At 42.9% G+C, this 72,089-nt stretch overlaps 2 protein-coding genes and 1 long non-coding RNA gene across 3 annotated transcripts; 1 reads left to right on the top strand and 2 right to left on the bottom strand.

Moving 5' to 3' along the window:
* Positions 1-24,081: 24,081 nt before the first annotated feature.
* LOC105009355 (complement C3-like) lies at positions 24,082-29,395 on the bottom strand. The gene has a single exon (XM_010868770.5). The coding sequence runs from the start codon at positions 29,355-29,357 to the stop codon at positions 24,369-24,371; it is 4,989 nt and encodes a 1,662-aa protein (XP_010867072.5). The 5' UTR covers positions 29,358-29,395; the 3' UTR covers positions 24,082-24,368.
* Positions 29,396-46,082: 16,687 nt separating this feature from the next.
* Positions 46,083-51,637, bottom strand: LOC105009354 (complement C3-like). Its single transcript, XM_029116064.1, has one exon. It carries the CDS (start codon positions 51,585-51,587, stop codon positions 46,593-46,595), a length of 4,995 nt encoding a protein of 1,664 aa, XP_028971897.1. The 5' UTR covers positions 51,588-51,637; the 3' UTR covers positions 46,083-46,592.
* Positions 51,638-62,245: 10,608 nt separating this feature from the next.
* On the top strand, positions 62,246-63,567 carry LOC109614823. The gene is made up of 3 exons (XR_004574925.1): positions 62,246-62,707; positions 62,865-63,037; positions 63,525-63,567. It is a non-coding gene; the product is annotated as an uncharacterized LOC109614823 (long non-coding RNA).
* The last annotated feature ends 8,522 nt before the right edge of the window (positions 63,568-72,089 follow it).

The raw sequence follows: 72,089 nt of genomic DNA, 5'->3' as shown, positions 1-72,089 counted from the left end.
TGATAGCCAAAGCTCTTTCTGAACACATCCTGTATTCGCAGAAAGGTAGTATTCTCTTAATAAATTGAATGGTCAGACTTATATATAGGGCTCCGTTGTCCGGCTGGACCACAAGTCCGTAGTTACTGTATAATATTCCACTTGTGACAGCTCTTTTTCAACTTGTGCCTTGCATTTCATGTATATAGTTGAGTGACGGCATTACATATTGGCAACGTGAAATGTTATTGAATCTGTGATTTCTCTCCGTTTGGAACCTTTCTCGTATGGTGTAATACTGGCAAATGCATCCGAAATATATGTTTGCTTTGGACGGCATTCTGCTTTGCACTAGTCATATGGATATTTGTGGTGCCGCCTTAAATGATCAAACAAATTGGTCATGTTGCCTCGTGTTGTGGCAACAATTGCAGGGCACTCTCGACAAACGTACCTGTTTTTGGTCAACATCATCCTGTAGCCGAAATATTTCCATGTAATTGACGAGGCATTTCTTTTTGCAACCAAATTCTCCATTTCGGTCTTTTTTGCCTGTTCCCCGCTCATCATTTCGTCACGTGCAAGCCGAGCCTATATGTCAACTGTGCAGCAACTAACCACGTTTAAAATAATAAACTGTGTATCCAATAACCAACAAATCTGAGTAAATTACTGTTGAGATAAATGTAGTTTAAATAATGCTGATTTAATAACCATGTATTCTTATGTTTTTGTTTTATTAAATTGTATGCTGCAGCCAGGTTAGGGAAATATGATTGAATACAATAACCATAAAAAGTTTACATTACACTCAGCCACAGTCACTCAGACTTTACACCTGGCTCAGATAGAGAGACAGGATTAAAACCCCACAATTAACATACAAATGAAACTGCCTCCTATACAGCACAAAGAGACCTTCTGTCTCCAGCCCCCTGATGTTCTAGTCTAGGTTAGGACAATAGAATGTAAATTACTGTAACCTGGTTAAGATTTCACACCTGTATGCAAATAACCTGTTGATCAATGACCGAGAGTGAGAGCACGTCCTTCCTCATTGGATGGCGAAAACCAAGAGATTCGTCCAACAAGGATGGGTTTTACTCACGAGAGTGAAAAGTGACCGCCCCTGTGGCGGGAGTATTAAAACCAATGTTCGATCTATATTCGGCGCGAATATTTTGTGGAAGCTCGAGGGTTGAGCAAATATTTGACCACTGCAGTGTATTTCATGTATTTTGACTTATCAATTCATATTAATAAATCTTTTTGCTAAATTTCCATTTGGACCGGATCCTCGTCCTTCTTCAGAAATTCTGGTACACGTAAAATTCTCAACAATTGGTGACCCCGACGTGATTTCTGATAGGAGGACGGAGGAACGAGTAGATTCGAAGGGACTCAAAGGTTGATGCCGCCGCTTGACTCTTGCATGGGCCCATCTAAAAAAGGTAAGCCATTCCTGTTTAATCGAATTTGGCGTAGGATTATGTAGAAATATTAGATGTAAGAGTCAACGGCCGTCAACTCGTAAGTCTATTAAAATCTGTAAAAGTAATATCCAATTGAAAACTATTTTGAAAATGATAAGTCAAAAGCAATGTCTGTGAATTGTGTGTGATTGTTTGTGATTGTCTGGGTAAAGCTTAAAAAGACAGAAAGAGTTAAAAAGCCAGAGGAAGGGTTCCTGGTATAAGTGCACATTAGATGTTCGCTAAAGTCGACTAGGGTACACGTATAAATTGTTAGATGTATGTGATCTATTTAAACGAGACTTTGTTGAACCGGTGTAAATTCTGAAATTTACGTGATCTATTTAAATGAGACCTGGTTGCATGTATACATTCTTGAATTTATGTGATCTATAGGACGAGACCGTGTTATGCCTATAAAATTTCAGGAAACGTTAAAAGTCTGGATTCAGTAATCGTTAAAATTCCGGATTGGGTAAACGTTAGAAGTCCGAATGAGCTCGGCGGAGTTAGACTCTCAACATTTTTAAATAAAAAGACCGCGAGGCGGCAACAGAGTAATTGACTCTGTTAGGCACGAAGATAAAACATAGACTTTTTAACGGTGTTGCCGGCTTGGCGCTGGGTAAATTCTTGAATTTATGTGATCTAATTAAACGAGACCTGGTGACATAAGGAGACCTTGGTGAGCCTGTGTAAAATTTTGTGGGTGAGTGGGTGGCAGCACTGTTTTTAAAGCCAGCTTTAATAGTTGTAGGTAATCTACGTTAGAGCTGTGGAGGTAAGGACTTGGTAACGCTGACGTTGGCGTGACGACGGACGTAGATGCGCCATTGGAAGTGCTTCTAGTTTTTTTCCTCATGTTAATAGCCAGAAATAGGAATCAATTTGAACATAGGTATAGCGAATTGTGTGAAGATACACTTAGGAAATGTACAGAGGCCTACTGTAAATATTTTGAAATAGAATGGTGTTGATAATTTGAGTCCGTGGCAGCGACTCGCGCAGTGTGTGTTTTGTGATAAACTGTAAATAACTAATTGCATAAATAAGATTGGGTTGTTGAATTGGGAGCGAGCGAGCTCAAGCATGCTCGTTCAAATATCCAAGTTAGATCAATTTTACGCTTGGTTTTAAATTTCTTTTCTAGATTTCCACAATAGGTTAATTTCTTCTGCTTCTGTTTAGAATTTATTTGTTATTTTTTAGAACTCCCTAGTTTCATTTATTTTATTTTATTTAGCAACTCACAATAGATTCATTTTACATTTTTGTTTAAAATTGTATTTGTTATTCTAAGAACTTTATGGTCTCTTTGATTTTTATTATCTTTAGTTTCAAAACACTTACTGATCACAGTCTAGGATAGCACAATGGTGGACAAACAGCCCCTAGAGTTGTTCCTAAACAAAATAACAGAAGAATAAGATTTTCAAAAGAATTGAAGCCACCACAGAACCATTACCAGGTAGACTCATTGGGGTTAGCAAAGAGAGAGATTCAGACTCAGACATCTCCAACGAAGAATTAAGAACCCTCAAGTTACATTCAAAGCCCACGGCACCCCCTCCTTACAGGGCACCTAACTCCCTCTGTCCGCAAGTACAGGCCCCGGTCATGCAGGTAAAAGGAGGGATCCTTGAATTTGATGAAATTACTGTGGCAACCCGCCCTCCCGTGGGCTCACCACCCACAGGAGGGACCATAAGGGGCCGGTGCAAAGAGGATCGGGCGGCAGTCGAAGGCAGGGGCCTAGACAACCCGATCTCTGGACACGGAAACTGGCTCTAGGGACGTGGAATGTCACCTCGCTGGCGGGGAAGGAGCCTGAGTTAGTGCGTGAGGTTGAGAGGTTCCGATTAGAGGTAGTCGGGATCACCTCTACGCACGGCTTGGGCTCTGGAACCACACTCCTTGAGAGAGGATGGACTCTTCACCACTCTGGAGTTGCCCATGGTGAGAGGCGGCGGGCTGGTGTGGGTTTGCTCATAGCTCCCCAGCTCTGCCGCCATGTGTTGGAGTTTACCCCGGTGAACAAGAGGGTCGTTTCCCTGCGCCTACGGGTCGGGGATAGGTCTCTCACTGTTGTTTGTGCCTACGGGCCGAACGGCAGTGCAGAGTACCCGACCTTCTTGGAGTCTCTGGGAGGGGTGCTGGAAAGTGCTCCGACTGGGGACTCTATTGTTCTACTGGGGGACTTCAACGCCCACGTGGGCAACGACAGTGACACCGGGAGGGGCGTGATTGGGAGGAACGGCCCCCCTGATCTGAACCCGAGTGGTGTTCAGTTATTGGACTTCTGTGCTAGTCACAGTTTGTCCATAACGAACACCATGTTCAAGCATAAGGCTGTCCATCAGTGCACGTGGCACCAGGACACCCTAGGCCGCAGGTCGATGATCGACTTTGTTGTCGTCTCATCTGACCTGCGGCCGTATGTCTTGGACACTCGGGTGAAGAGAGGGGCGGAGCTGTCAACTGATCACCACCTGGTGGTGAGTTGGATCCGATGGCGGGGGAGGAAGCTGGACAGACTCGGCAGGCCCAAGCGTACTGTAAGGGTCTGCTGGGAACGTCTGGCCGAGTCTCCTGTCAGAGAGATCTTTAACTCCCACCTCCGACAGAGCTTCGACTGGATCCCGAGGGAGGTTGGAGATATAGAGTCCGAGTGGACCATGTTCTCCACCGCCATTGTCGAAGCGGCCGCTCGGAGCTGTGGCCGTAAGGTCTCTGGTGCCTGTCGAGGTGGCAATCCCCGAACCCGGTGGTGGACACCGGAAGTAAGGGATGCCGTCAAGCTGAAGAAGGAGTCCTATCAGGCCTGGTTGGCTTGTGGGACTCCTGAGGCAGCTGACGGGTACCGACAGGCCAAGTGGGCTGCAGCCCGGGTGGTTGTGGAGGCAAAAACTCGGGCCTGGGAGGAGTTCGGTGAGGCCATGGAGAAGGACTATCGGCTGGCCTCGAAGAGATTCTGGCAAACCATCCGGCGCCTCAGGAGAGGGAAACAGTGCCCTACCAACGCTGTTTACAGTAGAGGTGGGCAGCTGTTGACCTCAACTGAGGATGTCGTCGGGCGGTGGAAGGAGTACTTCGAGGATCTCCTCAATCCCGCTGTCACTTCTTCCATTGAGGAAGCAGAGGATGAGGGCTCAGAGGTGGACTCGTCCATCACCCGGGCTGAAGTCACAGAGGTGGTCAAGAAACTCCTCGGTGGCAAGGCACCGGGGGTGGATGTGATCCGCCCTGAGTACCTCAAGTCTCTGGATGTTGTGGGGCTGTCTTGGTTGACATGCCTGTGCAACATCGCGTGGCGGTCGGGGACAGTGCCTCTGGGATGGCAGACCGGGGTGGTGGTCCCTCTTTTTAAGAAGGGGGACCGGAGGGTGTGTTCCAACTATAGGGGGATCACACTTCTCAGCCTGCCCGGGAAAGTCTATGCCAGAGTTCTGGAGAGGAGAATACGGCCGATAGTAGAACCTCGGATTCAGGAGGAACAGTGTGGTTTTCGTCCGGGCCGTGGAACACTGGACCAGCTCTATACCCTCTACGGGGTGTTGGAGGGTTCATGGGAGTTTGCCCAACCAATCCCCATGTGTTTTGTGGATTTGGAGAAGGCATTCGACTGTGTCCCTCGCGGCATCTTGTGGAGGGTGCTTGGGGAATATGGGGTCCTGGGTCCTTTGCTAAGGGCTGTCAGGTCCCTATACAACCGAAGCAGGAGCTTGGTCCGCATTGCCGGCAGTAAGTCAGACTTGTTCCAAGTGCATGTTGGACTCCGGCAGGGCTGCCCTTTGTCACCGGTTCTGTTTGTAATTTTTATGGACAGAATTTCTAGGCGCAGCCAGGGGCTGGAGGGTGTCAGGTTTGGGGACCACACGATTTCGTCTCTGCTCTTTGCAGATGATGTTGTCGTGTTGGCCCCTTCTAACCAGGACCTTCAGCATGCACTGGGACGGTTTGCAGCCGAGTGTGAAGCGGTGGGGATGAAAATCAGTACCTCCAAATCCGAGGCCATGGTCCTCAGTCGGAAAAGGGTGGCTTGCCCACTTCAGGTTGGTGGAGAGTGCCTGCCTCAAGTGGAGGAGTTTAAGTATCTAGGGGTCTTGTTCACGAGTGAGGGAAGGATGGAACGGGAGATTGACAGACGGATCGGTGCAGCTTCTGCAGTAATGCAGTCGATGTATCGGTCTGTCGTGGTGAAGAAAGAGCTGAGCCGCAAGGCGAAGCTCTCAATTTACCAGTCAATCTACGTTCCTACTCTCACCTATGGTCATGAGCTTTGGGTCATGACCGAAAGGACAAGATCCCGGATACAGGCGGCCGAAATGAGTTTTCTCCGCAGGGAGGCTGGGCGATCCCTTAGAGATAGGGTGAGAAGCTCGGTCACCCGGGAGGAGCTCAGAGTAGAGCCACTGCTCCTCCACATCGAGAGGGGTCAGCTGAGGTGGCTTGGGCATCTTTTTCGGATGCCTCCGGAACGCCTTCCTGGGAAGGTGTTCCGGTCCCGTCCCACCGGGAGGAGACCCCGGGGAAGACCTAGGACACGCTGGAGGGACTATGTCTCCCGGCTGGCCTGGGAACGCCTCGGTGTCCCCCCGGAAGAGCTAGAGGAAGTGTCTGTGGAGAGGGAAGTCTGGGCATCCCTGCTTAGACTGCTGCCCCCGCGACCCGGCCCCGGATAAGCGGAAGAAGATGGATGGATGGACTGTGGCAACCCAAAAACTGAGTGAGATGCTGTCAGACATCATGGTGGTGACTCAAAATGCACAGCAAATGCTGAGCGATGCAGTTCAAAAGGCTGTCGCTGCAGCATTGAAGAATCCCCCAGTGGGAGCCACGCCTCCACTCACAGGGCCAACATCGCTGATGGGACCAGAACCAGGTACGCCACACCAATACCCCATGCAGTACCAAAGACCACCACTGCTTCCACTTAATCCTCCAAGGAGAGGACAGAATAGGATGAGACCAAGAGGACACAGAGGTTGCCACAACTGTGGAGAGCTCACACACTGGGTCAGAGATTGTCCTTCCGCGGGTCCACAAGCACCCATGCCTTATGGCTCACAAAGAGGAAGAGAATCATCGTACAGTAGGGGACCATCACACTCAGAAGGATGGAGAGGGAGGAGCAATGATGGGGCCCAGAGAATCCAACTTCAGGTGTTCCCACCCCACCACACCTTCAACCAATAGTCACCGGCACAAAAGAGGGAACTAATTGAGGCTCCTAGAGTTTTGAGGAATATAGGGAAAATAGTAACTTCAGCCATAACCAGTTTCAATACTAGTGTTGGAATGTACTTGGAGTATGAAATTGTATAAATATCTTTGATGCGTTTGATGTTGGGAAAGCGTTGTGTTACGTCTTTGGCGGCAAAGTAAGTGTTTAGTTGTTTGGACATGTGAACGAATGTTCCTTTGAGTTTTATCAGGGTTTCCGGTGACTGGCGTTTCCTTTCGGTGACGGATGCGCGGCCTGGCAGGCTGTTTGGAGGCAGATGGACGTGGTAACGTATGAAAGTTGCAGAAGGCGCAATATTAAGTTGTTTGGAAGGTGTAGGCTACGGAATGTAGAAAGTGGTGACTGATGGAAGCTTTGAGAAAGTACAATTTTCATATGCTTTAGTAAACTATGTGGTTGGGTTTTGTATGTCAGATTTGAGGGTTTTGTGGAAGTTGATAGAGGGATTTGAGAAAGTGTGGAAACTATAGGTTATTTTTGGAGTATTTTAGTCATAAGCACCTGTAATTAGAATGATGTCGTTTTGTTCCATGTCCTGACAACCATTCCCTTGCAGCTAGCCTATTGCGTTGCGATTAGTACAGGATTTTAGGCAGTTGGACTGCGAGATGGAGAAGTTGAGTGCTCCTGTATATAGTTAAACTTTATCTACCTCAACATGAAGCTGGAACTTATCAAGGAAACCTGATCACCTTCCTCGGTAATAGCCAAGCTTATTTAATTAAATATTACATGTAGTTCAAGAAACATTTGAATGTTATATAGGCGTTGATGATAATGTGTAAAACCGTAAGGCCCCAAGGGGGGTCTCACGGAAAAGTAGGTCTGCCTTAATCAAGGCCTACCACGTGGTACCTGACTGTTGCGTGCTGAGCTATTCGCTAGCACAAGTGGGTACGTCTTAAACCTAGTGATGATTTAGAATTTGGTACAATGATTTTCTAATCTGGTAAAATAGTCTCATGGTTAACGTATTATTTTCACTCTCATATATTGAATAAGTGGTAGAATGAAGTTTATCCACATGGTGATAAACTTGAACATTAAGGAGACACGCTGTGTCCCAAGAGGACTGAATTTGAATCCAATATAGTCATAAATCTTGAAAGGGTAATAAACCTAAACCGAGTTTACTCCCCACAATCAAAAGTAAATGTATTTTAAATGCTGAATTGAGTTTGGTTAATTAATATAGTTTCACTTTGTTTTTATTTACAATTATATCTGGGATAATACTGGTGTTTTCAAACCAATGCCTGATACTCGTTAATGGAGTAAATTCTAAAATGGTAAATTGACAAATGCACAAATGGGGTATAGATGTGGAGGGGTTTAAGGCCTACATTGAGTTTCCTTTGGATTACTTATTGTACCTTGATTTTAGTGATGTCATGCATCTGGTTTCTGTCTACATTACCATTCTTACGAGTTTTCTTAATTTCCACCCTAATGTTTAATTGTCGTGTAGAAAATGATTAGCACATTTTTACAATCTGCAAAAATACAAGATGGGTTGGACACTAACTCAAAATCATCAGTTAACGAACATTGTAGGCTAAATTGATAGTATAGACTGAGGACCATAAACAAACAGTTGGCCTTTTTAATGACAATAATAAATGTGTGGAGCCCAGAGCTTCAGGAAGGGGGGTTAAATCAAAATCGCCTATTACTAAGGGTTACATTCAAGTGTTCAGTCTGGTCTCATCTATGGTAATTTCACCAACACAAGCATATTCAGTTTTGGGATAATCAAACAATAAGTGGAAGCTAAATACATTTTCCTCTCAGTAGCTTTAATGTTGACATTTATGATTTCGAATCAAATTGTAATAAGGGTGGAGACCTAAAGTCATCCAACATTGTTAATTGCTAGTACAAATTTGATGTCTTTGCATGACATATACATGAAAGTAGCAATTTTGGCTGTCCGCCACTAATTTGAAAAACATAGACATACATCTGGAGTTGAGAAAATGCCCTAGACGTTAGGAGGTAAATTGAGTCATGATGTTTGTTTAGTCTCAAATTCGTTTGGCCGTTGCCTGTGGAAATGCAAAATGTGTATATGCTAATTTGGCCTATAGGTTTTCTGGGTTCCTTCACACGAGCGAATGTGTGGCATATTTGTTTTATTTTCTGATTTGCATAAAGTTTTTGTCATTTTCATTTGTTTTTGTTACATTTTCGATCAGAAAATTTTTACTGAATGATTGTTGCTTTCACTTGGATCGTAAAAGCAAAGGGGGGAAGATATGAAATAATTGTCTATAATGAAAAATAGTTTAACTTAAAGTTCAAAGGGATTTAAATAGGAATTTAGAGAGTTACATGAAGAATTTTGTTTTTTGTTTCATAGTTATAGCAGAAAATTGGTTGCTGAAACAATCTACATCCCTTAATGTCCATTCACAATTTATCTAATTCGGTTTTCTGAAGAGTTTGTTTTATACAAAATCTAACATGGTTATGGTTGAGTAGAATACATCTTACCATTTTGAAATGGTTTAGCAAAATAACTAATTTGATGGGATTGTTCAGGTATTTGATTAGAAGTAATCCTTTTAATCTCATCCACTATGGAATAAGTAGGTAAAAAGGTGCAGGGAGCACATTTGTCTCACGGTTTGTAGTCCAACACAGAAATACAGCAAATAAACATCGCATGAGCAATGCTTTTATTTTGAAGGAGCATCCGTGGCCCAGGGCCAACCACACATTTCGCAAAGGTAGATTGTGTCGTGGTTGGGGGTTTTTAAAATATTGTTATAAATAAAAACAAGTGTATGTATGAGCAATGTTGAGTTTTGTAATAAAAATGGTTAGTTGCATTATATGGCAAAACGTTACAAAGTTACCAGCAAGGTCGCGTATAAATTTGCATGAACAACGGGGAATCGTTGACAGGGAAGGATAGGTAATTAAAACATTCGTAAAGGCGTCTTTTGAAATTGTACAACAGAGATCAACGCAAGATTGTTTTCTACACATTGGTAGAAATGTTTAATAATAGGCAAACTTTGGTTAAAAAAAATACTATAGTATTTGTGTTAGTATGGGGTTATGCTGTCACTTCCGTGCTGCATTCTCTTAATGAACAACTCGTGAAATCTGATTTTGTATTGCTGCATTATGGTCCTCTGTTTGTTAAATGTTGAACTGAATAATATCGATATGGTGACAATAGCAAGCGTTTATATGTAAGCAGATGAGTTTATCGTTAATATATACAATTATATGACGTGTGTCACGGCTGAGCCGCGAAAATTAACGAGAATGGCTGTTCTACCAGACGTGATATAGCAATATATTTGGTTGCCAAGTGGCTACAAAAATCAGAACTAAATAGTTAAGTTTTATCCTGAATTTGTATCATTGCAGCATGTATAGTTCTAACACAATTTGAATCTAACGTGAAGAACGATGACATGTAACCAATGACAAAGTTAAGAGGCGTGACTTGCTGGAGGAGCCCCGGCTGCGATGTGAAGACAGTAATTAAACCCCGCAGCATCCGCAAAAGACAGCTGGTGTTTCAAGCGTGGAGTATATCGTTTCTGTTGTAAGTACAAGTTATTTTATTTGAAGTAATTTATTTGAATTGTGATGCAACTTTTTAAGAATTTGTAAATCAATTTTACGATTGCGCAGTCCATTCATTTTTAGCTGTCTTTCATGTTGCCTGTTTAAATCTCCGGTTTAGGTTGAGCGGATTTGAACACCGACCGTGTTTGGTAAACACATTTTTGGACCTCCAAATCTTGGTAAGTAGACTTTTGACATTATTGTTAATCAGCTTTAATTACCTGTATACGCTTGTTAATCCAATTTGTATTTAGTTCAAGTGACCGGCATCTGCGTCAGTTGGACTGGGTGGTCAGACTGTGATCTTACACAACCTGAGCAGATACTTTGTGTAAGTTTAATTATTTACAGACATTTTTAGTCTTGTTCTAAAGTGTTATTAACAATTATGACTATGCATACTGACCCTTGGTACAACATTCTATATTCCAACAGATTGAGGACAGCCGGGTGATGATACAAAGTACATTACCACAATGGGGTCAGTTACGGACACCCTTCCTTGTGGCTGCACAGCGTGAGGGGATTTTTGTTTCCTTTCAGGCTTGAAAGGTGAAGGTAATACAGCCAACTCTTCAAAACTGCGCTGTATGTAAATGTATGTTTGAGTTAGAATATTTAAATCTGAAAAGTGGATTGTTATTTACACGTTAAACCAGAGAAATGGCGAAAGATAATGCTAACGACAGTCCAGACACGGAACAGCCAACAACCTTTACAAATAATCAATCGACCATACCCCAAAATACAAATGAACCAACCACTACTTTGTTACACAGCGATGCGCACAATAATCCTCAGATACAAGGCTTGTTAACCGAGCTTAGTAGCCCCCATTTTTCACACGATCTAGTTGACACTCCTTCAAGCTCTCTGATGCAAACTCAGTGCAGTGATGGCGATGTTAGAGTTATACAGCGTAATGCGTTTGACAATGTTGAATTACGACAGTTTATACATTTACAAAATACTGGTGAAGTTGGTGATTTTGGCACATTCTACACAAGTATTATGGCAGGCTTGGATACTTTGATTGTTAGAGCCTCAGACTTTGTACAAGGGCCCGGTGATCGTCTGCAGATTGAGTTGATTGGTGAATCTCTGATAGATCCCGTACATGTGACCATGAGAGCGGATGAATATAATGAACGCACGTTTGGTAATTTACTTGAAAGTGTTATGCAGAGTAATACGGAGCTTATGATTGATGAATCACTAGAACTGGTGGTACAAATTGTCAAAAACCGTGAGGGTGGTGCCCCACGACGTAAAGCTCAAACATTGTTGATAGATCAGATTATCAATAAAAAAAGAAGACATTTATATGTGGCTGTGAATAATGATTCTACGTGTTTTTCTGTTTGTTTGATGGGTATGTTGAACCCGCAGTACACATATCCCGAGGCCCTGGTTAGTGGTCGTGAGCTACATAAGGGGGCTGGTTTAGCGTTAGATGAATGTGTGTCATTCACAGATATTGTTCGGTTTGAAGAAATGACAGGGTGTAAAATTGTTGTCTTTCACCGAACACGGGATGGTCACTTTACCAAGTTTCAAAACAGCAAGGAAACCCACCCTAGAACTGTCTTTATGTACTTACACGATAACCATTTCTACGGTATCATGAATCTGAAGGGTTTTCTGGGTGTGTCTTATGTTTGTGACTGGTGCTATACCGGTTTCAACACACGTGGTGATCATGGTTGTAAACATAGCTGTAGTGTCTGTCTTCATGAACATTGTCATACCCAACCCCGTAACACAAAGCAGTGCCCTGACTGTAAAAGGATATGTTATTCAGATTTTTGTTATAGCCATCATAAACGTTTGAAGCACCACAAAAGTGTGGATCGTTGGGTTAGCAGGTATGACCAGAAGAAATACTGTGTCGATTGTGGTCGCTATTACAATGTCAGTATTACCAACTATAAAGCACACCAGTGCATTGCTAACATGTGCCCCAATTGTAATGTGGATTTGGCTTTTGAAATGAATCATCAGTGTTTTATAAAAACCTCCAAGCCCGAGGACCCCAGTGAGCGCTACATATTTTATGATTTTGAGACTATTGCCAATCCGGTGAATGGTGTACACACTGCAAATTTTGTGTGTGCAATAAGCTTTGATAACAAGACGTGGTGTTCAGCCGGAGATGGTTGTGTCACTGCTTTTTTTCAAAAGTTTAGGCAACCGAAATATAATGACTACACATTTATAGCACACAACTCTAAAGGTTTCGATGGTTACATCTTGATGCAGTACCTTGCTAACAATGGTATTGGCACGACACTTATTGCTAATGGTAGCAAGCTCATGATTTTTACAGACAGCACATTCAATCAGAGATACATTGATAGTCATTGCTTTCTACCTATGAAGCTGTCAGCCTTGCCACGTGCTATGGGTTTTAAGGATTCGAAAAAAGGCTACTTTCCTTACAAATTTAACATCAAGGAGAATGAGAACTATGTTGGCCCCCATCCGGAACCGCATTACTATGGCGTGAATACCATGATGGCTAAAGAAAAAGATGAGTTTTTGCAATGGTATGCAACTGTTTCCGCAGACCCCTTTGTCATGCAGGATGAAATAAAGGCTTACTGCGTGAATGATGTGGTCATCTTGAGAGAGGGTTGTATGCGCTACAGACTCGAGTTCCTGGAGTGTGGTGGTGTTGACCCATTCCGGTCAATTACGATTGCTTCGGCTTGCATGAAAGTCTTTTGCAACAGATTCCTCACCAAGGACACCATTGCATTGGTCCCCTCAGACAACTACAACCGTTGTCAGAAGACATTCTCAAACAGCTCAATACAGTGGCTTGAATATGTGGCCTCCGATAAGAATATATCAATACAGCACGCCCTGAACAGGGGTGAAGTGAAAATCGGTCCCTACTACGTTGATGGTTATGCTGAACGTGATGGTTTTAGCACGGTCTATGAATTTCTAGGTGGTTTCTGGCACGGTCACCCAAAGTGTCATTGTTCAACCAGCATCAATCCAATGACAAAGATTCAGTATGGGTTGATGCACCAGCAATGGTTGACAAAGCTAGAGGCTTTGAAAGAACAACACAACGTACATGTTCAATACATATGGGAGTGTGAGTGGAACCGGCTTAAAAACACATCCGCAGATGTCAAAGCTTTCTTGAAGACCTTTGGTTCTCCAGAGCGCCTTGACCCTCGGGATGCTCTTTTTGGTGGTCGTACTAATGCGATTCATCTGAAGTTTACGGCTCGAGAAGGGGAGACTATTCAGTATAACGATGTCTGTAGACTTTACCCATTCTGCAACAAGACAAAGACTTATCCGATTGGGCATCCAGACATAATCTTTCGAGATTTCAAACCCCTAGACACTTACTTTGGTATTGTTAAGGCTACAGTGTGTCCACCGAAAGGCCTTTATCACCCCGTTTTACCACACAGGGTTGGCGGTAAGCTGTTCTTTCCATTGTGTAGATTATGTGCAGAGTCTGAAAACCAGGTAACTGATTGTTCACATACTGATTCAGAAAGATCTTTAACCGGTACCTGGGTTTCTATTGAGCTGGTTAAAGCTGTTGAGAAAGGTTATCGCATTGTGGAAATATTTGAAATCTGGGATTTCACCAGGACATCAGATGATCTTTTTGCAGATTACATGAGAACATTCCTGAAGCACAAGCAGGAAGCTAGTGGCTTCCCACCATCTGTGGTTGACGATGAGGCTAAAGACCGGTATATCCGTGAATATCATGAAAAGGAGGGTGTGCAGCTTGACAAGGAAAACATTGTTGTAAACAGTGCTAGGCGATCTTTAGCTAAATTGGCAATGAATAGTCTTTGGGGTAAGATGGGTGAGCGGACTAACCTTATGAACACAATGTTAATTACAGATCCGGAGGAGTTTAGCCACTACCTTTTTTCCAGTGAAATAGATGTTGGTTATTTCTCGTTCATCTCAGACACTGTTGCGATGGTACAGTGGCGTTACACAAAACAGACACCAATCAAACCACGTAACGGCAACATATTTATTGCCGTGTTCACAACAGCTTATGCTAGACTCGAGTTGTATTCACTCTTGGAAAAGTTGGATAGACGTGTACTCTACACAGACACTGATTCCGTGATCTTTGTCACACGCCATGGGGATTGGGTCCCCCCACTGGGCCCGTTCTTGGGTGACTTGACCGATGAGTTACCGGATGGTGACAGCATAGCTCAATTTGTTAGTGGTGGGCCAAAGACATATGGTTACAAAACCGTTAAAGGTCTGACCTGTCTCAAAGCAAAAGGCATTACGCTCAACAGCTACAACACAACCATTGTTAATTTGGAGACGCTGACACGACTGGTTGACAACTTTGTACGGGGTGAGGGCGGTGATGATGATCATGTCCTTGCTAATGCAGACACAATTGCTAGAGATAAAAGAACATTCACGTTGAAAAACCGAGTAGTGTCTAAGCGTTTCAGAGTTGTGTACAACAAGCGTGTACTGCTCCCTGATTACAGCACAAGGCCTTATGGGTACTAAACCACAGTCTAGGATGGATAGCGGTTTTGACCCGCGACTACAACACCCGTTCAGCTGTGTCATTAGTGGCCCCAGTAACTCTGGTAAAACATATTTTGTGAAGATGTTGTTGGATAATGCAGAGGTTGTATTCTCCAAAGAAATTCAAAATATCGTCTGGGTTTATTCATGTTGGCAACTGCTGTATGACGAACTGTTGAAAGTAAGGGAGATACATTTCATAGAAGGTCTACCAACATCGCTGTGTGATGACAATCTGCTACTGATTCAGAAAAACAACCTTTTAATTATTGACGATTTAATGAAAAGTGCATCAGAGAGTTTGGAGATGGAGCGAGTTTTCACACAATATTCACACCACCGTAACCTGAGTGCAATTTACCTCGTCCAAAACATGTTTGTTAAAGGCAAATCTAGTAGAACTATTAACTTGAACACAAACTACCTCATCTTGTTTAAAAACCCCCGCGACAATCAGCAGATTAGTATTTTAGGCAGACAGATATACCCCGGTCTTTCTCGATTCTTCATGGAGAGTTTTAAAGATGCAACACATCCGCCTTTTGGTTATTTACTTATTGACTTTAAAGCTACAACACCAGAAGACTACCGTCTGAGAACAGGGTTATTTTCAGGGGATTGGCCTGTCGTGTACGTTCCTAAGAAAGTTTGATCATGTCTAAACGCATTCGTAGAAATTTACCACTTTTGAAAATGATATTTAAGGCACCGGCAAGTCAACGAAAAGTTATTTTAGAATCAGCATCCACCGACCTCATTCTATCACTCTGTGAAATAGCGCTTAATCTAAGACGCGGTAATATACCCTTAACCGAGTCACAGCTCCGAAAAGTAAAGAGACAAAAAGCCAAAATTATATACATGTCTAGAAAGAACACTTCAGTTGCACGGAAAAGAAAAACCATCAACCAATCTGGAGCTTTTCTACTGCCGTTACTAAGCGTTGCAGTTCCATTCTTAACCAGTCTAATTGCATCGAGACAGGGTTAAACAACATGGAGCATGCTCAGAAAATGTTTCTGGTGCCACAACATCAGTTGGGAAAACTGCGAGAATCCAAAACGACTAGCACCGATGTAAGACAATCTGTTGAGAATGATTTGGACTCATCGATTCGCAATATACTGTTGAAGCCTGATATGGATTTACATGAGAAAGCTAAAAGATACTCTGCCATTTTACAAAGATTTTTGACTGTTGTGCGCCAGGGGGAGCTTGATACAAACACCCTGACTTTAAGTCTACCCGGGTCTGAGACCGGGTCTGCTGTAGTAAACGTGACTGAGAATAAGCAAACTGTTGACCGAAATGTTGACCTTGTTGATGAAATTTTGGATAATGTGCCTGTGAAGCGTAGAAAGAATGTTGAATATATTCTTAATAGAATGCACAGGTCTAAAGATTTGACTTCATGGAATTCAAATGGTGAATTTGTTTTCAAAGGAGAGATAATCAAGGGCTCGCACCTATTGGATCTTGTTAAAAGTGTGACAGCTACCAATAAAATTGCTGACGATAGAAGACCTTTGGGGTGGGGTGTGTTTTTAGAGGCCATGGCATGTCTCAACATGCCTTTTACAACTATTCCAAATGCGCACGTAAAATCAATTTGTATAAACAAAAGTCTGGTGACACAATGGATGATTTAGCCACACCACCAGCAACTGGTTTTCAAACAACCAAAGCTTTCTTTGAACCTCATACCACGGACCCCGCAAAATGGCTTCCTTTTTAATGTTTTTATTTGATTTGTGATACATTGTATGTTTGTTTTATCTTGAATAAATGTTGTATGAAAAATAATATGTAAACATTGATGTGGTTTTACAAATGTTTTTATTTTTTAATAATAAAGTTGACATACACGTGATTGGCTTTTCTATTTCTTCAACAACCATGGCACAAATTAAACGTTTCACAAGATTGAGCATGTTGTATGCAATTAAACATTTGCTTATCACGCTTACTCTGGTACATCTTAGCTACAAACTTTGAGACTAGGGCATCATTTTCTCGTAAATCATCAGCATAAAAAGACATAAAATCTTTATAACTCAGACCTTTTGTCATTAGAAAGAGAAAGAACAAACAATGCTGTCCACACGTGGTTGAAACCAGGTCCTGTACTTGTTTTGAACTGTATTCCACATTCTCACAGGTTTTCAGAAAGGCCTTGATTGACTTGGGAAAATATGTAAAATCCGGGGGATTTCCAAAACTGTCATAAAACCTTCCAATGCCATCATCCGTTATGTAAATAGCAAGCCAATGCTCCCCAGGTTGATTGCTTGGGTGTGTATTAACAATCATCATTGATGCAACATCTCGGACAGGCACCCTAGGTAGTTGGTCACTTGCCAGCACACCATAGAAATGGGTCCTAGATGAAAATTGATTCACCACACTGGTCAACTCTGCGGTATTCATTTCCACACAGTTCTCCTAATAGTAGTCAACCATGACTTGTCGCCGGTTTGACACTTCGATAATGGAGACAAAGATTGAATAAACAACTAAATTAATTGTGTGGGGTAGTGGTTGTCTGAACCTCATCTCAAGTCGTACATTCCCTGACTTGATCAAGGATATGTGCTGACCACATTCCTCGTCTGGCGCGCAGTTGAATGCATAAAGGGCATAGCCGTGTAAGAAGTCCGACCTGTCAATAGCCAAGGCTTGGTCCTTTAGGTGTTTTCCTGAAGCTAAGGCCAATTGGTAAAATTCACGCACTGCTGACCCTGTTGTGTAATTTGGTTGGAATGGTTTGCTAGGAAATTGCTGACCATCCACATACATAGCCATAAACTCCAAATTATAATGTTTGAAATTAAATGGATTCTTTGTGTAACTTCCGGTAAAACTGTCATTGTCCACCAATCCGATTACAATACATTTTGGCAGAGGTCCTAAAAATAGGTTTTCCTGGTTACAAACACGACCCCCAGCCGGTAAACTAAATGTCTTCATACACACTCTTTCAATTGGGTACTTGGCATTGGTTGAGAGTAGCGCTTGAGCGTGTCCAAGTTTCACGGCTGGCGAAACAGACACTTTCTTGACAAATAGTGATGCTGATAGTATATGCAAACGATAAAGCACATCCCCGACCCCCATAAGGCAGAACTCATCTTTACCGCGCACCATCCTAACCTTTATGTCAACGCCGTTTAACATAAGTTTCTCTTGAAAGAAGATATCGTTATGAACAGGGCCGATCATTTCAAATGTTGTGCTATCCGCCGAATATGCTGCCCTTTTCGTAAGTCCATCGTTCTCGCCTGCAGGGTCCGTAACATCCATGTGACCTGCGGCATCCTTGTAAAACAACCCAGCTGAAAACTGTGTCTTTAATGTATCACATCCATAATTCAGAATGCTCTCTATAACGGCTCTGTAGGGGTATGTGTTGCTACTCTGGCTAATTAAACGATCACCCAAGGAGACATCCACTTGTGAAAATAGGGTGGCTATCGGATAGTTGATAACCCCAACACGGGCTCCGGCATCAATATTGGTTCCGTCCGGTTTAGTGACTTTTACACGTAGGTACAGCAAAGTATTGTTTAGATCAACGTAGTCTTCGCCATTCCCGGCAATAAAGAACTCCAGAGGGGCTGCGTCAGATATTGCTGATAGGGTCGCTATTTCAATGTATGTGTTTTTCTCGATAGATGTCTGTGTGAATGGAACTGTGAATAAATCCAACTCTGTCTTCATACATTCGCCAGACATACGGTGTAGGAGTGCCATCTCTCTAAAATATATTCTTAATCAGATTTGTCGTGTTCCCTTTGAGTGTCCTCCGGGGTGTATGTCCTCTTTTAACCTTGGCTCTTGCTTTTGTCTCATTCTTGCGTTTTTTACTCTTGGGTAGGCTCCGCCTACCAGGTGGTCTCTTTCTAACACCTTGAGACATAACCATCAATCCAGAACCATCCTGCTGTTTTGTTTGTTGTGACATAACACTGTTGACAACATCGCCGACTATATTCCTAGCCGCATTCTTCAGATGTGGTTTTGCTATGGAGAACCCGCGCTTCAACAAAGGTATTGCCATCCGGAAAAGCCCTCGGAAAAGGCCCCCTAGACCGGCCCCATACATTGCTGAGCTACCATGATACCCTGGTAAACCGTTACCGGCCTGTGTTGTGTAGTATTCAACATACCTTTGAGGATCATCATAGAGCTTCTGCGGCTGCATCTTAAACTCTAAAAGATTGTTTGACGGGTCTGAAGTGTAATTTTGCAATCACCTTCCCCACTACAAATGAAACCAGCTGGTTTTGATCAGATTTTACTTCAATACAGATCTCATCAAATTGTCTCTTACTAAGAGGTACGTAGTGTGGCTTGTCGTACGTCACTGTGACAACTTCATTCTTTCTCCCTGTAATATGTACAGTTCGCAGCAGTGGGACATGACTGTCACCAACACATTGATAATCAATTATATCTGTGTAGATGTATAGGGTGTTAAACCCCGCCAGAATATCTGTGGGGTATGTTCCGTACCATGTGGCGGGCCACCGCTCGCCTGGTTTTAACCCCAATATCTGTTCCAGTTTTGCGCTAAATTTCAAACTAAACTGTGGTTCACCTTTTAGAAACACTCTATTTTTAAATTCATCGTACCCCGATAAACCATGACTGTTGAGCTCTATCACTAGTTTTAATATGCTGCTGTAATAACCGGTGTCGAGTGCATATTTCCAAGTTTTGTCGTTTTTCAAGTCATGTAGTTCAAATGCGTTTTCGCCCCATGTAAAAGTATTCCACGTATGCGGGTATTGGAACTCTATCAAAGATACTTCCCAATCGCCTTTCAAATCTATACCTTTGGCAAATTTAGTGGTATAGCACGAACTTGTGTTGCTTGGATAGACATGTCTCGATGAGTTACTGGGCAGCGTTATGTAGAAGCCACCGTCACCCATGCTGATCGCAGTCAGTGTAAATGACGTGATCCTGTAAACCCTGTAGTTTTATCCAGTTTCTAGGTCAACCACTTGTTCCGATGGTATCCAGCTGTTGAATTTCTCAGGCCAACCAAGCCACTTCACAAGACACATTTTCCTCCCTTTCTGTACTTTCTCATTCAAAACTGCTTCCACTTTAAAAGTTTTATCCTTGGCCACGATTATTTTCAGCAATTCCTGTTCATAAAAGGTCCCAACTATCACATCACCATCGTAATCTTTTATTCTATATACAGGAGGTACCCGAGGAATGCATTCTGTTATTGTAAAATATTCATCTGTGTACCCTTTTTCATAGCCTTTTGTAAACGGACCTCTCAGCTTTGAGAGTCTCACAGTATCCCCAACCTGGAACTTGTAGCTTTGATTACCATTTCTCGTTAATGTTGTGCCATACAGGTTCTTGAGAACTAATCTAACATTTTCTTCACAAACGTCAGCAGGCTTCATCTTAATAGACCGATGGTAGCTATGGTTGTACCCACGAACTAAATCTTGAATAACCTCAACATAGCGGTGAGTGTTGGCTGCTGTCAGATACCTCCACATTCGTGATTTAATTGTTTTATTAAACCTCTCAACGATACTCGCTTTGACATAATTTCCTGTAGCAAAATGTTTTATGTTGTACTTCTTCATCAACATTTCAAAATGTGAATTAAAAAACTCCTTCCCCTTGTCCGTTTGGACTTTTTGTGGTGTTCTTCCTTCTTTTAATGTCTTCAAATGCTCGCTTTACCTCTACAGCGCTTTTATTTCTCAGCACGCGAATCCATGCGTATTTGCTTAATACATCTATGCATGTTAACATAAATTTCATGTTATCGTTTTCCACACTGTAAGCACTCATGTCAACCAAATCCAGCTGAAATTGTGAATTTATATCATGAACAATAACTCTATTTCTTTTTAAATGTATAGCTACAGGCCTGTGTAGCGTGTATGTATTCTGGGCAAGCAGCCAGTCATCGGCCTCACCATTTTTGAGGATCTCCCCGGTTTTTTCCAAGTATGCTCTTTTCAAACCCTCTCTACCCACATAAGCACCAGGGTTTGCCGGGTCATAGTAAATACTTTTCATAACCTGTTCAGACATCGTAGAGTGTTCGAGCAATAATGAGAATTAATACATGTTTAACAATGTTTTATTTGAGTTTTCGAAATTACACAACCAATATATTCAGAAAAGTTACACAAACATTCAGATTTCTCATAGTCTTTCTTTATATACATGTGAACATGAGAACTGAAGCTACCCTGGCCTTAGACTACAGACTCTTTGCTTTCATCAAACCATGACCCCGCTGCGTCGCATACAACATCCTCATTAAATTTGTCCATGAATTCATCCCTGTTCTCACTCATTCTCTGTGTGATGTTCGGCTCCAACTTGAGCTCGTGCAGAAAGTTCTCAGCGGCCTCGTGAACATCAGTCATCGGTGTGTGAAAACCAGATGCGTTCAAAGCCTTGACCAACACATGTTTCAGTCGCGGTGTTAAAACTGTCGCCACAATGTCATCATAATGGGCCTCAAAAAAATACTCAGGCGGTTCGAGACATGAATGTCTTGTCTGGCTCGGGTGGTCCACTTCGCATCCGATGCATGCTTTGTGTAGAATAGCCCCAACAACGTTTTCCAGAATCATACCCATTGTTGCTTTGATGATCTTTAAAATTTTTGGTGCAAGTTGTTTGTCCATTTTGTGATAACTCTTGTTAGCATTTGAAAGGTATGACAGGTTAAGAGGACCTAGTTGATCACCAACCCTGTCAATCCAATGGAAGTTTCTTGTTGGGTATGCCGGTGGAATCGAGCTGTCTGGGTCGGGGGTTCCGTAGAAGGCTTCAGCGTTGTCATCCCAGGCGTCACACAGCCAGTCCTCAGCCTTGGGTTCTTCAATCACCGCTTGGTTGTAATCTTGAGACATGTTTCGTAAATTCTTCCGACTGCTTGAATGTCACCGGCGGTCTGTCGGTTTTTATGCTGTGCTGATGAAGGTGTTGGCTTAAGGCGGGGCTTCGGGGTCTTAGGTCAGTCGATCAGTCCGCAGTCACAAACTAACGCCGATATTTTCCGGAAATAACTCCAATCTGACAGTGTCATACTCTTTCAGCCCCTCGACAACTTTAAACAGTACATCTACTGTATTATGTGGGCCTTGTTTTGGCCCCAAATAAAACACTTTTCGAAAGGTGGCCCATAAACTGGCATTAAAAACCATTTGATCAGTCACACCAGCCTTAAACACTTGGCCTTCGGGTAATTCATAAAATGCAACCTCCGGTTGCTCTGGGTTGAAGATGTATCCCCCGATCCGACCATCGTCCAATTTCCACTCCTGTGCCACCATATCCGGGTGTAATTGATGGATTCGGGTTAAACTCTGCATCGGTTTCTTCGGGGCTGGCATGTTGATTGCATCTCTGCGGTCCATTTGCAATTTCTTACCAAATCGCTGAGCTGCATTTAAGCTGTTAGCTTTCACCGGTGTTTCACCCAAAACATTGATAGCAGCACAATCCTCCATGTTATGTAATGTGCAGGTAAGTTCGCTCAGGCAAGACTGAATGACCAACCCCGATGTCGGCGTGGTTTAAATACACATACCCCGCCAGTCAACCCATAAAACATGAAAGGTTAACAAACACTGTTTGTATGCCAGCTGTTGCAACACTTGTCAGAAGATAAAACACCATGGTTTTATATTTGTCGAACACCATTTGCTGTACACCAAACAACTTACCGCTGACACAACACTTATTTACTGCCTGGGAATTTAACATTCCGGAACCCTAAGCCCCATTTTTTAATCATCAAACATAACCCACCTGTTATAACACTAGTCTGGTTTGCTCATCAGGCGTTGTAAAACATCAAACACTGACACATCAATGTAATCATAAATCACAAAGTCACCGGACATGCACTCCTGAAGTCCCACCCTAGCATACGTCATACAGGAAGTCCCACCCTAACCTACGTCATACCGGAAGTCCCACCCTAACATACGTCATACAGGAAGCCCCACCCTAACATACGTCATACCGGAAGTCCCACCCATGCAAACCGGATGTCCCGCCCACCTGTCACATCAATATGGAAGTCCCGCCCCCAGGGCCATAAATCACCATTCTGACACAATATACCCTACACTAACTACTTATGTGCCTAACTAAGTGATGTATGAATGTGTCTGTCTATCAAAAAGGGTATGTATCTCAAGAGTGTCTATGTCCACATGGGGTAAAGCATAATTGTCTTGGTACTTCTACCTGTCATGTCCCAAACTCTAATTCAAGCTAGTTCTTAAATTCATACATCAAGAATATAGATGTATATCTGAAATATTACCCAAATTAATATTGATGTGCTTCAACATGATGAAGGTATCCCAGCCATACAGGATGAATTTGTATGATGGAACAGTCAGTGGTTCTGGGGGCTCCCAGCATACAACAGTGAAAAGGCTGGGATGGTCCATACGGTCTGTGTTTGTCTTGCAGCTGCTTCAACAGATGGGTGGGGCTATTCCCCAGCATCCTAACCAGTAACAGGGAATGGTTTATATCTCACAGGTCATTGCTATTATAGATAATGGAACAGTTTAATTCATCATTGACTTCAATACATCAGTCAATGTGTCCAGTGATATGTATGCTTACTTACGGATTTCAAACCCCACAACACCTAGCTTCTCACTAGTGTGTATGCAAAGAAGGTTTAAATGAATTTATAATGCAAAACAGAATATTGATTTTGTGCTAAATAAATAGTAAATTGGAAGTAGAAATGTGATTTAAGGACCAGAAATAATTAGTAGGGAAGACTGGATTATACGTTTATTAACTGACTCCTACCTACACTTACAGGAGTAATAGTCATACGTTTCTGAAGGTAATTTTCTTTAAGTTACAATACTTAACCAACATCATCAGCCATCTGTGGAGAACATAGCCAAGTCTCAACATGTTTTTTTGCTAGCCAGTAAAACGTATGTTTCCTAAACGGTTAAGACTGACCTGAACTCTGGGACAGTTTGATACAATGCCTCTGTTGAAAAAAATAAAGATACATTTTATTATCATACAATCAATATTTTACCTTGAATTGAAAAGGTCTCCAGTGATGTTTGTGCTGAAACAAATTACCCGATAAACTGGCATTTGGGTGTATGATTTGCGGATGTCCTTACCTATAATTTTCCAAAATTGCATGACTGTGTTTGGTGGGAACAGTTGATTTTCATATAAAGAAATTACACAGAAATTCAGAAATTCCATTTCAGTTTTTTATGTAAATGTTGCATACAGGTTACAGCTGATAATGAACTTGGCATCAATCTGACATATATCTATATGTGCCATCAACATGGGGTATTTTAAAAACCTATACAACTGTGTTATTGTATTGTGTACAGAGTATATTGTAGACTGCTCAATTTATAACATGAAATTTTAAAAACCTTTGCAAAAGCTCTCTTTTTTAAATTGGTTACTGACAGGGCAAGGAACATGGATTGCAATGTTACCAAAATGTGTAAACACCCAAATAAGATCAGAAACTAGACAGGGCAGCCAAAGGTTGATATCTGGTTGATGAATTCATCGATGCCCAGACAGATGTGTCTGTAGTCTCTGGTTGTGCACTCAGATTCTGTGGGCCAGTATTCTATCCATGTCTTTTCTCCCAGGACATACTTGTACTTCAGTTGTCCATCCTCCTCCACTTTGTACATGTCTGCAGACTTCCCCATGATCATGTATTTTTTCCCCTGCTTTAGATCAACAGCCTTTCGACAGTAAGAAAGTCCAATAAAGTCCCGATTCCTGCCATCCACTCCCTCATCAGTGCCTGGCTTTACTACCTCATCGATCTTTAAGGTGTAAGTATCAGTATGTGATGTCAGCTTTAAGTCCACAACCGTAGCTTTGTAAACAAAATCCAGTCCTGCGTCGCAGGCTATGTCTATGCGTTTAACGTCTAGTTCATTTTTCTTCTGCATAGTGCATCTCTCTTCTGCACAAGTACACACTTCTCCAAGACACAGTCTGCTTAGAGCCCCGCCTTCCCTCTCTGGGTGGTAGAACTTCACACAACGCTTTTGGTTGTAGTATTCATATATAGAGACGGCGGCTGGCTGAAGACCTCCAACATCCTGGACTCTGTGGATCCTAAAGGATATTCTGTCTTCTAGCTTATGGGAAACCCTATCCAGATATATAATGAGAGAGCCTCTTTCAGACAGAACACGGTCCATCTCAAACTTCTCTATGTAGCGTTCCCTCCCCTTTGACAACTGAGTGAGATCGCCTGTGTCTACAATAAAGCCAGTCAGCAAGCCGATGTCTAGGATGGACATTGTTGCATCTCTCTCATTGTTACGATACAACATTTCAATGGTAAGCATGAATGACTCCTTGGCATCCTGATGGCTTGTTTTGTCCTCCTTAGTGAGAGTGACAGTGAGGTCAAAGCTTTCACAGTCACTGGACTTTACTTCTGGCAGGGCATAGTACAGTGTCACCACAGAAACTGTTGCCTCACCACTTCCTGAAGCTTTAATGGTTAAGTCCTTGTCTATGGAATTTACTTTATCTGTACGAGTGTGGAATTGATTTTTGTTGTTGATTGACCACTTAGTGACTGATGCCCTGCCAGCCACCTCAATGTTGATGTTCAGGTCAATGTCCTTCAGGTCCTTCACATGGGTCCAATATTCAGCCACAGCTTGGAACACCATGATGGTGGCCTGTGTAGATCCGTATCCCCCTCCCTCCTTCTTTTGTTTGTTGAGCCACCTGACAATGGGCCCAGCCTCTTCGAAGGCCTTCACCTTGACCAGGGCAAGTAAAGCATATGATGTGGCTTCTAGAGTTAATGGTTGACCATCAGGGATTGGCCAGTGGTCCAGCTCTGGAGAAGCAAACTTCATCAGAGTCTCCTTGTTGAGTTTCCCTGCATTGGCTAGAGCATAAAATGTAACAGGTACAGCATAGGGGTTTGTTAGGCGGTTCACACGATTTTCCAGGTATGTTACGGCCTTGTCCATACTGGCTTTTAGGTTGTTGACAGTTTGCTCACAAAGGGACTTTGCCTCCTGCATGGCAATTAGAACAAAAGCTGTCAGGGAGGCGTCAGAATCTGACCCCTTCACGTTACTCACTATATACCTGACGGGAGCAAATTCTTCAAATTGGCCATCTGGCTTTTGTGTTTTTTGGATTAGCCAATTGATAGCACTACAGAGCATGTTCTCCTCAATATTGATCAAAGTACTGGACATTGCAAATACCTTTACTACATATGCTGTTAGCCAGGTGCTGCCTGGTCTATCAGCAAAGGTTGCATAGGCACCATTGGGAAGATGGTATCCTAGTTGATTTTTATAACCTTCGGCAATGTACTGAATGGCTGTTTTTCGTTTATCCAGGCCAATGTCTTCCCACTTGTTGGTTTTGTCCAGGTAGTGTGTAGCAATGACCGGCAGGGTCATCTTGATCATGTTCTGTTCCCCACAACCAGTTGGAAGAACTATCAAACTGCCCAGAGAATCTCCACTAATGGCATGCTCCACAAGCACACTGGTTTGCTCTCCACCCGTTACACTGATCAATGTGTCGGCATTAGAGTTTGGCACCCGGTTCCTGGGCACTCCACTGGGTATATGTGCCGTCTGATCACCACCATGTTTAGCAGGGTTCAGGAGAACATTGTTTTCCTTTTTTACCAGCACTCCTTCAGCCACGACACGCAGGTCTCTCTTCACTCCGTCATTGCTGCCAGAGTTTTTTACAGAAGCTTTGACCTCAATGGAGTGCATACCCAGTGTCATTGGGATGAGGACATATGGGACAGCCCGGGTGGACATAGGGTCCATGTTCACTTCCTGTCTGTACTTACCCTTCTTACTGGCTGAGCTGCACACCTCACCATTCTCAATCAGCTCCACACGCACAGTGATGGGGTCTTCACTGTAGTTGTGAAGGATTGCTTTAACCTCCAGCTGTTCATTGCGAACGGCAGAGTAGGGTAGCTTAAGGTCGATGAAGAATTCCTTCAAAACAATAATCTCAAATGGATTTGCCACACAGATACCATGAGTTTTAGACAGGCTGATTGCAGTTACCTGCCAGGTGGTGATGGAATCTTTCAGAAAGCCGTTTTTAATCACAGATGTGGTCACACAGTTCTTGTCATTATCTGGACATTCAGGAAGAATCTTGTCCTCCCACATCCAGCTCTCAGGGAATTGACTTCGAGATACAATGTCTTCAGAACTCATATAATCCCCATCATCCTCCTCTTCACTGCGGGCGAGCTTCAGTGCTTCGTATTTGAATTCTGCCTTCTTGGAGACCATCTCTTTGCAGCATTCGAGGAAGGCTTTCATGCATACATCTCCGTCTGTGATGTACTGGGACCGTCTCTCACAGGTGTATCCCATCTTGTTCTCCTTCATCCCATCCACACAACATTCTCTGGCCAGACCACTGTACTTACTGGACATACTAGTAATGACTTCACCGATGGTTACTGCACGCCTCCGCCTGGCACTGACAGGACAGCTGGGGTCTGTTCTGATTCCAGTCCCTTTACCAGTGTTGGTCTCCATTATCAGACCAGCATCATAGAAAACCCCCATGCTGTCTGCTCCTCCTCCTGCTGTACAACCTGAATCATGTTTCTCAATAGTTTCCCAGATCTTGGTTTGTGTGAGACGGTGTTTGTTGTTGAGTACATAGACTCCCTTGTCTACAGCCACCAGTCCTACTTTAGCTCCTGGGTCTCCAGTGATGGTCAGACTGAAAGCTTTCCGAGGCTCATAGTATGACTTTGGCCTGGTTGACTTCACTTCCAATGTACCCATACAGGAAACCTTGACATCAACCCAGACAGAGTCTGCCACCACATCATCTGTCCCCACATGGTAGTACGCTACTATACGAATCGACGGAAGCATTTCTTTAGAGACAGGTATTGACAGAGATACCACAGCATTATCCTGCCTCTTGAACCTGCCCACCTTCACCAGCTGACCTTTACTCAAGAACATGTATGTAAGGTCATGATTTTTTATAGGTACAGGTCCCAGATTCAGGTGGAACTTAATTGTCTCTCCTACCTTCAGCTCATTAGAGTCAACCCCAATATGGAGGAAGTTCTTAGTGGTAGTCCGGTAGGGGAAAGCAGTCATGCTGGCCTCTGCCTGTCTGGTGGGTATGATATTTGGGTCTTTAGTTTTGACAGTAATTGTCAGTTGATTGGTTGATGAAGCAGTATTGAGTTGAACAGTGGCAAATCCATTGGGCCTGGTCACCACTATTGCATTATCTGGAGTAACCTCAATATCCACTCCGCTGGCTGGGGAGTTGTCCGGATTCATAACATAGACGGAGACATCAAAGGGCATCCCAGGTTTGAAGTATTTGGGGGTTCTCCTGAAAACAATTGTGTATGGTGAAGTGACAATCTGGATCCCTCTCTTCTCTGCCTCCACCATCTCACCCCCATTCTCTGTTAATACACTGACTGATACAAAGATGAACTGTTTGACCAGCTTATGAATGTCATTGAAAGTCTGTGTGATGTGGTTGTTGGTCAGACGAGCCAGTCCTTTACCATCTATTATTTCTACTCTCTGCAGAGAGCCAGGGAAACTCTTCTTCTCATTATCTGTAGTGATGACCCCAAACACCACATAGGCTGTTCCTGTCACTTCCTTACCATATAGATATTTGGCAGTGATGTCAACTGTCAACTCTCTTTGGTCAACATAGAAGAAGGCTTTGGATGGGATTAGACTAACCTCAAAGCTGGGTAGAACATATTCTTTAACCTCAAAGTCAGATGAAAAGGTCTTCTGAGGAGTGCTCTGGAACCTTGTGACCACATGCCATGTTCCAAAGCTGACGATCTCAGGGAGTTTGAACTGTCCAGATATGACTCCCTTGTCTGGGTTGACAATCTGCCTGAAGATAGTGATGTTCTCAGGAGTCATGATCTCTACAGAGACTGCAATCTCTTTTTTGTCAGCGATCTCCTTGTCCTGGAAGAGGTCTCTGGTCAGGGGCTCCAAGCTGGGGCTCATAGAAAACACTCTGTAATAGACAGTGCTGGCCGGTGTGTAAATGGTCTTGTCAGTTTGGATGAAAATGTATCCAGACTGGAAGGAGACCAGAACAACCTTCTCCAGTACGTGGCCAGGGAAATGGGCCTGCAGGACCACATATTGCTTCTGCTTGGTGTCGTCCGAGAAGTGGTCACCCTCTGGGATGACCACTTGTGTCAGAGCTTGGAAGTTGTTTGCTGGATTTAGGTCCACTGATTTAGAGACAAGCACTTTGTTTTGGGTCGGGTGGTTCTTCACTATGATTTTAACATTCTGGTTGCCTCCTGTATAGTCCTGAGATTCCACAAAGATGTTTTCGTTACTGCCAACTCTCAGCAGGTTAGGAGCAGACAACACATGTAGTGCATCTCCATCAGAGAAGTTAGGTAAGGTGAGTACCACAGCTACAGAAGCCAGACTCAGCAAGTTGCTGACCGACATCTTCTCCACTGTTTCTGGGCATAATATTTCCTTTACACTCCTACTCTGCCTTTTATTCTGTCTAAGATGAACTTTGCCAGTGGGAGGAGATTCAAATTGCATTACTTCCCAGCATGTGAGTTGGGAAATCACTAATCAATAAATGGCCAAACTAAGCCCTCTCCGGTCAATGACAAAATGAACAGTAAACAAACACATTGTGTGTACCCCTGGAACTAGCAGGGTCTACTGTTAGAATCACGCACTGATGAAATTTGTCACAAGCTATTACAGATTTTTTCAGACGCCTTGATGCTATTCACCCATGTTTGGTAATATTTCACCACTCAAAGTACAAAAAGCACAACAGATCATAAAAATAAAAAATTCACAACTCCAAGTACAGCTCCATTTCCAGAAAAGTTGGGAAGCTCTGTAAAATGTAAACAAAAACAGATTGAAATGATGTACAAATGATTTAAACCCTATACTCAATTGTAAATAGTACAGAAACGACATATCAAATGTTGAAACTGAGACATTTTATTGTTTCTTGAAAAACATATGCCAACTTTGAATTTCAGGCTAACAACAAAAGACTGTAAAAGTTCATGCTAAAAACTAAACCTGGTGGAATATCACACAATTAATTAGGTCAGTTGGCAACAGGTCAGTAACATGAATGGATATTGAAAGACCATTCCAGAGAGGAGGTGTCTGTCAGAAGTGAGGATGGGGAGGGGTACACACCTCTGTGAAAGATTGCGCAAATAGTGCAACAATTTAAAAATAAAGTTTCTCTATGTAAAATTGCAAAGAGTATTGGGATCTCATCACCTTCGGAACATAATATTATTAAAACATTCTGAGAATCCTAGAGAAATCTCTGTATGCAAGGGACAACGCTGAAAACCAATATTGGATGGCTGTGATTGTCTGGCCCTCAGGCGGCACTGCATTAAAGTGCGACACGATTCTGTAGTGGTAATCACTGCATGGGCTCAGGAACACATCCGAAAACCATTGGGAATCATGGACGCTACGTCCTCCGGACTAAAATGGAGAGGGGCCATCTGGGTTCTTATTAGCACACAGTTCAAAAGCCAGCATCCGTGATGGTAGGGGGTGCATTTAGGCACATGGCATGGGTGACGTGTACATCTGTTAAGGCACCATTAATGCTGAACAATATATACACGTTTTGGAGCAATATATGCTGCTGTCCAGAAAATGTCTTTTTTAGGGAAGGCCTTGGTTATTTCATCAGGATAATGCCAAACCACATTTCTGCAAGTATTACAAAAGCATGGATCCTTAGTAAAAGAGTCTGGGTGCTAAACTAGCCTGCCTGCAGTCCAGACCTGTCATTGAAAACATTTGGCGCCATATGAAAATAACGGCAAAGGAGCCCCTGAACTGTTGAGCTGCTGAAATCCTATATCAAGCAAGAATGGGAACACATTTCACTTTCAAAACTACAGCAATTGGTCTCCTCAGTTCGCAAACAGTTCCCAAACGAGTTTTGTTAAGAGAAGAGGTGATGCAACACACTGGTAAACATACCCCTGCACTACCCCTTTGTACTATTTGTTTACCTCGGGAACCTGCTATCCCTACATTTCAGTTGTACATGCCACCTTGCACATTCAATTTGCCTGTACTGCACATTTAGAATTGCCATTGTACTTGCGTTTCTTTTTATCTGATGTTACAGTACGTCTGCCTCGGTAAACATCATTGCTGCTATTCTCGCATTTCAGTTATACAAACCTTACAACTCCGACTTGCTCGATTAATTTCCACTTGCACACACAGTACATATACATAATACTTGTAAATGTGTATATTTTCTGCACTCCCCTACTTCATTGCTCATTTAGAATTGTCTATATGCACTGTATTTGCCTTCACTGCACATATATACACACACCTAAAGGATTATTAGGAACTCCATTCTAATACTATGTTTGACCCCCTTTCGCCTTCAAAACTGCCTTAATTCTATGTGGCATTGTTTCAACAAGGTGCTGAAAGCATTCTTTAGAAATGTTGGCCCATATTGATAGGATAGCATCTTGCAGTTGATGGAGATTTGTGGGATGCACATCCAGGGCACGAAGCTCCCGTTCCACCACATCCCAAAGATCCTCTATTGGGTTGAGATCTGGTGACTGTGGGGGACATTTCAGTACAGTGAACTCATTGTCATGTTCAAGAAACCAATTTGAAATGGTTTGAGCTTTGTGACATGGTGCATTATCCTGCTGGAAGTAGCCATCAGAGGATGGGTACATGGTGGTCATAAAGGGATGGACATGGTCAGAAACAATGCTCAGGTAGGCCGTGGCATTTAAACAATGCCCAATTGGAACTAAGGGGCCTAAAGTGTGCAAAGAAAACATCCCCCACACCATTACACCACCACCACCAGCCTGCACAGTGGTAACAAGGCATGATGGATCCATGTTCTCATTCTGTTTATGCCAAATTCTGACTCTACCATCTGAATGTCTCGACGGAAATCGAGACTCATCAGACCAGGCAACATTCTTCCAGTCTTCAACTGTCCAATTTTGGTGAGCTCGTGCAAATTGTAGCCTATTTTTCCTATTTGTAGTGGAGATGAGTGGTACCTGGTGGGGTCTTTTGCTGTTGTAGCCCATCCGCCTCAAGGTTGTGCGTGTTGTGGCTTCACAAATGCTTTGCTGCATACCTCGGTTGTAACGAGTGGTTATTTCAGTCAAAGTTGCTCTTCTATCAGCTTGAATCAGTCGGCCCATTCTCCTCTGACCTCTAGCATCAACAAGGCATTTTCGCCCACAGGACTGCCGCATACTGGATGTTTTTCCCTTTTCACACCATTCTTTGTAAACCCTAGAAATGGTTGTGCTTTAAAATCCTAGTAACTGAGCAGATTGTGAAATACTCAGACTAGCTCGTCTGGCACCAACAACCATGCCACGCTCAAAATTGCTTAAATCACCTTCCTTTCCCATTTTGACATTCAGTTTGGAGTTCAGGAGATTGTTTTGACCAGGACCATACCCCTAAATGCAGTGAAGCAACTGCCATGTGATTGGTTGATTAGATAATTGCATTAATGAGAAATTGAACAGGTGTTCCTAATAATCCTTTAGGTGAGTGTACATTCCACTAGTAACATAATTCTTGTAAATTTCCTGCCCTCTTCAATTTGCACTTCTGGTTAGATGCCAACTGCATTTCGTTGGACTGTACTAGTACTGTTCAATGACAATAAAGTTGAATCTAATCAAAATGGGCATGTATTTTTAATATTTAACAGTTTCAAAATTTGATATGTTGTTTTTGTACTATTTTCAATCAAATATTGGAATAAATGATTTACACGTCATTGCATTCTGTTATAATTTGTATTTTAAGCAGGGTCCCAATTTTTTTGTAAACAGAGTTGCACAAACAGAGTTGCACATCATTTTCTGTACTCATTGAATGAGTACAGAAAATCATCTAGAAAGACATGTTTCACATTGAAATACAGTGGGGAGAACAAGTATTTGATACAATGCCGATTTTGCAGGTTTTCCCACTTACAAAGCATGTAGAATCATTGGTACTCTTAAACTGTGAGTGACGGAATCTAAAAAAAAAATCCTGAAAATTACATTTGCATTTTATTGCATGACATAAGTATTTGATACATCAGAAATGCAGAACTTAATATTTGGCACAGAAACCTTTGTTTGAAATTACAGAGATTTTACATTTCCTGTAGTTCTTGACCAGGTTTGCACACACTGCAGCAGGGATTTTGGCCCACTCCTCCATACAGACCTTCTCCAAATCCTTCAGGTTTCGGGGCTGTCACTGGGCAATATGGACTTTCAGCTCCCTCCAAAGATTTTCTATTGGGTTCAGGTCTGGAGACTGGCTAGGCCACTCCAGGACCTTGAGATGCTTCTTACAGAGCAACTCCTTAGTTGCCCTTGCTTTGTGTTTCGGGTCATTGTCATGCTGGAAGACCCAGCCACGACCCATCTTCAATGCTCTTACTGAGGGAAGGAGGTTGTTGGCCAAGATCTCACGATACATGGCCCCATCCATCCATCCCTCAATAAGGTGCAGTCGTCCTGTCTCCTTTGCAGAAAAGCATCCCCAAAGAATGATGTTTCCACCTCCATGCTTCACGGTTGGGATGGTGTTCTTGGGGTTGTACACATCCTTCTTCTTCCTCGGCGAGTGGAGTTTAGACCAAAAAGCTCTATTTTTGTCTCATCAGACCACATGACCTTCTCCCATTCTTCCTCTGGATCATCCAAATGGTCATTTGCAAACTTCAGATGGGCCTGGACATGCGCTGGCTTGAGCAGGGGGACCTTGCGTGCGCTGCAGGATTTTTATCCATCCAAGGTGAGATCTTGCATGGAGCCCCAGACCGAGGGAGATTGACCGTCAACTTGAACTTCTCTCATTTTCTAATAATTGCACCAACAGTTGTTGCCATCTCATCAAGCTGCTTGTCTATTGTTCTGTAGCCCATTCCAGCCTTGTGCAGGTCTACAATTTTATCCCTGATGTCCTTACACAGCTCTCATGTCTTGGCCATTGTGGATAGGTTGGAGTCTGTTTGATTGAGTGTGTGGACAGGTGTCTTTTATACAGGTAACGACTTCAAACAGGTGCAGTTAATACAGATAATGAATGGAGAACAGGAGGGCTTCTTAAAGATAAACTAACAGGTCTGTGAGCGATGGAATTCTTGCTGGTTGGTAGGTGATCAAATAGATATGTCATGCAATAAAATGCAAATTAATTATTTAAAAATCATACAATGTGATTTTCTGGATTTAGGTCTCTCACAGTTGAAGAGTACCTATGATAAAAATTACAGACCTCTACATGCTTTGTAAGTAGGAAAACCTGCAAAATTGTCAGTGTATCAAATACTTGTTCTCCCCACTGTAAATTAAGTTCATACAAAGCACATTAATATTTTTTTTATTAGGGATTTCTTCTCTATTGTTTAAATACCTTTTTTCAGTACAGTCCTTGTTCCTGATTGATTATCACTCAACCATTTGGTGAATATTCTGTATGTTATTTACATTGTTTAGCCTACTATGCACACAATTTAAAGTACAGAATCACCCTCCCAAAGGCCATAGATTTGTATAGTATGTGATTTCTGTGGGCTTGAAACCTGCAACATTGGTGTTGGTAATGTGAGCCACAAAAGGCCACTGCATTGCCTTTGTAAAATTCAATACTCTCATAAATAGGACATGATTGCCATCCATAAAAGTAACCACAACTGGTTACAATATAACCATATAAACCATGTGAACACTGGCAATATCTTTCAATATGGAGCAGGATGGACGGAAGGCAGAGTAATAAATCAGACCCCTGAACAAGGGTCAAAACTACAAACTGAACTGCTGTGAACCATCACTGTAAATATTTGCTGATTAACCTGGCTTCTACCAGGCCAAAACTTAACAGTGTTGGCACAGTATCATTCGACAATGAGCAACTGTCCATGTGTCTGGACAATGTGGGGGAAACATATTCCGGTGGGTAGCCATATCTGAAGCAGGGGTGGTGGGACATAAGACACTTCTTGGGTCTTACAATGCTGTGGTTGAACACTTCATTGAGTTTCTCTTATTGCGTTTGAAAATGTTAGTTTCCACCATTCAGAGATGATTCAGGAATGGTTTTGGGCCAATCCCTGTTTCCTGACCCTAGATCTGCCCCATAATCTCCTTTTCATTATTGGAGGTGGAAGCTCTATTACCGCCTTCCCCATGAGCATGTCACCCTCCTACTGCTCAAAAATAAGCCATATTATGACATCACTAGTGACCAATGTCACATTTGGGTTTGCAATCCCAAAAACGTATTATTCATTGTGACATGGACAAAATATCATATCCAAATGCAGAAGACAGAATAGACGCAAATTAGTGTAGTGTGTGCTAATTATTTCTGACAGTATTTGTTACAATGGATTAGACAAAAAAACATGTTGCAGCAAAAGTTATTTTGCATCAATGATTATAGAAGATGTCTAAATTGATCACACTTTTGATTATGGAATATAAATTATGTAAATAATTTTATGTCAATTGTGATGGGTAATGTACAGAGTTTGCCAAATGTGAAAGCAGTGAAATAAACTGTAAAAGATTACTTTTAGCATTCCAAAGTCATTTTAAAAAACATATTACATTGTTTTGTCTTGGACTAACTGACTGTTACAATAACCTAACTGAAAGACTTGCACAATGTTATGTTTTGATGACTAAACTAATGTACTTGTATTTCACCAAAAACTTTAGAGGTTGAATCACTAATCTTGTGATGCAAGATGTTTATAAACCAAAAGAAAGCTAAATCTGTTGTTTTGAATGCAAGATGTAATGATTTACGAGTATGATCTGTTTGGAATTTTGTACCAAGAGTTTGGAACACTGCACCATAATATTGAAAGTAGTACCAACGTGACGGAAAAAAACTGTAATAGAATCAATCACTTCAAATAAATGAACGATGCCCTGTCCTACGATATTTACATTACTTGGAATACAAGTATGCATCTGTATTCACAGGGTATGTATACAGGTACACATCTGTATTCGCAGGGTAATTATACAGGTACGCATCTGTATTCACTGGGTATGTATACAAGTATGCATCTGTATTTGAGGACAAGTAAGGATATATGATGAAATATGGTTCAGGAAAAGTAACCAAATTCATCCTAATTCAAAGTGTTCCATAACCTGAGAAAGTAGCTAGAGAGTAGAAGTACAGTAGCTAGTGTAGTGTTTGTTGATGATGATGTATTAGATAAATGTGCATTGATAGACTTCATAAAACCCTTACCCACACCGCCTTCTTTATGTCTGAAAATTATACAGCTCTGGAAATCCAGACACCGCTATAATACAATTTCCCTCCATTTTGGTTGCAGGAAAGAGTATTGTAGGAACGTTTCACAGGGGTACAGCGGAAAGGAGGAACAGACACACTTTTTCTGATTGGCTATCGCCCATCAGATTCACATTCAACTGTAGGTCATAACAGAAAGGCACAATCATAAAACAAAACATGACTACAAAGAAAAAATGAACTGACCCCAGTTCAAAAGTCTGCATACCCTTAGTTCTTAATATGGTATATTGCCCCCTTTAGCATCAATGACAGCGTGCAGTCTTTTGTAATAGTTGTCTATGAGGCCCCAAATTCTTGCAGGTGGTATAGCTGCCCATTTGTCTTGGCAAACTGCCTCCAGGTCATGCAAAGTCTTTGGTCATCTTGCATAAACTGCATGTTTGAGATCTCCCAAGAGTCAGGAGACTGTGATGGCCACTCCAGATCCTTCACCCTTTTCTTCTGTAAACACTGGAGGGTCAACCTGGGTCATTGTTGTGCTGGAAACTCCCATGCACAGCTTTTGTGCAGAAGAATGCAAATTGTCTGCCAGTATTTTCTGATAACATGCTGCATTAAGGTCCCTGTACAACTGAAGCAGGAGCTTGGTCCGCATTGCCGGCAGTAAGTCAGACTTGTTCCCAGTGCATGTTGGACTCCGGCATGGCTGCCCTTTGTCGTCGGTTCTGTTCGTAATTTTTATGGACAGAATTTCTAGGCGCAGCCAGGGGCCGGAGGGTGTCAGATTTGGGGACCACACAATTTCGTCACTGCTCTTTGCAGATGATGTTGTCCGTCTAACCAGGACCTTCAGCATGCACTGGGACTGTTTGCAGCCGAGTGTGAAGCGGTGGGGAAGAAAATCAGTACTTCCAAATCCGAGGCCATGGTCCTGAGTCGGAAAAGGGTGGCATGCCCACTTCAGGTTGGTGGAGAGTGCCTGCCTCAAGTGGAGGAGTTTAAGTATCTAGGGGTCTTGTTCACGAGTGAGGGAAGGATGGAACGGGAGATTGACAGACGGATCGGTGCAACTTCTGCAGTAATGCAGTCGATGTATCGGTCTGTTGTGGTGAAGAAAGAGCTGAGCCGCAAGGCGAAGCTCTCGATTTACCGGTCAATCTACGTTCCTACTCTCACCTATGGTCATGAGCTTTGGGTCATGACCGAAAGGACAAGATCCCGGATACAGGCGGCCGAAATGAGCTTTCTCCGCAGGGTGGCTGGGCGATCCCTTAGAGATAGGGTGAGAAGCTCGGTCACCCGGGAGGAGCTCAGAGTAGAGCCGCTGCTCCTCCACATCGAGAGGGGTCAGCTGAGGTGGCTTGGGCATCTGTTTCAGATGTCTCCGGAAGGCCTTCCTGGGACGGTGTTCCGGTCCCGTCCCACCGGGAGGAGACCCCGGGGAAGACCTAGGACACGCTGGAGGGACTATGTCTCCCGGCTGGCCTGGGAACGCCTCTGTGTCCCCCCGGAAGAGCTAGAGGAAGTGTCTGGGGAGAGGGAAGTCTGGGCATCCCTGCTTAGACTGCTGCCCCCGCGACCCGGCCCCGGATAAGCGGAAGATGATGATGATGCTGCATTAATCTTGCCAGAAATGTTCACAAGATTCCCCGTGCCTTCAGAGCTCACACACCCCCAAAATATCAATGAGTCACCACCATGCTTCACAGTGGGGATGGTATTCTGTTCACTATAGGCCTTTTTGGCCCCTCTCCAAACCTTGTGCTTATGGTTGTGACCATAAAGCTCTACTTTGGTCTCGTCACTCCAAATTACAGTGTGCCAGAAGCTGTGAGGTGTGTTGTCAGGCATATTGTAACCAGGCTTTTTTGTGGCAATGGCGCAGTAAAAGCTTCTTTCTGACAACTTGACCATGCAGCTCATGTTAGTTCAAGTATTGTCGTATCGTGCTCCTTGAAACAACCAAAATTCTAAGAAAATTTAATCCTGGCATAGTATATAGAGATCCCTGAATTTTGGCTTGGTATAAAGAAATCCCTGAATTTTCCATTTCATAATAAGTGTTTGAACATTACTGACTGGCATTTGCAAGGCTTTGGATTTTTAGATCCTTTTCCATATTTATAAAGTTCTATTACCTTGTTACGCAGGTATTTTGCCAGTTCTTCTCTGCTCCCCATGGCTCAGTATCTAGCCTACTCAGTGCATCCATGTGAGAACTAACAAACTCATTGACTATTTATACATTAATTGCAATTTAAAAAGCCACGGGTCATGGTTCTCAGCAGGAAACCGATGGAGTGCCTTCTCCGGGTAGGGAATGAGGCGTTACCCCAAATAAAGGAGTTCAAGTATCTCGGGGTCTTGTTCGCGAGTGAGGGGACAATGGAGTGGGAGATTGGCCGGAGAATCGGAGCAGCAGGGGCGGTATTGCATTCTCTTTACTGCACCGTTGTGACGAAAAGAGAGCTGAGCCGGAAAGGCAAAGCTCTCGATATACCAGTCAATTTTCCTTCCAACCCTCATCTATGGTCATGAAGGCTGGGTCATGACCGAAAGAACAAGATCGCGAGTACAAGCGGCTGAAATGGGTTTTCTCAGAAGGGTGGCTGGCTTCTCCCTTAGGGATAGGGTGAGAAGCTCAGCCATCCGTGAGGAACTCGGAGTAGGAACTCCGTGAGGAACCTAGGGAGGTGTTCCAGACATGTCCAGCTGGGAGGAGACCTTGGTGTAGGCCCAGGACCAGGTGGAGAGATTATATTTCGACACTGGCCTGGGAACGCCTCGGGATCCCCCAGTCAGAGCTGGCAAATGTGGCTCGGGCAAGGGAAGATTGGGGTCCCCTGCTGGAGCTGCTGCCCTCGCAACCCGATACGGATAAGCGGATGAAGATGAGATGAGGCCACGGGTGTGGGAAATTCACCTTTCATTTCCATTTCCCCCTCTGTGTGTCACCTTGTGTGTCTGTAAAAAGGCCGAACATTCAAGGGTATGTAAACTTTTGATCAGGGCCATTTGGTTGATATCTGTCATCATTATGATTTAAAAAGGAGCCAAACAACTCTGTGATAATAAATGGCTTCATGTGATCACTATCCTTAAATACAAGACTTGATCAGTCATATTTTCAAAATGAATGCCAAAATGACACAATTTCTGCCAGGGTATGCAAACTTATGAGCACAACTGTAAGCAGTAAACTGACAGATGCTAAAAAAAGGTTTTGGTTGCCAAAAATTACATTTCAGAGTAATGGATTAACAACTTACCGCTGTTCTGCAGCAGGGGATGTACATTTAGCCTTTAAGGTTGATGCAAACATTTCCTACAGGTGTCCCCACTTTAGTTGATAACTTACAAACTCTATGTATGTTGAATTTCTTTCCTTTAGAGAAATTGCAAAGAAAGCCAAGGTGTCAATGAATACAGTTTCATACACAGTCAAAAGAAACTTGGAAACTGGAGGAAACTTTGACACAGAGGTCTGGCAGAACCAAAGCCACAACAGAATCTGAAGACAATTTTGTTGAGAGTCAACAGCTTGCTTGCTGGGCAGCTCACAGGACAACAGCTTCAAGCAGAGCTTAACACTGACCGAAGTAAGATGTCTCAGAAGAGAAGACCTGTGAAGAGAAGACTTCGAGCTGCAGGTTTCAAAGGGCAAGTGGCAATAAGAAAGCCATTGCTAAGATGCCAAATAAGAAAAAATGACTAGTTGGGGCCATGAAGCACCACCAGTGGACTGTCTTATGGACCGATGGAATCTTCAGTTCATCACACAGCATTTTTGTATGGTGTCAAGGCAAAAGGAAGGTTCTTCAGTGGTTGACAGTAACGCCTAGATTTCTGCTTCTGTGGTGCTTTCCAGCTCTGACACGGCCGCCGGAGCTGATCGCAGCCACACTAGTCAATGTTTGTGATTCCACCAGAAGAGCCGTGGTGCATATCAGAAGTGGCTCTCCGCTCTGCTTTGCTAAAGATAAGCGCCTTCCAAGCTGTCCAAGCTGAAAAAGATAACACGTATTTCCCTCCACTGAGAATCTATATCTTTCATAAAGATACTTATCAGTCTCTTAATATTCTTGCTTTTCTAAGAGACCCTCTGACTATCCGCACACTGAAGTCCACAGGATCTTCGAAGAATGGTCACACCATTTTGAATCGAGAATTGATTGGTTAGTAGGCGATGCTTTTATACGTGTTAATCTGTTATCCCGAATATGACCTACTCCGGAACACGTAAGGTGTGCAGCACAAGTTACCATGGCAATGTAACCTGGTAGCAAGTGACAATGACAACCCAGGGTTCAACCTGAAGTTAGCTTACTAACCCCAAATCCCAGTTTGTAGTATAGGCGTCTGTACTTTCAGTGCTGTACGGGGAATTACAGTGGTCTTTCTACAACTCCTGATGTCCCTGTCTATATATGCTTGCCAATTGAAGTTTAATGAGATGCACCTCAGAGACACTTTAGAGAACTGATTGATCTACTGCCAGGGGCGGACTGGCCATCTGTGTGATCTGGAGAATCACAGAACGGCCGGTACTCCAGGACGGCCGACGGGCCGGTCCACCACAGGCCACACACGCAGTCATCACCCGTTTTTTCCCCCCACTAATCTGTTTCACACTCCAGTACTTTAGGTGGCAGCAATGCACCTTTAAGTTGGATGCCAGCTGCACTGGCCGTGGCCGCCAAGTAAGGAGAAGAAGAAGTGGAAGAGGAGGAAGAAACCAACAGCAAAGACGTTAGATAGAAGCATAGAAACAAACAAACAATATGCATAAAGCGGCCGCGAGTAAAAAACGAAAAGAAAAGGGGGGGGGGCTGAGAAGGCGAGAGAAAAATAAACTGCGGAATTTAGATACTGAAGCCTCTAAATGTCACAAACTAACTGAAATATTTAGCCAGCCAGCAGCAGCACCTCGCAGTTAAATATTAGCAGCAGACCAAACAGTGAAGAAGTGAGCCAGACAGCTAGGCAGCAACATGCCACCAGTGATGATGAGGGACAGAAAGATGAGCTGGTTCCACAGGCAGATACAAGGCAAGTAAGTATGGAACATGAGAGGAGAAAGAGAGTTACTTGCTAGGGATGTTAGGAAGTGATATTCAGCTTGCTAAATTTTTAATGATTACAGTAGTTAAAACAGCTAAACTTCAACATTTTAGCTGGAAAAAGCCACATGCAGTAGCTAATATTAAGAAATATGTTGTGCTTTTACTTTTAAAAATGTTGGTAACGTTACAGTTAATGCTTACAAACTTTGAAGATTTTGAATACTGAAGTTACATTTGTAATGGTGTATTTTAATTTAGATGTGGTATTATTACTTGTGCAGTAAGATTAATTATTGCATAAATTAATTAAGATTATTAAGTAATAAATTCATTTTAAGACTGCAATAATCTAGAATAATATGCTTTTAACACAACATCTAGTCAACATCAGTGCTATTGCTATAATTTGGATGGTATAGTATCTTGAGCCACAATTAAAGTCTTGTGACACTCATGCCAGGCGGCAGGCGTTATTGTTGTTGTTGTCGAGTTTCCACGCGCCGATTGCTTTGGGCCGGGCATAGTCAAAGTCCAGGGCCGTTTTTTAGTCCCAGTCCGTCCCTGTCTACTGCTTCACACGTTCCCCTTCATTGGTGAAAGTCAAGTTTCACTTAAGAAGAATTAATCCAATCAGGCCACAACTGGTTCAAATAATTTGCATTTAATAACTTGGAATGGGGGTAAGACTATTTAACGGAGAACCAGTGTAATATAAAAAAATAAATGTGATTGATTGACTTAATCACTTGCAGGAATATATCAAAGCATTGGCAATTTGTTTTTTGTTTTTTTTATTGCTTTCGTGATGTGCCAAAGTGAAAAGATGATGTGGAAGTTGAACAAGTAGTTTTGAGAATTTCAAATGTTATCTGAGAAATGCACCAAAGTTACTGAGAATAACTGTAAAATACCTTTTACTATCACAATCTTCATTGTTCCTAATTGATCCTCACTCAACCATTTGGTGAATATACTGTATTACATTTTGTTTTGCCTGCTATGCACAGATTTAAACATACAGAATCACTATCCTAAGGCCACTGATTTGTATTTGACCTAAATAGGATCAAACACTCAACGTTGATAGGATCAAACACTCAACTGTATTGCCTAAGTGCAATACAATGCAGTGAAATACAGGACATGATTGCATCCATATAAGTAACTTAATATGGTAACCAAATAACCATATAAAACGTGAACACTGGCAATGTATTTGAAAATGGAGAAGGATAGAAAGCAAAGCAGAGGAGTAAATCAGGGTCAAAACTACAAACTGAACTACTGTGACCCAACACAAGTACATCTTTGCAGATAAAGCAGGATGAACAACTGTCAATGTGCCTGGACAATGTGGGGGAGACATATTCATGTGTGCAGCAATATCCAAAGACAGAGTAGTAGGACAAAACCCCATCATGGGTCTTACAATGCTATGGCTGCACACCTCATTAAGGTCCTCAAAGAAATTATGTGGGATAATGTTAGTTTCCACAATTCAGAGGTGATTCCGGAATGGTTTTGGGCCAATCCCTGATTCTCCTATTCATTATCTATGACTTCCATCCCCTTGAGATAAACCTTCTTACAGCCCCTGGATAAGCCATGTCAGGACATCACTGGTGACCAATGTTTACCCATGCCAAATTATTCTTTCTGCAATGCATTCATTTGTGACATGGACAAGATATCATGGCCGAACACAGAATTGACAAAAATTAGTTTCACTGATATTTCTTTCATTTGTTGTACTGAATCAATGTCAGATGTGCTTAGAGTTGTGAAAAAAGGTCTTTTGTGTTTTATGTACTAAGAGTGGTGAAATATTACCACATACTTTTGTGAATTGTACCAAAGTGTCATAAAAACTGCATCTACCACCAAATGCGAGTACATTTCTTTAGGAGGATCATTCTACAATGTGTGCCATCTGATTCCCACTGATATATTTGCATATAATATCAACCACGTTTAAGTTAAGAGTGTATACTTACATTTTTGTGAAATCATTACTGTAAGGTTACATTTGTCCTTTTCCAATATATATTTTATAATTTATTTAAAATAAATATTTAGTTGTGTTCCTACTGGAAGAGACAGTGGGTAAGTAAAACATAAGAAAGACCACACAAACGTACAGAGTCCTATGGAGAAACAATAACTGACAAAAGCATGGCAACTTAAATAGGGTCCCCAATCAGAGGCAATGCAGGTCTGTTCCCCCAAATTGGGGACATGTGAAAACGAAACACAGAGATGCCTAGAGGCATCTATATTCTGCCAGGTCCTGACTATGGCCCCCAGTCAGTGTAGAGATGGTTTGGGGCATCCTCATAGCCAGGACCTGACATCTACGACCTTCACAGTCACTTGATCGCCACCCAGTTGAATACTTATGGGAGATATGGACTGACCTGTTAGACAGAGCTCACCATGACAATCATTAAAACACCAAATAAGGGAGTATCTTGTGAAAGAATGTTCCATCCCTCCAATAGAGTTCCATAGACTCGTGGAGTGTCAATTTGCTGTCCCCTCAATATAACTCAACACATAGTCATTAATGTCTAAACCGCTGGCAACAAAAGTGAGTAAACCCTAAGTTAAAATGTCCAAATATTAGAAGCATAAGTTGGTCCACCTTCACAATAATAAGATCACTTTGCAGAAAACAATGATAAAAATGCCCCCCCAACATCAAACTCGAAATGCTTGTAACCCATGATCTGAATATAGTAGAAACATATTTTTGGTTCCATTTGAAAGGAGATACACTGTAGTTTGAAGGAATTATAAATTAATGCAGGAAAGTATAACACAATAGATTTGGCAGAAGATAAAACAAACCGAAAACGTGTTTTTTGTAAAAAAAAAAAAACTGATTTCCTCATCAAGTTTGAATTGCAGTGGGGAAGGCCAAACATGGATTATGAACCTGGAGGAACTTTCCACTAGATCCACTAGATGTCAGCAGGATCTGGTAAAGTTTCATGGCCATTTGATATAAAATTCAGTGATCTACTTACTCATTTGTAAAGCAAGGGCAAAGTGTCCTTTACAGATTGGCCACTTTCTGCCAAATTGGACACTGGACACATTATGAATTTTCAAGTTCATACGTACACAGAACATACAACAGTGCAAAGGTGATTAAAATAAGGGTTAAACACTCCCAGGAAAGTTATACATGCTGGAAAATGTGCTTCCTTTCATAAAGGTACTAACAGGAGGTGCGACAAGGTGGCGAATCCAAAGATCTAACATCATATGTGGGGATGAATAGGCCATAAGATACAGCCACAACCGGGACATCGGGACATACCCGTTCCCTAACAGGATTAAAGGTCACAGTGATAGGTTAAAGAGGAGACAGAGGTTAAAAAGGTGGATGGCAGAGTGCTAAAGTGCCAAATTTGTTAAATCTATGGAATAGGTTTTTAGCAGCAACATCCTGGATTATGTCACCGTAGTTGAGGATTGGCAGGTTAGACATTTTAAAAAACATGTGTGAAAATGCCTTATTGCAGAACAAGAATCCAATTCTGGATTTAACTTTATACTGTAATAGGACAATATTGTTCTATATACGTCTTCTCCTCTCGCTCTCATTGGTCAGCCACTGACAAGGCATGCTAATATTGTAGTGTCCTGGCAGGCTGTTCCAGACAGATCTGGCCCAAGACAAGTACTGACTGTTGATACATGGGTTGGACAAAATTACAGAAACACCACATGGAAAAGTACAGTTACAGTGAAGTCATTAAATCACAGTTACAAACTAATCTGCAAAGTTCACCTTAGGTTGATTGACAATTAGCAGTACAAACAGTATTTTCTTGATTTCCATGCCACAAAGGAATAAGTGAATCAAGTCAATCATCCAGTCCAAAGATAGCATTCCTGTTGTCTTGACCCTGAACAGATTTCAATCCAGTACATTTGCTTGCTATTGCAAACATTAATCATTCATACATATTTGTTATTTATTAATGTAATCATAGAAAAGTGTGTTTTAGGTGGTCTACCATGTTGATTTCACATGGGACCAGTACTTAGTACTTCTACCTGTCATGTCCCAAAATCTAATTCAAGCTAGTTCTTAAATTCATACATCAAGAATAGAGATGTATATCTGAAATATTACCCAAATTAATATTGATGTGCTTCAACATGATGAAGGTATCCCAGCCATACAGGATTAATTTGTATGATGGAACAGTCAGTGGTTCTGGGGGCTCCCAGCATACAACAGTGAAAAGGCTGGGATGGTCCATACGATCTGTGTTTGTCTTGCAGCTGCTTCAACAGATGGGTGGGGCTATTCCCCAGCATCCTAACCAGTAACGGGGAATGGTTTATATCTCACAGGTCATTGCTATTATAGATAATGGAACAGTTTAATTCATCATTGACTTCAATACATCAGTCAATGTGTCCAGTGATATGTATGCTTACTTACGGATTTCAAACCCCACAACACCTAGCTTCTCACCAGTGTGTATGCAAAGAAGGTTTAAGTGAATTTATAATGCAAAACAGAATATTGATTGTGTGCTCAATAAATAGTAAATTGGAAGTAACATTTTTGATTTAAGAACCAGAAATAACTAGTAGGGAAGACTGCATTGTATGTTTATTAACTTATTCCTACCTGCACCTACAGGAGCAATATTCATAAGTTTACTGAAGGTAATTTTAATTAAGTTACAATACTTAACCAACATCATCAGCCATCTGTGGAGAACATACCCATGTCTCAACAGGTTTTTTCTGCTTGCAGGAAAACGTGTTTCCTAAACAGTTAAAACTGACCTAAACTCTGGGACAGTTTGATAAAATGCCCCTGTTGAAAAAGATACAGATACATTTTATTATCATACTATCAATATTTTACTTTGAACTGATAAGGTTTTCAGTGATGTTTGTACTGAAAGAAATGTTGTATGATTTGCGGATGTCCTCACCCATAATTTTCCAAAATTGCATGACTGTGTTTGGTTGGGACAGTTGATTTTCATATAAAGAAATTACACAGAAATTCAGAACTTCCTTTTCAGTTTTTTATGTAAATGTTGCATACAGAATCTAGCAGATAATGTACCTGGCATCAATCTGACATATCTATATGTACCATCAACATGGGGTATTTTAAAAACATCAGTTTTATTGTATTGTGTACATAGTATACTGTAGACTGATCAATTTCCAACAAAGAATTTCAAAAACCCTTGCATTCACTCTCATTTTTAAATTGGTTTACGACAGAACAAGGAACATGTGTTACAAAAATGTAAATGCACCCAAATAAGATCAGAAACTAGACAGGGCAGCCAAAGGTTGATATCTGGTTGATGAATTCATCGATGCCCAGACAGATGTCTCTGTAGTCTCTGGTTGTGCACTCAGATTCTGTGGGCCAGTATTCTATCCATGTCTTTTCTCCCAGGACATACTTGTACTTCAGTTGTCCATCCTCCTCCACTTTGTACATGTCTGCAGACTTCCCCATGATCATGTATTTTTTCCCCTGCTTTAGATCAACAGCCTTTCGACAGTAAGAAAGTCCAATAAAGTCCCGATTCCTGCCATCCACTCCCTCATCAGTGCCTGGCTTTACTACCTCATCGATCTTTAAGGTGTAAGTATCAGTATGTGATGTCAGCTTTAAGTCCACAACCGTAGCTTTGTAAACAAAATCCAGTCCTGCGTCGCAGGCTTTGTCTATGCGTTTAACATCTAGCTCATTTTTCTTCTGCATAGTGCATCTCTCTTCTGCACAAGTACACACTTCTCCAAGACACAGTCTGCTTAGAGCCCCGCCCTCCCTCTCTGGGTGGTAGAACTTCACACAACGCTTTTGGTTGTAGTATTCATATAAAGAGATGGCGGCTGGCTGAAGAACTCCAACATCCTGGACTCTGTGGATCCTAAAGGATATTCTGTCTGCTAGCTTATGGGAAACCCTATCCAGATATATAATGAGAGAGCCTCTTTCAGACAGAACACGGTCCATCTCAAACTTCTCTATGTAGCGTTCCCTCCCCTTTGACAACTGAGTCAAATCGCCTGTGTCTACAATAAAGCCAGTCAGCAAGCCGATGTCTAGGATGGACATTGTTGCATCTCTCTCATTGTTACGATACAACATTTCAATAGTAAGCATGAATGACTCCTTGGCATCCTGATGGCTTGTTTTGTCCTCCTTAGTGAGAGTGACAGTGAGGTCAAAGCTTTCACAGTCACTGGACTTTACGTCTGGCAGGGCATAGTACAGTGTCACCACAGAAACTGTTGCCTCACCATTTCCTGAGGCTTTAATAGTTAAGTCCTTGTCTATGGAATTTACTTTATCTGTACGAGTGTGGAATTGATTTTTGTTGTTGATTGACCACTTAGTGACTGATGCCCTGCCAGCCACCTCAATGTTGATGTTCAGGTCAATGTCCTTCAGGTCCTTCACATGGGTCCAATATTCAGCCACAGCTTGGAACACCATGATGGTGGCCTGTGTAGATCCGTATCCACCTCCCACCTTCTTTTGTGTGTTGAGCCACTTAACAATGGGCCCAGCCTCTTCAAATGCTTTCACCTTGACCAGAGCAAGTAAAGCATATGATGTGGCTTCCAGAGTGAATGTGTGACCACCAGGGACTGGCCAGTGGTCAAGCTGTGGCGAGGCAAACTTCATCAGAATCTCCTTGTTGAGTTTCCCTGCATTAGCCAGAGCATACGAGGTCATAGCTACAGCATAGGGGTTTGTCAGGTGGTTCAAACGCTTCTCCAGGTAAGTTACTGCCTTAACCATACTGCCTGGTAAACTGTTGACAGTCTGCTCACATAGTGATTTTGCCTCTTGCATGGCAATTAGAACAAAGGCTGTCATGGAGGCATCAGAATCGGATCCCCCCACATTACCTGTCATTTCTGAGTGAATGACTGGAGCAGATTCCTTGAAAAGACCGTCTGGCTGTTGAGTGTTTAGGATCAGCCACTTGACGGCACTACAGAGCACATTCTCTTGAATACTGACCAAAGTACTGGACATGGCAAAGACCTTTGCTACATAGCCTGTTAGCCAGGTGCTGCTCTGTCTGCTGATCCAAGCAGCATAGGAGCCATCTGGTTTGCGGTAGGCCAGTTCACGTTGATAACCTGTGTTGATATACTGGATGGCTTTGTTTCGTTTATCAAGGCCAATATCTTCCCACTTGTTGGTCTTGTCCAGGTAGTGTGTAGCAATGACAGGCAGGGTCATGTAGATCATGTTCTGTTCCCCACAGCCAATTGGTTGAACTATGAGACTACCCAGAGAATTTCCACTAATGGCCTGCTCCACAAGCACACTGGTTTGCTGTCCACCCGTTACACTGATCAATGTGTCGGCATTAGAGTTTGGCACCCGGTTCCTGGGCACTCCACTGGGTATATGTGCCGTCTGATCACCACCATGTTTAGCAGGGTTCAGGAGAACATTGTTTTCCTTTTTTACCAGCACTCCTTCAGCCACGACACGCAGGTCTCTCTTCACTCCGTCATTGCTGCCAGAGTTTTTTACAGAAGCTTTGACCTCAATGGAGTGCATACCCAGTGTCATTGGGATGAGGACATATGGGACAGCCCGGGTGGACATAGGGTCCATGTTCACTTCCTGTCTGTACTTACCCTTCTTACTGGCTGAGCTGCACACCTCACCATTCTCAATCAGCTCCACACGCACAGTGATGGGGTCTTCACTGTAGTTGTGAAGGATTGCTTTAACCTCCAGCTGTTCATTGCGAACGGCAGAGTAGGGTAGCTTAAGGTCGATGAAGAATTCCTTCAAAACAATAATCTCAAATGGATTTGCCACACAGATACCATGAGTTTTAGACAGGCTGATTGCAGTTACCTGCCAGGTGGTGATGGAATCTTTCAGGAAGTTGTGCTTTGTTACAGATCTGGTCACACAGTTCTTGTCATTAGCAGGACATTCGGGAATAATAAAGTCCTCCCACATCCAACTCTCAGGGAACTGACTACGGGACACAATGTCTTCAGTATTCATATACTCCCCATCATCCTCCTCTTCACTGCGGGCGAGCTTCAGTGCTTCGTATTTGAATTCTGCCTTCTTGGAGACCATCTCTTTGCAGCATTCGAGGAAGGCTTTCATGCATACATCTCCGTCTGTGATGAACTGGGACCGTCTCTCACAGGTGTATCCCATCTTGTTGTCCTTAATTCCATCCACACAACATTCTCTGGCCAGACCACTATACTTACTGGACATACTAGTAATGACATCACCGATGGTTACTGCACGCCTCCGCCTGGCACTGACAGGACAGCTAGGGTCTGTTCTGATTCCAGTCCCTTTCGCGGTATTGGTCTCCATTATCAGACCAGCATCATAGAAAACCCCCATGCTGTCTGCTCCTCCTCCAGCTGTACAACCTGTATCATGTTTCTCAATAGTTTCCCAGATCTTGGCTTGTGTGAGACGATGTTTGTTGTTGAGTACATAGACTCCCTTGTCTACAGCCACCAGTCCTACTTTAGCTCCTGGGTCTCCAGTGATGGTCAGACTGAAAGCTTTCCGAGGCTCATAGGATGCCTTGGGTACGGTTGTCTTCACTTCCAGTGTACCCATACAGGAAACCTTGACATCCACCCAGACAGAATCTGCCACCAGGTCAGCTGTTCCCACATGGTAGTACGCTACAATACGGAATGACGGAAGCATCTCCTTTGAGACGGGTACCGAAAGTGACACCAGAGCATTACCCTGCCTCTTGAACCTGCCCACCTTCACCAGCTGACCTCTGCTCAGGATCATGTATGTAAGATCATGATTTTGTATAGGTACAGGTCCCAGATTCAAGTTGATCTTAATAGGGTCTCCAATCTTAAGCTCGTTAGAGTCAACCCCAACATGGAGGAAGTTCTTAGTGGTAGTCCGGTAGGGTAAAGCTGTCATGCTGGCCTGTGCCTGTCTGGTGGGTAGAAGAGTTGGATCGTTGGTTTTTACAGTGATCTTCAATTCAGTTGCTGATGAAACAGTATTGAGTGTTACTTTGGCAAATCCATTGAGCCTGGTCATTCCTTTTGCATTATCTGGAGACACCTCAATCTCCACTCCACTGGCTGGGGTGTTGTCCGGATTTGTAACGTATACAGACACATCATAGGGCATGCCAGGTTTAAAGTATTTGGGTGTTCTCTTGAAGAGGATGGTATATGGTGAAGTCACAATCTCAATCCCTCTTCTCTCTGCCTCCACCATCTCACCCCCACTCTCTGTTAATACACTGACTGATACATAGATGGACTGTTTGACCAGCTTGTGGATGTCATTGAAAGTCTGTGTGATGTGGTTTTTGGTTAGAAAAGCCTCTCCTTTACCATTGTTGATCTCTACTCTCTGCAGAGAGCCAGGTAAGCTCTTCTTCTCGTTATCTGTAGTGATGACCCCAAACACCACATAGGCTGTCCCTGTCACCTCCTTACCATATAGATATTTGGCAGTGATTTCAATGGTTAAGGCATCATCGTCAACATAGAAGAAGATTTTGGATGGGTTCAGACTAACCTCAAAGCTGGGTAGAACATATTCTTTAACCTCAAAGTCGGATGAAAAGGTCTTCTGAGGAGTGCTCTGGAACCTTGTGACCACATGCCATGTTCCAAAGCTGACGATCTCAGGGAGTTTGAACTGTCCAGATTTGACTCCCTTGTCTGGGTTGACAATCTCCCTGAAGATAGTGATGTTCTCAGGAGTCATGATCTCTACAGAGACTGCAATCTCTTTTTTGTCAGCGATCTCCTTGTCCTTGAAGAGGTCTCTGGTCAGGGGCTCCAAGCTAGGGCTCATAGAAAACACTCTGTAGTAGACAGTGCTGGCCGGTGTGTAAATGGTCTTGTCAGTTTGGATGAAAATGTATCCAGACTGGAAGGAGACCAAAACAACCTTCTCCAGTACGCGGTCAGGGAACTGAGCCTGCAGGACCACATATTGCTTCTGCTTGGTGTCGTCCGAGAAGTGGTCGCCCTCTGGGATGACCACTTGTGTCAGAGCTTGGAAGTTGTTGGCTGGATTTAGTTCCACTGATTTAGAGACGAGCACTTTGTTTTGGGTCGGGTGGTTCTTCACTATGATCCTAACATTCTGGTTGCCTCCTGTATAGTCCTGAGATTCCACAAAGATGTTTTCATTACTACCAACTCTCAGCAGGTTAGGAGCTGACAACACATATAGTGCAGCTCCATCAGATACGTTAGGTAGGGAGAATGCTATAGCCAGAGCAGCCAGACAGAGAAAGTTGCTGACCCCCATCTTCTCCACTGATTCTGTGGCTGTAATAGTGCCTTTACCCCCCTCTCTGGCTTTTATTCCTCCTACTCTGGCTTATAGGGTTAGCTCCGCCTGAGGGAAGAGTTTTAGACTCCCCCATGGGCTGCGTCATTTACCAGCATTGGAGTTGGGAAATCTAAAATCTAGATAAGATTTGTTGGAAAGTCCACTGTGAGGCAAAACAAACAGCACAATCAATGTCAATCAATACCATAGACAAGTTGGTAATACACAATGAAGTACAGACCCCTTCACTTTCTTCACATTTTGTTGTTTTAGAGAGACCTAATATATCATTTATAAACAAATGTCATCAATCTACATATAATGCACCCCCCACACATTCTGCCCCTTTTGGAAAATATAAGCAAAATGGGCTGTGAAATTATGGGTTTATGCTCACCTTATTTCTCATTCAAAATATTCACAAAAATCATACACATAGTTGATGTAAAATGGTTGAAAAACTGAAATGTGAAATAAATGAAATAAAAAATGTGTCTCCAAAACATGTGTACCCCTCAATTATTGGCATCCCTACAAATTCTTATGAGTAAAATGTTTTTTACTACAAAATTACAACCAGACACCACCTACATAACTACTGTTTTTTGGGAGGGTTGCCGTAAAAAAGCCTTTGACACGTACAGTCACACCAAGGTGAGAAATTAGCACCCGCCACCAGCCACCCGCCACTTTTTCACAGTGGTGGGTAACTTAGCTTTGTATACCAGCCAGAGTGGGTGGATTGTAAAAACATTTTACAATTTGTAACTACTTAAAACATTACTTGTAACGGATTGGACAGCTTTTGTCAAAAAATGCTGTTGCTAAGTAACAATGAGGCAATTTTGTCAAGGTTCAAATGTGACTGGTTTTCCGTGCTAGTCTGTGAGCCATATAGCTTGAGCAGAGGTACAGCAAAAAGAAAAGTTGAAATGTAGCGACATCCCCGGAGGTAAGAGGCCTGCTACCGGGTCAGCACCAGCAGATAAGGTGAATGTAGAAACGACTGAGGGCAAAGTGAAGAAAAAGACAAGGTAATTCTTGAACAAGTGGTGCCGCGATCACCAGGGTAAAACTAGGGAATGGTTCGCCTACGTCCCTGAAGTGCTGTCGATACACTGTTCTTACTGCCATACTTACGCGTCATCAGAAAATTTGAAAACTGTTTAATAGAGGAACAACCAACCTTAAATAAGAAGCAATTAAAGAACACGAGTCATCCAAATCTCATATCAAGTGGACTGCCACTCAGCTGGTGAAGAAAGGACCCCAGGAGCAGAGTGTGGCAATAAAGGCTATCTGCTCTATGCAGTCAGCCCAGTTGGACAGATTGAGAATTCTCTTCAGAAACATCCATGCCATCGGAGAGAATGGCAGACCTTTTCGGGACTATGTTTGGATGTGCAAGTAAGTGAATTACTTACTTGAAGTTGTTTTTTGTGTTGGCTAGATATCTATTTTCATCAGCCGCGAGGAAACAGTGCAGTATAACTCAAACTGTTAAATAGATAAGGCAAATATAATTTTTGTAATGCAGATCAATGTTGCCAGACACAGTTCTCATTCTAACTACTTTCAGAGTGGATGAGCAAAAAGGACTGGTGACAGGATAAACCAGAACACGTAGTAGGCCAGGGTTTTTATGCACTACATTGCAGAGGTGTCAAGGAGGCAGCTTAAAAATAAGATTGATCATTCAGAGTATGCAGCATTTATGTCAGATGGATCAACTGACATTGCAGTGTTGGAGGAAAAGCTTCTGTACACCAGAGAAAGCCAAGAAGGGAAAGTCGAGGTTCATTTTGTTGGAATCCAGGCTGTTGAAAAGCCAAATGCAGAGAACATCCCAGCAGCCATCACAAGGATGATGAGAGAGGTGTGTGAGGAGGAAGAGAGCTGGCAGTGTGTGTGTGATATTTTTTGCGACTATAATGTTTTGCACAAATCCGATTCCAAAAAAGTTAAAAGTAAAAAAGGAATGGAATAATGTACAAATCTCATAAACTTATTTAATTCACAATAGAATATAGATAACATATCGAATGTTGAAAGTGAGACATTTTGTAATGTCATGCCAAATATTGGCTCGACATTTTGTAATGTCATGCCAAATATTGGCTCATTTTGAATTTCAAAAAAGTTGGGACAGGTAGCAATAAGAGGCCGGAAAAGTTAAATGTACAGATAAGGAACAGCTGGAGGACCAATTTGCAACTTATTATGTCAACTGGCAACATGATTGGGTATAAAAAGAGCCTCTCAGAGTGGCAGTGTCTTTCAGAAGTCAAGATGGGCAGAGGATCACCAATTCCCCCAATGCTGCAGTGAAAAATAATGGAGCAATATCAGAAAGGAGTTTCTCAGAGAAAAATTGCAAAGAGTTTGAAGTTATCATCATCTACAGCGCAAAATATTATCCAAAGATTCAGAGAATCTGGAACAATCTCTGTGCGTAAGGGTCAAGGCTGGCAAACCATACTGGATGCCCGTGATCTTCGGGCCCTCAGACGGCACTGAATCACATACAGGAATGATACTGTAATGGAAATCACAAAATGGGCTCAGGAATACATCCAGAAAACATTGTCGGTGAACACAATCCACCGTGCCATTTCGCCGTTGCCGGCTAAAACTCTATAGGTCAAAAAATATGCCGTATCTAAACAGGATCCAGAAGCGCAGGAGATTTCTCTGGGCCAACGATCATTTAAAATGGACTGTGGCAAAGTGGAAAAGTGTTCTGTGGTCAGATGAATTAAAATTTGAAATACATTTTGGAAAACTGGGACGCAATGTCATCAGGACTAAAGAGGACAAGGACAACCCAAGTTGTTATCAACACTCAGTTCAGAAGCCTGCATCTCTGATGGTATGGGGTTGCATGAGTGCGTGTGGCATGGGCAGCTTACACATCTGGAAAGGCACCATCAATGCTGACAGTTATATCCAAGTTCTTGAACAACAAATGCTCCCATCCAGACGTTGTCTCTTTCAGGGAAGACCACATACTGCATCAATTACAATGTCATGGCTGCATAGAAGAAGGATCCGGGTACTGAAATGGCCAGCCTGCAGTCCAGATCTTTCACCCATAGGAAACATTTGGCGCATCATAAAGAGGAAGGTGCGACAAAGAAGACCTAAGACAGTTGAGCAACTAGAAGCCTGTATTAGACAAGAATGGGACAACATTCCTATTAATAAACTTGAGCAACTTGTCTCCTCAGTCCCCAGACGTTTGCAGTCTGTTATAAAAAGAAGAGGGGATGCCACACAGTGGTAAACATGGCCTTGTCCCAACTTTTTTGAGATGTGTTGATGCCATGAAATTTAAAATCAACTTATTTTTCCCTTAAAGTGATACATTTTCTCAGTTTAAACATTTGATATGTCATCTATGTTGTATTCTGAATAAAATATAGAAATTTGAACCTTCACATCATTGCATTCTGTTTTTATTCACAATTGTACAGTGTCCCAACATTTTTGCAATTGGGTTTGTAATTTTGTCACTCATTAACATCACGCCAAGTTTGAATATTATGTTAGACACCATTAACTACTGTGTTAAACTGGGTAATGTTTCTTATTAAGTTATTCTTCACCACAAGTTTACCTCCATACAATAACTACAATATAGGTGACGATAACTGACTTTTTCGTCAAGTAAAAAGACGAGAGAATCGTGTAACCAGCTAATTGTCTATCCTGAACAATTGAAAATCCACCAGAGGCATAATTCGAAAATCCACTGTTTACTGTTATAGTCGCAATATAGTAGTGAACGGTTTCATTTTAGGCTTCCCATAGCGTAGCTACTCAAGGTTGTAGCCAGCGAGGTTTATGTCTATCCCTTTTGTCACTGGCCGTTTTCAATAATGGCTTTTATTTTGAAAAATCTGAGTTAGCACTGCTAGCATAATATCTTGCGGCTAGAAGAACGGTAATGAAGACTCGAATGCCCATCACTAACAATAACTGACTTTTTTGTCAAGTGAAAAGACAAGAGAATCATGTAGCCAGCGAAGTGTTTGTCTATCCAGAACAAATCCTAATATCCACCAGAACTGTTTTATTTTAGGCTTCCTGTTACGTAGGGTTGTAGCCAGCAAAGTTTTTGTCTGTCCTGAACTTCAGGCATAATGCGTTTTGACTGTTATGGGAGGCAAATGCGGGACCTGCGGCTCCGGAGCCCGCGTCTCTAACCACTACACTATTTAACAAGGGGTACTCAGTCAGTCAGGCACTCACTAACTCAGTAAGAAACAGTCGCTCTTCTAGGCCCGGCTCCGCTTGCGCGGTCCGGCAAAAAAACAACTTCAAGGTGATAGATTCGGAGGGGGTGAATCTTGTCCAGAGAAGCAAAGCATGCCATTTTTACGAAAGAGCAAAACATCCAGATGTAGTGATGTTCAGCTGCTTTATGCATGACTGCCTGACCTACTTCAGTAACCTGTCAGCATCCATGCAATGGTCATCTGTGACGATGACAGAGGTTCACACCAGCTGTCTTAACTAAATCTAACAGCAGGTGTCTGGGGCAGAATATTTTTAAATATATATAATATAACATTGTGCTTTGTTGTGTTCCAATATAAGATCTGGACCCAGGCTTAGATGCCTGGAATATTCAGCAGACACCTTTGAGGGTGTTACCTTGGCAGCAACCAAAGACAGTGGCTTCGGACAGGGGGAAAATTGGTGCTAACATGTAGACAGGCTCTCATTTAAGAAAAAAATCTTGAATAAAGAGGGTAGGGGCCCAGGACAGGGTCCAAGATATTGAGTGACACCCCTGCTTAGAGATGACGTCTCCCTGGCTCGTATGAACTCTACCAAGGACAAGCTGATTGACAAATTCTACACGATTGTGTGACTTCAGCTTTGGAGTACTACATGCCTCAAAACTGGTGAATATCACGACTTGGCCTGATGTAGATAAATGTAAAGGTTATTATCAAGCACATTTAACATTATCTGTTTTTGACATATTGAAATGGAAACCATTCACCATCTGTGCAACTGTCCCTTGTGTTTTCCTTTTGTGTGTCGGCAGACTTAGGACATGCAAATGTGGAGTATCTTATAAAGCACTTTGGTCCTCTATTGGCCTCCTCTGGGGCTGATTTGGATCTCATTTCAGACCAGTGGACCATCCTCAAGAGCAGTCTGTACCAGCATCCAAACATGGACCAGCTGACCTGCCCAGAGAAACTTATCGGAGACTGGGAGGGCAGTTCCCTGATCTCCTTCAGCTTGTCCATGTAGTTCTGTGTATTCCAGCTTCCACAGCAGACTGTGAACAGGGTACAAAGAAACAAGTAAAGAGTGACTGGAGGTCAGGTCTGAGGTCGGACACACTATCTGACCTGCTCACAGTGCAGCTATCCACTCCTGACATTGAAGACTTTGATCCCGGCTCAGCCATAGAGCTGTGGCATCAGTCCAGTGCCTGAGCATGAAGGCTGGACTTCTAGGTAAGAGGAGCCAGGAAGAGAAAGACCAAACAGGAAGATGAGGAGATGTCTGAAGAGGATGATGACTTTGAAGAAGACTAAAGTGACACTTGCATGCTATGTTACTGAGACATGTAGTCCTACAATTACTGTAGAATATGAACAAACTGATTGGCACAATTTGACCATCTGCGATATCCATGGTCTCACAGGCTTGTTTTCATATGTGAGTTAAGTTATTTTCCTATATTAATAAAATATGTATTCGTAATAAAATGAAGCAATTGTAATGTATTGAAGCAGTTCAAAATACCTAGTGCACTCTCTATTATATTTATATTTGTGGAAAACATCTAAAATTTGCTCCTCTTGCACAGTTGTACACCGGGGACATCCCAGTCTTTCTATTCTGGTTAGAGCCAGTTTGCACAGTCCTGAGAAGGGACTTGTACACAGTGTTATACGAGATCTTCAGTTTCTTGGCAATTTCTCTCATGGAATAGTTTCAGAAGACTGATGAGTTTTGGTAGAAAGTTCTTTGTTTCTGGCCGTTTTGAGCCTGTAATCGAACCCACAAACACTGATGCTGAAGATAATGAGCCAGTCTAAAGGACAGTTTTATTGCTTCTTTAATCAGCACAACAGTTTTCAGCGGTGGTAACAGTCACAAAATGGTTATCTAATGATCAATTAGCCTTTTAAAATGATTAACTTGGATTAGCAAACACAACATGCCATTGGAACACAGGAATGAGTGATGGTTGCTGATAATGGGCCTCTGTACGCCTATGCAGATATTCCATTGAAAATCTGCCATTTCCAGTAACAATAGTCATTTACAATTTTTTTAAAAAGTCCCAACTTTTTGCTGGAATCTAAATCTGGCATCAAAAAAATCTCTGACATGTTGCTGGCATCAAATTCAAAATGGGCATGTCTTTTTCCAAAAACAGTACAATTTCTAAGTTTCAGCATTTAATATGTTGGCTATGTACTATTTTCAGTTAAGTATAAGGATAAATGATTTCCACATCCTTGCATTCTGTTTTTCTATAATTTAAACTTTTTTGGAAACTGGTCTGTACAACATTAACAATGTCTACACTGTATTTCTGGTCAGTTTATGTTATTTTAAGGTTTTGCTTTTCTTTCAAAAACAAGGACATAAGTGACCCTAAACTTTTGAACAGTAGTGTGTATTCTTTATTGTCCATGTTCAATAGATTGTTTAATTAAGGTAATATTGGTATTTTATATTGAAATCCCCACGCATGATGACAGGATATGCTTGTGTATTTCAGAGAACAAGTAAAACTGAACTACCTTTTCCTGTCAAAAACCTAAACACCCACACTATGGCAACTCTTCGTCATTTACTGAAGTCGGTTGCTCTGCCTGTTATCAAACAGGCAGATGCAAACATAGGGTCTAAAGATCAATTCTGCAACTATCCGTATTTCTACATCATCAGTGTATTGCACCACACTGACTGGAAATTAGTTTGGATTGCAGAGTCATTATAGGCTTAAACATTTTCCTGTTTGTTGCTTGTTACTCCATTCAAGTCAATGGATTTTCTTGTCGTTGTTTGCCTATTTAGATGCATGCTTTCATAAAATCAAAACAATGGACGAATTGTGTGTAAACCGCAAAGAGCTCTCGTTCTGGTCTGTCCTTTTTCTACTGATCTATGAAGGAGTCTCTCTAGTTCTCTCTGCTCCCTCATCACCCTCTGTCCTTATTCCTGATTCATGCTCCTCACTGTCTCCCAAAGGAGGTCAGACAGATGCTTTCAGCTCTTTAAAATGGAAAGTTCCCCTTACATTTTTCTCCTCTGTTCATTTCTCTTTCTCTCTCTGACTTGAAATTGGAAGGAAACTTATCTCACCACGGAGATGGGGGCTGTCTGTCTGGTCTGGGTCTTCAGTGGGGCGATGGTGTGACGTGGCCATTACATATTGCATTTGTACAGACAAAGATGATTAATTGTCACTGTCTGACACATTGTCCTTTATTGGCCATGCTGATGCTTAAAGGAAGAGAAAACTGATCATAACATAAGCTAAGTGAAGACGGAGAGCTCTCCTAACCATTTATCAAATCTCATGCGGACAACCAGAGGGAAATTTTGTATCCTCAATACAATCTCACAAAGTCAACGAGCTGCATTGCTTTATCTGTTTCTAGGGAATTTGGATCCTGCTGGAATGGCAAAACTCATCCAACATGAAGTTTGTTAACAATACTTGGCTTCCTCTTGCAGAATATATTTTACTTGAAGAATTTTACTTTATTAACATAAGAGCACTTATAGGCATAAATCATCTTCTTTATCTTTATTCCCTGACTAAGAACTGGAATGAAAAACGGACATATACACTGTTTGGCTCTGTGGGGCGTCAGGTTAATAATACTGTAACTAATGCATGAGTTTGAACTATCTCCTCACTTGGTGCAGAGGTAACACTCACTGGTATAAGTCACATATAACCCCCACAAAAGACCAGGGGTCAATCCCAAAATAATCAAATAAAATATGACGAAAGAAAATATATTGAAGTTAATAAACACATGCAAGTCAGCTTTCAAATGTAAAACATTGACTTCATATGAACATGTCCGCATACTGCACATAAACACATGGGTGTTGCAAATACTGACATTATTTCAACATATGTACACACACATATACACATTGGAGTTCCCCCAAATCTCTTTTTTATTAGTCATTGATCTCCATCTGCTGAATGTCCTCATCAGGAAATCCTTTGAACCGCCTAAACACTGGTTTTTGGTTTGATTCAGCTAGGGATGCACCAATACTGATATCGGGCTGATACTGGGCTCAAGTACTTGTACTCTTAGAAATATGCCGATACCACATCATGGAAAGATGAAGTGAAACTCAATGGTTGTGCTGCCTCCGGAGGCCCAAGTATAGAATATGGAACTCATTCTGTAAGAGTGGGATGACGGATGACACTAATTTAACACAAGCAATTTGGTCAAACATCATTAGACACAAGCCAGCGCAGAGTTCAATGAGTATGCTAATGCTAGCAGCACAGAACCACAACAACAGCTAACTTTGCAGAACCACCACAACAGCTAATTTCAACACTGGAGAAGCGAAATAAAATGTCCAGAGACAGCCAGCAGGCAGAAACATTAAAGTGTACTATTCCACGAGCATCAGAGCAGAGAAATAACGTCCTGCACGTTCAGGGTTAGGCTTGACATCTTCAATGTGGAAAAATAAGGGACACCTTGCCAGCGGCCCCAAGCCCGGGAGACACAAAAGCCGGGGGTTGCTATTCTTTTAATTGCACAAAGAGCATTTCACAACCACCTACACAAAATGGGGACTGACCAAATGATTGGTCAGTCCCCAGCGATAGGTGCAGGTGATTTGCATAAAGTTGGAAAATCTGAAAGTTGATTTATTTCAGTAATTCCATTCAAAAAGTGAAACTTGTATAATGTATGTGTTTATTTCTTTTAATTGTGATGATTATAACTGACAACTAATGAAAATCCCAAAATTAGTATCTCAGAAAATGTGAATATTGTGCAAAGTTTCAATATTGAAGACACCTGGTGCCACACTCTAATCAGCTAATTAACCCAAAACACCTGCAAAGGCCTTTAAATGGTCTCTCAGTCTAGTTCTGTAGGCAACACAATCATGGGGAATCATGCTGACAAAAGACGACCATTGACACCTTGCACAAGGACGGGCAAGACACAAAAGGTCATAGCTAAAGAGGCTGGCTGTTTACAGAGCTCTGTGTCCAAGCACATTAACAGAGAGGCAAAGGGAAGAAAAAGATGTGGTAGAAAAAAGTGTACAAACAATAGGGATAACCGCACCCTGGAGAGGATTGTGAAACAAAACCCATTCAAAAATGTGGGGGAAATTCACAAAGAGTGGACTGCAGCTGGAGTCAGTGCAAGAACCACCACACACAGATGTATGCAAGACATGGGTTTCAGCTGTCGCATTCCTTGTGTCAAGCCACTCTTGAACAAGACACAAGTCAGAAGCGTCTCGCCTGGGCTATTGACAAAAAGGACTGGACTGCTGCTGAGTTATGTTCTCTGATGAAAGTACATTTTGCATTTCCTTTGGAAATCAAGGTCCCAGAGTCTGGAGGAAGAGAGGAAAGGCACAGAATCCACGTTGCTTGAAGTCCAGTGTAAAGTTGCCACAGTTAGTGATGGTTTGGGGTGCCATGTCATCTGCTGGTGTTGGTCCACTGTGTTTTCTGAAGTCCAAGGTCAACGCAGCCGTCTACCAGGAAGTTTTAGAGCACTTCATGCTTCCTGCTGCTGACCAACTTTATGGAGATGCAGATTTCATTTTCCATAGGACTTGCCATCTGCACAGTGCCAAAGCTACCAGTACCTGGTTTAAGGACCATGATATCCCTGTTCTTAATTGCCCAGCAAACTCGCCTGACCTTAACATTATAGAAAATATATGGCAGAGGTCTTAAACCGGTTCCACAGAGGGCCAAGTGTCTGCAGGTTTTCACTCTCACCTTGTACTTAATTGACTAATTAGGTCACTAATTGGTTCGTTTCTACCCCACCTGGTTGTTTAGGTCTGAACTGGGAACCAATTTAAAGGAAAACCCAAAAACCTGCAGACACATGGCCCTCCGTGGAACCGGTTTGAGACCCCTGATCTATGGGGTATCGTGAAGAGGAAGATGGGATACGCCAGACCCAACAATGCAGAAGAGCTGAAGGCCACTATCAGAGCCCCCTGGGATCTCATAACACCTGAGCAGTGCCACAGACTGATCGACTGCATTCCATGCCGCATTGCTGCAGTAATTCAGGAAAAAGGAGCCCCAACTAAGTATTGAGAGATGTACATGCGCATACTTTTCATGTTCATACTTTTCAGTTGGCCAACATTTCTAAAAATCTTTTTTGTATTGGTTTTAAGTAATATTCAAATTTTCTGAAATACTGAATTTGGGATTTTCATTAGTTGTCAGTTATAATCATCACAATTAGGAGAAAAAAACTTTTGAAATTCATCAGTCTGTGTGTGATGAATGAATATAATATACAAGTTTCACTTTTTGAATGGAATTACTGAAATAAATCTACTTTTTGATGATATTCTAATTTTATGACCAGCACCTATACATGTTTTGAGACAGATGTTAATCCATCTGCCTCGACTGTAAAGCACTTTGCGTCGACTCCTGTTGTTTTTAAATGTGCTAAATAAATAGAAATGACTTGAATTTCCACCAAGTTACATTGGTTACATTTCTCTCACAAACACACAAGAGGGCAACTTGTGTATCTGGGTGAACCGCACTTCTAAACATTACCAAGCGTCTGAGTCTCGGTAACCAGGGCAACAGATCACAAGCATGTCATTCTGAATGAATTCTACTAACTACTATATCTCATGAAACTCTTTTGGTTTCATTATTTCTCATGTCTATCCAAGCCTGTGAAAATGTAGTGCATGCATTAGAGTAGGATGTGCACGAAAATATGGGACAAATCGCGTCCCGTATGGATTCTGTAAGTGACAGTGCATTTAATTTTTTAATACGGGACGATCTCGTATTATACGGGACAGGTGACAACCCTATTATCAAACTAGCTAGTGAGGTAAGAGATAAGTAACTGGCTGTGTCTGTGTATGCACACGTTTGTGTTGAACTGTCAGAAAATGGCTGTCACATTCATATAAAGGTAGCCATCGTCTGAGCGACAACTCAAGGTAAGAAGCAAACTAGCTAACTCGTCTCTGTATTTTCGCATGCAGAATTGAATGATAATTTGCCTGGATCTATCCTTCGCCTTGGGACCAACGCTGTGGACTGTATCCACGATGTCTTCAAGTTTGTGCTGCAGGTGTGGAGCAATTTCGGCTAACAACGAGACGACTTCTTTTCGGATATCTTCACCCGCTGTTTCTGTCATTCCGATAACTCTGAGGTTTGTAGATGTATTGATTGTATAAGTTAGTGAACTGATGTAAGCTGTTGTAACCAATGAAACAAAATATTAAATGTTTGTAGTATGAGCTGAAACTGAAGGAGCAAGTAGGAGAATAGGAAACCCTGTTCAAGCGGAGAGAAAGATTTAGTATGTCTGTCTTTGGAGAAACAGGACACGGTTAGAGACACACACATAGTCTGACTGACAAGACAGAAACCAGATGGGGGGGCAAGAAGATGTTTGCGTTCATCCTTATAAGGAATAGAACTGGAACTGGACCAATAGCACACTTGTTTTGTGAATTTAACGACTCTATCTTTTGGGCGTAGTAGAAGTATAAAATGATCTGTTGAATGTTGATCCTTAGACATTGTGCAGCGACACTTGTCTCCAAAAGCTTTTGTAATAAACGGAATATGCGGTATGGTAATTGACCTGACCCCTGGTGTTTTATTCTCCTTTCCAACAAACCAACTCGGGGAAGTGTTAGACTTCAACAATTTTGGGGGCTCGGTCCGGGATTGGAAAGAGGAGAAGGAATTTGACCTGGTCCAGACAACCTACGCGAGATTCACAGGTTTAGAGCCAGGTCATGATAAAGGTAAGCAGAGCCTGTTATATCTAAATATGCATATTGGCTATGAACTAAATTTTGAACCTGTGGAAAACGTATTGGTATACTGGTTTAAATTCAGGAGGGCGAGGCAATTGGTATGGGTTCTGGGGTTGACTACCCTACGCCACTTCCCGACGGGGACGGTGGAGAGTTGCGAGTTAGAGTCTTGGCAACCAGTCGGGTTAGAGGCCCGAGGACTTAGGGGCACCTCGAAATACTTATTGTGTGTAAAGGTTCAGCTGGGTTAGAGGCCCAGGGAGTTTGGAACTGGGTTTAAGTCCCAAAAAGTGTTGGGTCAGGGACCCGTTAATCATTTGTTAATCATTCTGAGTCTGGGACTCACAGTAACGTAAGTCAGGTTGAAATGGACGGGGAGTTTGAGAGAGAAGTTGATGACGATGGGTGGGGTCCAGGCACGGGAAAGTGGAAACAATTGGGGATACAGGTGGCAAATGTAATGACGGTTGTAGGCAGGATGGACCCAATTCAGAAAGAAAAAGAAGGGATAGAAGAGAAATTGCGACAAGTGGTGAGTGAGGCAGGATTAAGGATGGAGGAAAGGAGACCATTACATGTTATTTTGTGGAATAAGGAGAAGGATTGTTCCAAAAATCGAGATAGAGTTAGAGACAAGAAGGAAACAGCAAATTTGGTCAAGAGAGGGAGATATAGAGAAAAGGAGAAGGAATGGGAAAAGCACAGAAAAGAATGGTGTAAATTAGCAGTGTGGTGTCAGGGCGTAGACCATTTGAACAAAGAGAAAAAGGAACAGAAAATGAAGGAGGAGAAAAAGGGAGGAGAGATAGAACACCCAGCATATGAAGATGACCTTGTACTTGGTACAGACCGGGCACCATTACATCCAGTGTTTAGAGAAGGAGATATTGTCTTTAGACACACAGAACAGCAAGCCCATAACTCAATTCACAGGAAAGCAAGATAAGAGAAAGTTGAGTAGGAAGGCGGAGTCAGAGAGCGAGACAGACACTGAGGGGGAGGTGAAACCGTTCAAGGCAAGGGCAGAGAAAGAGGAGTGAGAAGGGGAGCCACTTATAGAGAATAAACAGGATGAGATTACAGGGGCCATAAAGAAAAGGTCAGGCCGTACTAAAGGCAGGTTAGGTGAGGACTCAAAGTCGGGGTCGGACGATAGTGACACAGTGAGAAGGACCAGAACTAGGCAGAACAAAGTAAATTCACATAGAGGACGGGTGGTACTCACGGGCAATGCAGTAGGGAGATGGACTGACTCAGACCCTGACGCAGACAGTAGTGGAGAATGGAGTAAGGGAGACGTAGACCCACTGCCGCGTACGCCCCCACCAGAACATAAACTACACCATGACGCAGTAGAATCAATTCAAAAGACGCAAAATAAAATGTATACGCGGTCACAAGCAGGGGAAGCTGGGTGTGCTGGGTTTCAGCTGCCTCTCTTTAGAGTGGGAGGCGGCGAACCGCGATATAAACCATTGGGGCTGGGAGACGTACAGGCACTGGTAGATAAATTACCCCCGATGGGAGAGGGAGGTGGACTATGGTTGTCACAATTTGATAAACTCACAGCTGGTCAAATGTTGGCACTGGGGGACTGGAGGGCAGTAGCCGCCCGAGCCGTGTCCGCCCAGGCTATGACTGAGATAGAAAAAGGGGCCGCCACTAGGCGGAGCCCTGACGACACTCCTTTCAGTCAGGTGGTCGGGCGCATAGCCACGGCCCTGAGGGAACAATTTCCCTTGCCCGCTGGGGCCCCCGATGCCCAAGTTACCTTGGGAAAAAGAGCAATACCCTAGACAGTATCTAGAAGTATGTAAAGAAACATGGGCCAAACACACAGGGCACCACCCGGGGAAGGGGGGTCTGCAGCAGGAGTGGTTTAGGAGGGCGGTCTTAGAGGGACTTCCAGAGAAAATAAAAGAGGCAATGATGGCAAATCCTGACTTGCCGGGTAGTGAATCACACGTATGGGAAAGACACATAGTACATCATTTACAGAGGGCAAAAGATGAGGAGACAGAGAAAGACAAACAGATACAGGAACTGAAAGAGAACCTGTTGCGCTTACAGCTGGGTGAAGCCAAAGTGAGATTCAATGAAGGGAAAAAGAAACACAGACAGATGGCAGCCCTAGGCTCAGGAGAACCTGACACACCCGATTTATACCCTGTTCCCACATGGGCACCCCAACCTCACGGTGGCCGGGGGGCATTCACCGCGCCCTATCGACCAGGGACTCCGAGGGGAGGTTATGGTAGGGGGAGGGGGCGGGGTAGAGGCAGAGGGGCTCCAGGAGCCCAAATCTCATACGGACCCTGCTTTGCGTGTGGTGACCTGAACCACTGGTCCAGAGAGTGCCCACAGAACACTGCAAGGGGCAGAGGATACCCAAACCAAGGGGCAGCTCCAGTTCCCAACCCACACGCCGTCACACCACCTAGTGCACCTGGACAATACCCACTCTCTTATGAGGGAGGGGAGGAGACAGCGGGGGAAAGGCAGACCCTATGCTGTCCCTGAATGTCGACAGGAAGGACTTCCCCTTTCAGGTTGACACAGGTGACACTTTTTCCACCAACACCGCCCCTCCCGTCACAAGACTACTATCCTCCAAGACAGTGGAAGTTGTGGGGTTTGAAGGAGTGGGACAGACTTTGCCAGTGACATTTCCTCTTAAAACAATACTGGGTAAACAGGCCCTCAGCCATCCGTATGTGGTGTCGACAAACACACCAGTGAACTTATTGGGGAGAGACTTGTTGATAAAACTGGGGGCTAATATCTTATGTTCTCCAGATGGACTAACTGTCACGTTACCAGACGGGACATCGACTTCAAGTGGAGGCCGTGGATCTCCCTCCTCGAGCTGTACTTTCCTCCGCCAGACCCCCCACATGTAACCCTATTTTATGATCGGCAGGGGGATGAGGTGTATAGAGAGGGGTTTGGGGATGTAGTGTGTGGGGACACGTGGCAGGTCGGGTCTAAATTCATATATGTAGGCCCTGAAGGGGTAGCGGCAGATGTACAGTTGACAGAGGAGCGGGATCAGTGGTACATGATGGCGGAGGAGTCCGTCCCGCATGTGTCACTGGCCCTGCATCCTAAACACCAAGCAAAAGACCTGGGGCCCATGGTTAAAAGGGCGGTCGAATGCACTGATTGGACACTCACTCAGGCGCCAAACGTATGGTACTCACACAGCTGTAAGACGTAAAAATGGTTCACCTGCATTCACCTGGCTAACGCTTTTTTCTGTCTCCCACTAGCAGAGGAACTTGATACGTGATATTTTTTCTTTCACACATAGGGGTCGGCAATGGCTGTACACGAGACTACCACAAGGGTTCGTGCTTTCCCCTGGTATATTCAACCAGGTACTGAGAGAAGCCCTGCAGGGATGCTGCCTGCCAACAGGGGTAACTTTGGTCCAGTACGTAGATGACCTGCTGCTGGCGGGCCCCGACAGTGGCCGCCTGCATCCAAGCTACAATGACGGTCCTCACCAGACTGGCAGAGAAAGGGTTCAAGGTATCAAAAGAAAAGCTACAGCTGGTAAGGACGCAGGTCTCCTTTCTGGGCAGAGTAATCTCGCAGAAGGGAGCGGGGCTTTCCCCAGCTCACCGCACAACCATCCTCCACCATCCTAAACCCACTACTGTTCAGGAAATGCTATCATTCCTGGGGCTCACGGGGTACAGCAGCAATTACATCCCTAACTATTCAGGGCTCACAGAGCCACTTAGAGCGCTAGTTAAGGAGCAGGGAATGCGTAAACTTAAAGCCACTCTCAATTGGACTTGCCCGGCCGACCAGGCCTTCATTTTGCTGAAACAACAACTAGCCACCCCAGCTGATCTAGCCATACCCGACTACACAAAACCCTTTTTTCTAGATGTTTCTGAAACAGGTCGAGTCATGAACGGGATCCTGTTTCAGAAAAAAGGGGGAGAAGGCCCTGAGAGAGACGAGCTAGTGAGACATCAAAAGGGGGCTTCCCCACAAGAGAAAACAATTTGGCAACAGAGAGGAGCAACAGAGACGAGCGGGCTCTGGAGAGGGCCAGACGGTAGAGTAATACTTCCACCAGCCATGCTGGGAGATACATTTGCAGAAGCCCACGGGTTGGGCCATGTAGGGCCAGTACAGATGTTGAGGAACTTGTGCCATTGGTGGCACCCGTTTATGGTAGACATGGTACGTAACTACACTTGGACATGCACCATCTGCACTCACCACAATCCAAAACCGACGATCAAACCTGAGATGGGGGCGTTCCCCATGACGATGAGACCTGGACAAGAGATAGTGATAGACTACACGGATATGGGGGAAACAGTACGGGCTGCCGCTACATGTTAGTGTGTGTGGACATGTTCACAGGGTGGCCAGAAGCTTGGCCGGCAAGAAGGGAAGACAGTCAGACAGTGATCAAGTGTTTAGTGAACCAGTACTTTCCCAGACACGGCTTCCCAGAGAAAATTTGGTCAGACAATGGGACTCACTTTAAGAACAGTGATTTACAGAAGGTAGAGAGCTTATTGGGCCTAAAACATGCTTTTGGCACTGTGTACCATCCACAGTCCCAAGGAAAGGTAGAAAGGATGAACCAAAATTTAAAAAACAAGTTGGCTAAGATATGTGCACAGACTAAATTGAACTGGGTGGATGCACTGCCACTGGCACTCATGACGATTCGATGCTCGTTAAATCAGACCACTGGGTTCACCCCATACGAGCTGCTGACGGGGAGACAGTTTCCAGGACCAGCCGCGAGGCCTGCGGTCCCGGAAGGGGAAAAGTGGCCCAAAGATCACAGAGTGTATTTTGATGAATTGCGAGCTCTCGTTTCAGAATTCACCAACAGAGTCGGAGAACGGAGGGATCTGCACCCGCTGGACCAGAACCTGCCCCAGGCGGAGTGGGTGTTGCTGAAGGTCATCAAGCGAAAGTGGTCGGAGCCAAGGTGGACGGGTCCTCATCAGGTGGTGGAGAGAACGAGCCATGCGGTCCGCCTGAGGGACAAAGAAGAGACGTGGTACCATTGGAGCCAGTGTACACCAGCGCAGGAGCCAGGAAGGTCGCTAACGGACCTCATCCAAACCGGGAAGGAGGAGCTTTCCCCAGTGTGGACGGAAGGAGGACCAGCACCAGCCGGATCGGTGCCAGGAGCGGACCCCAGGACACGGCGGGACTACGAGCGAGTGAAGGAGACAAAGGACTGCGCCAGGGGAATAGACTCTTAGGGGAAGGAACTGAAGAATACTGTAACAAAAGGGGGTATAGGACACCGAGTGGCTACCACTCGTACCAAGATGATAGGGTCACAGAGAAAGGTCTGGGGAGATGATAGTAGAATGAAATGGTATATGGGAATTGGTGGAATAATGATGTGTGTTGTGTGTTGTTACAGGTTTCCCAGGTTGGCATTGGGTCTTAATTCCCCCAGCGAAGAGGTTCGCGACCCCACCTGAGGACACCTTTTTGAGGAAATTTGGGGGATTGAATTGGACTATGTCAAGGGGTCGCATACGAGCATTCTGGGATAGATAATCCGCTGGAGGAATGGATGATCTCGATGTTCGGCCAGTGGAGAGGTTTGATAATGTCTGTTCTTTTATCGCTTGCTACATTTGGTGCTATAATGGTTACTTGTGGGTGTTGTTGTATCCCATGCATAAGAGGGCTTGCCATGAGAGTGATCTCTACAGCCATTGAGAAGGCTCCAGGATCGCCATCTGGGATGCTGATGCCTCTACTGGAGCAGCATGACCCGGGAGAACTGGAGCTTGGCGAATAGGGGTGATCTCTCTGGGGAGAGATCAAAATGGGGAATTGTAGATGTATTGATTGTATAAGTTAGTGAACTGTTGTAAGCTGTTGTAACCAATGAAACAAAATATTAAATGCTTGTAGTATGAGCTGAAACTGAAGGAGCAAGTAGGAGAATAGGAAACCCTGTTCAAGCGGTTGCCGGGGAGAGAAAGATTTAGTATGTCTGTCTTTGGAGAAACAGGACACGGTTAGAGACACACACATAGTCTGACAGACAAGACAGAAACCAGATGGGGGGGCAAGAAGATGTTTGCATTTACCCTTATAAGGAATAGAACTGGAACTGGACCAATAGCACACTTGTTTTGTGAATTTAACGACTCTATCTTTTGGGTGTAGTAGAAGTATAAAATGATCTGTTGAATGTTGATCCTTAGACATTGTGCGGTGACACTTGTCTCCAAAAGCTTTTGTAATGAACGGAATATGCGGTATGGTAATTGACCTGACTCCTGGTGTTTTATTCTCCTTTCCAACAAACCAACTCGGGGAAGTGTTAGACTTCAACAGGTTCCATCTTCTTTTGTAGTGTTCGAGCTCCAACGTGCGGCTTATCAAATCTGTTTGTGAAATGATAACAGAGGTGAGTTGCTTGTCAAACAAGTTGATTCTAGTTTTACAGTCCTTTATTTCCGCCGCGTTGAATTCCACAGCTTTTGTCAGATTTACGATCATCAGACTGTTCTCAGTAATCTTCTGCTCAATGCTGCTCAGCTTCTTGCTTCTTGTAGGTCAAATCTGGCAACCAAAGTTTCCAGAAGCGCAGAGTTTGAAATTTCGTGGTTCTCCTCACCTTTTTGTTTCTTGGCTGACGCTTTAGTTGGGGTGTTCTGTAAGGAGGAAGATTCTTTGCATTTCTCTTTGTGATCAAAGTGGTCGACATCCATAACGTATTCATGTTCGGCTAGAGCATCCAAGGCTTTAACTGCTTTCTGTCACAACAATTGGGATGGTAAAAAGTTGAAAATTATCATAAGATTCAAATTTGCTGGAGTCGAGATAACCAAATATTACTAGTACCATGCCTAATTGGAAATAATACTAGTATCATGCCTATAGCTTTTGCGTTGTGTTTTGCGTGTCGAATAAAAGAAAAAAAACTTTAGTTTATGCTTTCCTTTACTCTCCAAAAATAGCGAAGGACAGCATAAGAAGAGATTTGTGTCCTCGCAGAGAGTGAAAATAGTCAAATATGGGACCCCTCAACACGTTTATGTTTGTGGCAAACACTTCATCACAATCATGCTAAAGTCAGCAGTTATAATGTTAAAATGTTAAAAGTCAAAGAAGTGAACGTTGATGCTGCATTGAAATGGCAGAACATAGAACATTATGAAAATTTTTCTTCCCTTAAGTGATTTTATGTCATGATTATTGTCACAATAATCCCAATTCAAAGTGTGTCTAAATACTGCATTAATGCCATAAGAAAATTATAGGGAATTTAATCTTCAAAAATTAAATGAAGCAACAGATGTAATTGTTCATTGCGAACTATTGTAGCAATGCACATCATTCATTTGTAGCCTATTATAGTTCCAGGGTGCTAGCTAGTTATTAAATTAATTAAATAGCAAACAAACATTGGACAGCCTACCAAAACAGCAAAATAAAGTGACAGATGTCATAAATGGATTGCCTGGAGATTCAATAAGGTAATTATATATAGCCTATCAGGATATGACACCTCCGGCCACTGGGTTGGGTCGTTCGTCCACTTTGGTGGAGACAGACTGAATGGACACTCAACCCCTATTTCTTGAGATTTCTCTATATAACATTGCCAATCACTGATCAGCAACGACATAAAATAATTGTTTGCCTGACTGGTCATAATGTTTGTGCTCCTAATAGCTAAAAAGCAATATGGTTTTCTTATTTTGTATGAATTAATTGCCAAAGACGGATTTTGTATTCACCGCCAGTCAAATTAAATGGGCTGTTAACCCCCAAAAAGGGTCTGGAGCATGACACAAAGGCAACGTACTCGGATCGCCTGATCTCATCTATAGCCTACATTCGGCAGCAACAATAAGACCTCATATTTTCGTATTGTGCCTTCAAAATATAAGCCTGCGATGGGTTATATTGTATATTGTTTATATTTTCAAAGGAAAGAATATGTGCGGTAAAATATAAATTAAACAGATTACTATTTAAATAATACATTATATAAGGTAAATAATATTATAAGGTGGAGCACATTCAGAAATGGTTAGTGCTTATGTAAGTAAACGTAGAGAACCTTTCAAATATAAAGAAAATCTGATTTTATATGTTATTGTTGTTAATTCGCTTTTGCTCATTAGGTTTGGAGAGGGATTATGTTATAAATCTGTGAGGCGATTTATGAACAGTTTTAAAGAATGATTAATTGAGGGGGAGTAATTATGTGAGTAGGGAATGATGTTAAAAAAGTATTGTCAAATAATGTCAAGTTGACAAGGAAGATAGAATGATGTAAAGGGATGACGTTATTGCAATACATAAAAAACATGTTTGTTGCATCACATAGAAAAATTATGTTTTGTGAGAATTGGAGGTTTGGAGATAGAGTTTCAAGAGGCTGCTACAGTATGATGCTGAGGCTATGGTAACGTG

The sequence above is a fragment of the Esox lucius genome, chromosome 20, assembly GCF_011004845.1.
Source record: "Esox lucius isolate fEsoLuc1 chromosome 20, fEsoLuc1.pri, whole genome shotgun sequence".
Lineage (NCBI taxonomy): Eukaryota > Metazoa > Chordata > Actinopteri > Esociformes > Esocidae > Esox > Esox lucius.
Note: the sequence above shows the minus strand (reverse complement) of the source record. Positions and strands in the feature narration are given on the sequence as shown.

Excerpts from the sequence above, each read along its gene's own strand:
- LOC105009355 (XM_010868770.5), bottom strand. The coding sequence starts at position 29,357 with ATGTCGGTCAGCAACTTGCTGAGTCTGGCTTCTGTAGCTGTGGTACTC.
- LOC105009354 (XM_029116064.1), bottom strand. The coding sequence starts at position 51,587 with ATGGGGGTCAGCAACTTTCTCTGTCTGGCTGCTCTGGCTATAGCATTC.